The sequence below is a fragment of the Acinonyx jubatus genome, chromosome B1 (genome assembly GCF_027475565.1).
Source record: "Acinonyx jubatus isolate Ajub_Pintada_27869175 chromosome B1, VMU_Ajub_asm_v1.0, whole genome shotgun sequence".
In the NCBI taxonomy this organism is placed as follows: domain Eukaryota; kingdom Metazoa; phylum Chordata; class Mammalia; order Carnivora; family Felidae; genus Acinonyx; species Acinonyx jubatus.
This window is the reverse complement of record NC_069382.1, coordinates 43,866,762-43,937,636: the sequence shown is the minus strand read 5'-3', so window position 1 is coordinate 43,937,636 and position 70,875 is coordinate 43,866,762. Positions and strand designations below refer to the sequence as shown.

At 50.2% G+C, this 70,875-nt stretch overlaps 1 protein-coding gene and 1 long non-coding RNA gene across 6 annotated transcripts; one reads left to right on the top strand and one right to left on the bottom strand.

The window, feature by feature from the left end:
* Positions 1-14,781: 14,781 nt before the first annotated feature.
* LOC106978390 (uncharacterized) lies at positions 14,782-46,180 on the bottom strand. 2 transcript variants are annotated; one of them, XR_008295988.1, is made up of 4 exons: positions 45,868-46,180; positions 44,497-44,599; positions 17,091-17,220; positions 14,782-15,904 (listed from the first exon to the last, which is right to left on the bottom strand). It is a non-coding gene; the product is annotated as an uncharacterized LOC106978390 (long non-coding RNA). The 2 variants fall into 2 exon arrangements; XR_001430789.3 differs by lacking the exons at positions 44,497-44,599; positions 45,868-46,180 and adding an exon at positions 18,120-18,444.
* Positions 46,181-51,858: 5,678 nt separating this feature from the next.
* Positions 51,859-59,234, top strand: LOC113601256 (uncharacterized). Of its 4 annotated transcripts, none has more exons than XM_053216616.1 (6): positions 51,876-52,351; positions 53,538-53,592; positions 53,959-54,113; positions 56,216-56,311; positions 57,947-58,078; positions 58,847-59,221. In XM_053216616.1, the coding sequence occupies exons 1-6, from the start codon at positions 52,175-52,177 to the stop codon at positions 58,877-58,879; spliced, it is 648 nt and encodes a 215-aa protein (XP_053072591.1). In that variant the 5' UTR covers positions 51,876-52,174; the 3' UTR covers positions 58,880-59,221. The 4 variants fall into 4 exon arrangements, 3 of the variants coding, with proteins under 3 accessions (XP_053072593.1, XP_053072592.1, XP_053072591.1); XR_003422395.2 differs by having other exon boundaries at positions 51,893-52,351; positions 53,945-54,113; positions 58,847-59,217; XM_053216617.1 differs by lacking the exon at positions 57,947-58,078 and having other exon boundaries at positions 51,870-52,351; positions 58,847-59,226.
* Positions 59,235-70,875: the final 11,641 nt, after the last annotated feature.

Here is a 70,875-nt window from a genome sequence, read left to right as displayed (position 1 = left end):
ACATCACAAAGTAGAAAACGAAGTCACTGCCCTAAAGAGACTTGCCATTTATGAAGTTAAGAGTGTTTACTCTGCCACTAGAAATTTAGAGAGACCACTAACAATAGTGCCTCGGTCACCCCTCTGAGTCCTTTGGCAAACTGTGCAATCCTCTCTCCTTAGGGCCCAATGACAGAAGCTGACCGCCCTTGTGGGGATAAAGATAGGATGCACTGATTGAGCACCTCCTGTGTGTCAGGCACTGGGCAAGAAGCCTGACCAATATTCCCAACGTCCCTAACTCTATTCTTTAACTGAGGTACTGTTATCTCCATGAGGAAATCGTGGCTCAGAAAAGTCAAGCCGACTTCCCACAATCCTCCAGCCAGTGAGGGCAGAGATAGGATTTAAAACACACACCCAGAATGTGATGGAATCACCCCTGAGCAGAGTGGATAGTTGAATCACAACAATAATTGAATAAACTGCCAGGACCAATTTCCCCAGCATTTACTGAACACATGCAAAAAAACAATGTTTAGATTGATGTCGTAAATGGGGACAACCTCTTTGGAGAGCAATGTGGCAGTATCGATCAACATCTTAAATGCACAAATCCTACATGCCAGAAAATTCATCTATTTGAATTCATCCAACTGTATGAGGATGCTTACTGAAGCACTGTTTGTAATAGAAAAAAGCTGGAATCAACCTAAGTGCCCATCAATAGATAATAGGTTAAATAAACGGGTTCATCCATAAAATGAAATACTAATACTATGCATGAATTAAAAAGGACGAGGTAGGGCCATGGGTACTAACATGAATGCATGTCCATAAATTCTTTTTCAGTGAAAAAGCAAGCGGCCGTATTATATGCATAGTAGGATCCTGCTTATGCTTAAAAGCATTTTATATATAACACACACATACATATACAGCATATCCATGCTTAAAATGTCTGGAAGCCACATATGGAACTACTAACAATAGCTACCACTAAGAGGGGGTGAGAAATGGGACCTTCTGAATTATTTGGTTTGCTTTTACAGACCCCGTATCAAAGGTTTTATTAATAGTTATGCAGATCACTGTGTTAACACCTGTTGGAAAGCAATCCTCCAGAGGAAGTAACTGAGAACAGAACACCAAAAGCTTCAACACAGGAGGCGAGAGTCGCGGGATTGAAGATCCTCTGTAGGAGCCCATGGCAATTCATGACTGCTTGGGTAACTCGCATTCACTCTTACCTGGCCCTTTATACAAGAGCTGAGGCACCGGAAGAAAAGTAGAATGATCATGGCGGGCTCTATCATCAAAAGACCTAGAAAAAAACCTGGCTTCATGATGTTGGGTGGGTCATGGGTTCTCTTGGGACCCAAGTTTCCTCACCTATAAAATGGGTTGGTGCTAGAATCCACCACATGGGATCCCTGGGAGGGTTCGTTGGAGAAACGAACGTCAAAGCACTTTTTAAAGACCAGGTTGGAAACTGACAAAAGGAAGTGAAGTCACCCTTGACTGGTGCCTCTCACTGGGGAGGCTGAGTCATCAAAGAAGACGGTCCCACCCCAACACTGACACCACCCTCTCCCGTCTGCATTGACAGGACACAGGAAAGAAAACCACCAAGGGCTCACAAACTCTCCCAAGAACATCACCCCCTTCAATTCCAAACTCAGGAGCTAGTGGTCTGGGACTGTGTGGCCATGGAAAATGACCCCAGTGCAAAGTGCCCTCCAACGATGAGTCTTCTGCGTCAGCCTCTAAATCCCCAAGTAAATATCAGTTCATTGGTTTGTTGATTAAAATCACGGATGGCATGTCTGATGGCTGCCCAGAGACCCAAGGCGCTGAAACAGCAATGAAACGACCCAGGAATCCCTCCACAACCAGCCTCACGTGATTCCTAAACTTAGCCCTTTGCTCATACCCTCTCCCTTCTTTTCCTCTCATTTTCCTACCACTGCCTCCCAGACCCGCCATGAGCCAACCCTCCCTGCATCAACAGAAATGCACTCCCTTAAGAGCACCCCTGGGCTGGAGAAAATAATAATTAACTTAATAGGCTGATATAATTACATGAAACAATGATGATAATAACAAGAATACAGACTTTGGAAAAAGAAAACTGAGTTGGATTCTATCTCCACCCCTTATTAGTCCGAGTCATCTTGGCCAACCAAACCTCAGTTCCTCGGTAAATTGAGGCTGGTTGTAAAACAGCTCACGCAGTCGTTAAAAGACAGGCAGGGGAAGGTGCTGCTGTGCAAATATAAGTTACAAATGCAGGTATCGTTAAACAGCCATACAGTTAAAGTTTCCACGTGCTCGTTAACGTGGTCATCTCAATAAGCCCAGGAGGTGTCAGATGAAGAGAAATGAGGTTCCAAGAGGCCAGGCCATTTCCCCAAAGGCATTCGTCTGGGGAAGGGGACTCCTGAAGTGTGGTGTTCAGACACTGAGCCCAGTGCTCTCCCCACATCATGGGGCGGGCGTAGGGAGCTTGTGTTGGAGGGTTTCTATTGTCTGGCTCAGGGGGCCGGCCAGGCCAAGCGTGTCTTGTCCGACCCTCCACCATCCCAGTTAGCATCGCTCAGGAAAAAGCTATAGGATGTAAGCCCCAGACGTGCTGCTGAGGCTGCAAGGCTGTCGGCAGAGAAATGTGACAAGGCAAGGAATAGCCAAGAAGGGGAGTTCCAAGAGCTCGCTGTGGGAACACACAGAAGCAAGCCCCACCGAGAGGCCTTTAAAACCAGCAGTGCTGAGGTTATAGTCAACCCCTCAGAAAATTCCCAAGTCTCTTCTGAGATTCTCAACCGAGTCTTCGATCTAGAAAGTCCTACTGAACGCCTGCTCTGGCAAAGGACAGGGCTGGGCCTCAGACGGGCTAGGAAAACGGGCTCTGTGAGTTCTCACTTCCTTCCACGTTTGATTGTGTATCTTAGGCATGTGTTTTCTCTGCAAGGAAGTCATACTCCCTTGTATTGGGTAGAGAAGATGCAAATGCATAAAAATATAATGAAATCCAACTTAGGAGAAGTGGGGATCCCAGGGTGAGTGCCAGCAAGATGAGCTTTAGGCATCCAAAAGGAGAAAGTTCCACAGGCTCAGAAAGCTGAAGACATACCATTAGAGTGAAGAAGAATTCTTCCTGTCTAGGAGCCACGGCAGAGTGGAGTTAAAGCAATATTTCATATTCAGGGCATGCCTCAATTTGGCGTGTCATTATCTGAATTTTTTAATTACATAATAGAGTATAACAGAAAACATCAGACTGAGTCAGATGTCATAAAGGTAAATAAACACAAAACTTACAAGCGCGCACACACACACACACACACACACACACACACGTATGTGTATACTGGCCCACACCGGAAAATAGTTTTCGCTATAGATTGTGATCCAGAGAGTTTGGAAAACACGTTCAAACGGAACTAGAATCAGGAGAGAGATGGCTGTGGGGAACAGTTATCTTATTGAGAAGGAAAGGAGTAAACAAAGGTGAGCACTGAGGAGAGAGGGTCTGGGAGAGATCCCCATCTCTCATGGAGCCAGACCCACCTCCCTGACTTCAGAGTGCTCCCTCCCAGCCTCCCTCCCCTCCCTCCACCCCCAGCCAGAACCCTTCCTGCTCTCCAAGTCAGCCATGACTAGTCCATGGCCCTGACCAGTGACCCCTGCTTCTCTGACCTCCTGCGGCTCCTAGCACCCCACACGAAGCACACCATTCTTGAAGTGTTTTGTGAGCAAGGCCACGCGCAAAGTACCCAAGTCCTGGAGTAGCTGTGTGACACTGGGCAAATCATTTAGCCTCTCTGAGCCCCCTCTTCTTCATCTGACAGTGATATATGGGAACTGAATGTATGCACCTCTTGTCTCTTTTATAATTTTGTAAATATCTCTCAGGGGAGAACCCCTATCTTCTACTGAGCCTGTAAAAACACAAATTAAAAACACCCCCCCACCACGGTGTTGTAAATAGTGCTGGACACATGCAAGATACTTAAAATTATTACCCGACTTGGAAACTGGGCCCAGTAAAAAGAATACACCAACACCATCACCATCTATGCCAGGACGGTAGCAGCAAGAGCCATCACACTCACAGCATAGCAGAGCCAGCTTCCTGAGCCTGCGGCCACCGGTCTAGCCACACAGACCCCCACCACGTCCCCCTCCACCCACCCCAGCACCCAGAAAGTCCCGTGTTTAGAATAACGCTCTGCTTGTCACTACCTTGAAAGTCTTAATAATTTTTGAACAAGGGGGCCCACGTTTTCGATTCGCACTTAGCCCTGCAAATTATGCGCCAGGTCGTGACCACATCTACAAAGACCCACTAACAAGTGCCTTTACGGAATGCATTTGACTTTTAAAATTCTCCCTTCCAGAAGTTACCACAAGTGATGTTGGCCAGGAAAGCACGTGTATGAAGATCTCTCATCTGGCCAAGGGCAAGACTCCACGTCAGGCAGCTGACCTCCCCAACGTGGGAGCTGCTGACGGGTGGGAGTTAGCAAGGCTTTGATGTGCCACAAATGTCCTTTGTGGGCAGTGGGGGCTGAGCTCTAGTCACTCACAGTGCTTTCCTAGACCCAGAGTAAAACCAGCCTTGGAGATGAACACTAACCAAACTGCTCACAAAAAGAGTCTACACGGAAAAGCTAAGGGAGTCTAAATCATTCCTCTCTCCTCCTATAAATAGCGTCTACACACCCACTATGAGCAAAGTCTAAAAGGTAAAACTTGAGGGTATTAAAATGGGGGGGGGGGAGTATCTGGTTGGCTCAGTCAGTTAAGCGTCTGACTCTTGGTTTCAGCTCAGGTCATGATCTCATGGTTTGTGGGTTCGATCCCTGCATCAGGCTCTGCGCTGGCGGTACAGATATCATTTTTCTCTCTCTTCTTCTTTCTCTGCCTCTCCCCTGCTCGCTGTCTCCCTCTCTCTCAAAATAAATTAAAAGTGGGGGGAGGTACTGAGTCATGGGCCAATCCCTTGCCCTCCAGAAAAGCTATACCCAGATAGCCAAGTAATATCATCTCTTAGAGATAGAAGTCCTGAAAGCTCACAGAAGGAAAAAAGGCCTGAAGGAAAGGCCTTGAAATTAGAAGTAGAACTCAGCTGTCACTGGGGGTGATTGGGGGGAAGCCAGTATTTCAGGAAAGGGAGCAGCATCCGAAAAGGCTCCAGAGTGACCTCAGCACGCTATCTGTAGGGAACGCCAAGGAGAGTGGCCACAGGAGCAGAGAGAGGTGCTTAGTGGAGGCCAGCAGGAAATATAACCAGATCATAGGGCAGGACCTGCTGGGGAGGGCTCGTATGTCAGCCACCGTGGATGGACTTGATCTTACAGATGATGACAAAGCAGATCAACCCCTGCCTGGTTCTACCTGGGGAGAGAACCAGGGAGAATCAAACTGCTAAAGGCTGGGCTCCCAGGAGGAAGGCCGCCTGCCCCAGTGTGTGTGCTGTGCCTGGTTCACACCTGCTGCCTGGACGTAGACACATCCCAAAAGGGGAGGGAGCCTCGGGGCAGAGACACCACCGATCTGCCTGCAGGGAATTCTCTCCCTCACCCTGGGCTTCAGCTTTTCTGCCTTTCTCTGAGATTCCAGCTGTCCCTGCGTGGGAGGCTCGGTTACCGCTGGCCAGATGAGTCCCATCTGCCCCACCTCCTCACTGGGTTCTGTCCACATGTGTATGGCACATTACAGTTTGCAAAGTACTTGTCACAAAGATTGCCTCCTTTAATCCTCAAGAGCCTCGGGTGGCTGGCTGGGGAGTCTAGGGCTTGAAGCGGCAAGCATCTGCTTCCAAATGCATGCAACTTCCTCAAGCCCAGCACAAAGGGTCCTGGTCATTTAACTTCTCTGTGTGCCTGTGCCCTCATCTGTAAAATGGGAAAAAGAATGATACCTACCACACAGGATTAAATAGGTTAATAAACACAAAGCTCTTAGAATAACGTCTGACACACAGGGCACACGCTCAGTAGATGCTAGCCCCTCACCTTCAGCATCCTCGTCATTATTAGTGTTGTTACTATGGTTACGTTATGGTAGGACCAGTGGAAGCAAACAAGCTGTGTTTTATAGGAAGCAAAGCAACTTGGGCTTCCGATCACACACCACAGGGTTCTTTGTCAAGGAAGCACCTTGACCCTGGGAAAATGGAAACTAGGAAAGAAAGGATTTTTTGACGGTAGGACACTTCCGAATGTCCCCGAGCCTAACTGTGAGATGGAGACCCGTCCGTGGCCCCTCTTCAGACTAAGTGATACTCAGCCCACTTACCCGCATCTTCTCTGAGCTGAGGATCAAGGGAAGAATAAAGGTTTTTATTCTCATGCCACTACCAAAAATCAAAATTGAAATGCAAAGGTGACAGATCAGAGCTGGAAAGACTCTGAGATAAATTGGCTCTACCCTCTTGTTTTAAAAATGCACAATCAGAAGGCTGGACAGGAAAAGTGACTCAGGTCAAGCGAGTTGAACAACGAGGAGCCGTCAGGACCCGAACCGGCACCCCGCCTCCTGGCCCGCCGCGCCTTTTTGTTTGAGTTTGTTGCTGTCATTGGGGTTTGTTTTTAGTCTTCCTACGCTTTGTTAATATTTCTCTGCTTTCCAGTTGCAAAAGGATATTTCAATGGGGTTTCTTTTTTTTTTTTTTTTTTTTCAATCTGGAGGGCCGAAAGAAACTTATAAGAAGGTTGTGGAGAATGTCAAGGGTGGCAAGGAACACACGTGTGCTTCTCATTCCCTTTCCTCCTTAAGCTGGTGCCCTCGTTCAGTGGGGCTACCCCCAGATCAGCCGCCCCTTAACAACCTATTGGCTTAGGAGCACCTGGGTGGCTCAGTCGGTTAAGCATCCAAGTCTTGGTTTCGGCTCAGGTCATGATCTCATGGTTCGTGAGACTGAGCCCCACGTCAGGCTCTGCATTGACAGCACGGAGCCTGCTTGGGATTCTCTCTCCCTCTCTCTCTCTCTCTCTCTGCCCTTCCCCACTTGCACTCTGTCTCAAAATAAATAGGTAAAGATTTTAAAAAGCCAAACAATCCATTGCCTTACATTTGTGGCCGTGAAGCCTTGACATGTGAGCCACCTTGAGAGGCGAGCGGAGACCGCATGGTGACCAGCAGAGCCTGGGAAGCCACTCTGTCAGAAATCCCACGGAGGAAGTCTCCTCCTGAGCAGCGGGGGTTCTCTGCTTTCCTGTGGGGCGGGGGTGGGGGGGGTTTCTTCTGCCTCCAAGCCCAGCTGACCTATCAGACCTAACATTTCTCTTCCTGAGGCTATGAACCAGGTCTCCATGGGGAAGGTCAAATAACACAAGCATTATAACCAGAAAGACCGTCCTCAGTCAACCCTCAGAGTCCTTCCCAGCCATCACCTCCATGGACTGGAAGGATTCTCTTCCCCTCCTCTGCCTGCAAAATTTCTACTTACCCTGGACTATCCAGCTGATATGCCTGTCCTCTGTGAGAAGGACCCTCATCCAGCTTCAGCCCTTGCTATGTTACTCTATTACAGCTTGGGGAACAACGTCCTCCAAACCAGAGTTGGGAACAATGTTTCACGCACACAAATGTTTTTAGGGGAAGACAGAATGCTTGAACATGGCACCATCCTTAGGAAACCCAAGACCTAGCATCACTGTGGTGACAGTACTCCTCATATCCCATGGAATCAGTTCCTCACGTCTACCTTCTTCACAAGTGAGCTCTCCTGTGATACTGGTTTTCGGGATGCCCAGCACCTACCACAGAGTCCAATACATTCGACTGATTGGTTGGTTTGTACCTTACCGCCATTGCCAGTGAATGCAGAGAAGTACCGAGCATTGTTGAATGAACTTCAAAATTCATTCAACAGGAGGAGGAGGCGGAGGAGGAGAAAGGAACAAACAGAGGAAGGACACTCCACCTTCTCCTTGTTTCTCCCTTCACCCCATGCCAAGAGAAAGTGGTCCTTCTGACTTTCAGGGACACTATGAAGGCCACAGTACCTGTCCTACATATTTGACAGGATTGTGGGGAGAAAGATGTGAGAAAGACCAGTACGATAAAGCATTGTGCCACATAAAGTGATGCATGCTAATGAAGGCAATCCGTTAGTACACGATGGCTGACATTTCTGAGCCATGGTCCACATTACCTTAATATCAACAAGTGAAAGGGTAAAGGGGGTGGGTGTGAAGAGAGGGCAAACCTCCAGAGAACCATTGGACCTCTTCTGGCTTAAGGACCCTGCAAATCCCAGAGACATCCCCTGACACCGATACTCGTCACCACCACCCCCCCCCCCGCCTCCACCTCCAGCTCCCCCATTACTACTGTGAAATGGAAAGTACTGGAAAAGCTCCTGCTTAGGCTCCTTTTAATTAAGCACACACACAAAAAAAAGAACCACCCCTGGGTTTTGTCTGTTGTACTTGTGTTCTCAGGTCTGTTTGTACTTATTCTGAAATTACATAATTAAAAAAAATAATATTAGGTAAATGTGCCCATCAGCCTGTCAAGCCTGCCTGGGCCAACCTTCACTTGGGAACCACAGTGACAGCCCCTTTATTTCTCTTACTTGTTTTTAAGCACAAAATATGTCACACCTGGAAGTAATTAGCATAATTTTTACTAATTTATAGCTAATTACACAATTACTTTTCTATGAAAGGTTCTGGAAAGACACTTGAAGTAAGTTCCACCAAACCTAGTGGCAAGAAATTGCTTGAAAACATTTTGTTAGCTTCGAACATTTAGGAGGAGGGAGGGGGAACACCCAATAAAGTAATTCTTTCCTATTTCAGAGTGTTCAAATATGACAGGGATATAATTTCTCCAGTAATTTGCAAAGCAGAATGTCTAAATGTCTCTGCTAATCCAACCCAACCAGAGGCTGCTCTAAAAAAAGGCCCCCAAAAGAAGCGTTGTTGAGACGCCCAGGACAGAACACAGAAAGCACTGCTTCGCAACTATAATTGGTTTCACGACGGAGCTAAAATGTCAACGGCTCTCCCTCCAGGAGTACACTAACCTTGTGACAAGAGGTGACCCCGGGCAGGTGTCTTTCTCAGCTCCTGAGAAACTGGGGTTCAAGCCTTGGGAGCCATCTGACTCTGAAAGCGAAATTCCAGGCTGCCGGGACCTGAGAGCCTTACGTTTTCTGCACGGGGCAAACACTCTCCAGCCTACTTCACTCAACGAACATTTTCTTGAGCCCCTACTCTGTGCCCTGAAGTCCACGGGAAGATTTATAAAAAGGACAATTCCTGCTTTCTCTCATCATGACGAGAAGGAAAAAATTATGCCTATCCCCCAAGAAGAATTTCTTGAACACGGCCTTAGGCAGAGGGAGGAACTTGAAGGAAGAACCGGAGGCAGCCCCTGCCCTCAGGAGGTGGACAGTCTAGAGGCCAAAGCCCCACGCGGGAAGCACGTGGCCTAGCCCGGCTGTCTGGGTCCCATCAGCGCCCATGCGGGCGGCGTCAGGGGCTATCGGTGCTGCTGAAATGGAAAGATGAGTGATGGTGACTGGAAAGGTGGCCAAGGAAGGATGACGGAGTCCCGACTGTATGTGACGTGCCAGGGAGGGGTGTGGAGGGGAGAGCCACACTGGTTTCCTGAAATCGAGAGTGAGCTGTCAGGCCCACACAGGTGGGTCCTGGGAGCAAAGGTGACGATAGGGGAAGTTCCCCAAATTCCCTAGCAGAAAAGGAGGTGAGGGAGCCAGGAGCACCCTTAACACCTAGAGACAGTCACCGGTGTCCGGGAAGGCCCCCTGAGACTGAGGTGAGGCCTGTGCCTGTCCTGGGGCTGCATATGTGGTGACAGTCAATAGAAGGGAAGAACACAGAGCCATCAGGGCATGTAGGAGTTGTGTGAGGTCGGCAGAATTGGCTGGGAGGGCAAAAAGGCATGTTATCACATGCCTTCACAGCAGGGATAATATCGCCCCAAGGAGGCAGAAACTGATTCTTGGGGGGGCAAAACTCTAAGAGAATGCGATGGTTTGTGGCTCTCCAAAGAGCCACAGTACATAAACAGATATATTGTGTATCTGCGGTACTAAAACTTCATGTTGGGGGTGATCGGGAAACGCTGTCTAAAATGTCAGGGCAGTGGGGAGTGGTCATGCAAGATCAAGGAAAGTTGAGAAACCCAGTCGCAAAAGAAACCCCTCCACCAAGGTGGGGCAGTCAGCAAAGTGTCTGACTCTTGATCTCGGCTCAGGTTCTCACGTTCACGGGATCAAGCCCCGCATCGAGCTCTGTGCTGACAGCGTGGAGTCCGCTTGGGATTCTCTCCCTCTCCCTCTCTCTCTGCCCACACACTCTCTCTCCCTCTCTCAAAATAAATAAATAACCTCTAAAAATATTTTTAAAAAACCAACAAACTTCTCCACCAAGGTTTAAGCTCTTTGAAAACAGGTCCTCATCCTCCAAGTGGCCCTGCCGTCATCCCTGTCTTCTGAGGGCCAATCACTCCTTCCAGCGACACGAGTGCCTAAACTTGCCTCTTCCGCTTGTTGCACGTGTCACTCTGTGGAAATTTACTCGTCGGCAAGTTGGGCCCAGCCCCCTCGATGGGGTGTTTTCTGAGGATGGAGACTGAATTACGCACTTCAGGACCCCTGCTCCTAGCACCCAAAGCAGCAAAGCAGCAGACGCCCCACAAATGTGAGTAAATCTGAGTTCCATTGTCATACAGTCTGAGGTCTTGCTTTAAGGACCCCTGTGTAGGTGGCAGGGAGGCACTTGGAAGATGTCCAGTTTCTGCCAGCCTCACCTCAAGGCTACTGAGAGATTTTGGCAAAGGAGTATCTTCTGCCTCCCACAGGAGAGTAATGTCAATGGCTTACACTTGGCACATTTCTTTTCGTGTTTTCAAATTATTCTCCCAGCTACTGTCATCTGACCCACACGAGAACCCTAGGAGGTAGAGGAAGTCATTAATGGCAGCTCTTTGCAGATTCCCTCATTCAGTCAACAGGTATGCCTGAGTGCCTGTGGCCTCCATAGTGCCGTGTGCCAGCACTAGAAGACAGAGGGGAACGGGATGGCCAAGGCCCTGTGGTCACCTCGCTTACACTCTCCGGAGAGGACATGACTAACAAGACAGGCAACCCTTCTGATAGATGCGAAAAGAAAACAAAAAGCAGAGTAATGACAGAGACACTTTAGGCCCCGTGCTGGGGGAAACCTCCCCACCGAGGAGACAGGCATGACATGACATTCTGAGTGAGCATGAGTTGGTCTCTACAGCTAGAAATCAAGACTCAAAGAGGCTACAAGACTGGCCCTATCTCCCGCAGCCAGAGGAAGGCAGGTCTCTGGATCCTATCTGCCCAGACCACCTCTTTTTTTCAACTGTTCCCCCCTATGAATCTGCTCCCCCTCCGGTTTCCCAAGTGGAGACCTGAGTTATAGGAAAGGCAAATGCGCGCGCGCGCGCGCACACACACACACACACACACACACACACACACACACACACACTCTGCTACCTACAAAGGAAGCAGCAGATAGGCAGACAGGCAGCGAGAACACCCAGCCAGAGCGCGCACAGGACCCAGCCTGGGCTCTGCTCTCTTGCAGACCTGCCAGGCGCCTCTCGGAGGAGCACACCGCCCCCCTCCTGTGGCCAAGTGGCCGCCCTGTGAACAGTGTTTATTATTCATCAGGCGTGATGAGACTGTTCAGAGATTTCAGAGTCAGCTGGTGGTTTCATTACAAGCAATCAAGGAAGCTTTGGACAATTCATGGGAAGGTTGTGACGAGAGGTTGCGTAGAATCCTAGTAGCTCTTCTAGCACCCGAATCAAAGTCTTCTTACTCCTTTCCTCCCCCTGCACCCCCACCCCAGCACAGACACTTGAACGTTCATTCTTTCCCCTAAACGTCAACACCTCTGGTGACTCAGGGGTCAGTTGTTTTCTCCCTCCACTCAACAGATGTTTTATTCCTGCTCCAAGTCCCTCCACCTTGGAAATTCTCCTTGACCCTAGAAATAGAACACTTCTTCCGGCAGGCCAGCACCCTTTAATGGACACCTCCAGAGATACATGCTGGGTCACCACCCTGAACTGTGAGCTCGGCAACGGCCGGGAATGAATTCGAAAGATGGCTGAGGTAGGTATCTGCGTCACCCGGCCCACACGGTGAGCAAGAGGCAGACTTACCGTGTGCCTTGGAGCCTTCTGGGTCTTTGCACACATTTTCTCTACTCCCCACTACAAACCTACAAGCACACTGTTAGGAATCCCCATTCGGCAAGTAAGGAAACTGAGACTGACAGTTTCTGTATCTAGGACGTCACACAGCCGCTAAGTGGCAGACCTAAGGTCAAACTCCAGTCCGTATGAACGGAAATCTGGTATCTTTGCACAACAGGGTGGTGCTTCTGGCTTTTCTCAGCCTCGGCACCTCAAGGCACCAGCTGGGGAAGTGAACGCTTCCAGCAGGAGTGAATCTTGGCCACCCCCACAGATGCACAAGGACAAGGTGAAGGTCTCTCAGAGCTGCAACAGAGGAATGGGGCCTGGAGGCAGGCAGGAGCATCTCACCTGGCAAAGGAAAGACTATTTATGGCTAGGGCTTCTGTCCTGGACGGCTGGTGACCACGGCCAGGGCCAGTAGCTATATCCACCCCACTGCTGGCCAGGATTCACTGAGGAGAGCACTCCCTTTCTTGATTCCAGAGCAGGGACCCCGAGACTGAGACATCACAGCTGGTCGGATGACTCACCTGGGCCCACCACCTGGTTTGAGGGCTCATCCTGATTAAGCTGGGAAAGGCCCCATTCCGTTGGCGAAGGAGACGCACTCCTCTCTGTGACCTTATTGACTTGACCTGGATGAGTTTTCCCATGTTCAGGAAAGCTGGTTTCGGGGACTGGCTGATTTTTTTCACATGACACTGTTCCTCAAGTAGTAAAAGGTCCCATGGATTTGAGGTCACGAAACCAGAGTCTGAGGCCTGACCTTGCACTGACTGCAATAAACGGACTGCCATGTCGGGCATGTCACTTCTCCTGCCCGGGCCTCAGGTTCTCCACCTGACAAAGGAGAGGGTGTGGGCAATGATAATCTGAGGCTTCCAGATCTGGAACTCTGTCGTTGCAGGCTGCCCCGGGATGGTGTTTCCCTCCAGCACAAACATTGCACTAAGTTATCAGAGGGTGAGAGGTGACAGAGAGAGAGACACACACACGGGAAAGTAGAAACAAAGGCCCGGCAAGATGGACGGAGACAGATCAAAGCAGGGGAAGCTACCCAGCCAGAGAAAGGAGGAACAGCCTGGTGGTGTGGAGAGAAACTTAGAGCCCCTGATGTAAGCAGACTCTTGCCAGTATTGCTGGAAACAAATAGTGACAGATTGCTAACATGTTACAGTGAAAATTACCAACATGATGAGACTTTTGCACCATAACCAGCACCTCTTGTTATCCCATTAACAAAACTGATGAGACCAAATTGCTAATAGGAGAAAACTTTCGTGTTGGATTATATCACTCTTGTCTTGCATGGGGAATGCAGTAAAGGGCAAACTGGAAGGCACGCTGAAATCTCCCCAAGAGCCATTTCACCTTCGACGGAGGTGGAGAAAGCCCTAGAATGCCCCCCTCTTCCTTTACATCTAGAAACACCCACAGATGCCACCAAGCATCTCTCCTACCACGGCTCCAGACGTCTGTCCCCATCGCTGAGCCGGGCTGGGAAGAGCTATCTGTCATTACAAAGAACAAGAGCCAGTGACCTTTACAAAGCACATGGGGGGCACTGGCAGGGCCAGGGTGGCCGGGAGGGGACAAGTGGAGGTGGTAGGTCGGAGAGTGTGGAGTATTGGATGCCAACTCACTTCCATCTGCCCCAGGAACAAACCAGCATATCTGAGCTCACGATTATTTACATTTTTACCACCCCCAGCTGGCCACTGACCACTACAGCTGGGGCAGAGAGAGCCCCAACTCTTCATTCCATTAGTCAGAGTTCAAACTGTCATCGAAGCCCTGGGAGGTGTAAGGAACAGGACACATCTGGTTCTTGGAAGGATTTGCCCAGGCATGTCAAGAGGATCTTTCCTCTTTGGGCTAGGGAAGGATTTCCTGCTCAAACTCAAGTCATATGCAGAGAGAGCCAGATTAAGAACTCGCTTTATGTTCGCTGCTCTCCCAGAAAAACCCGCCAGTGACCCAAACCTTTCACGTCTGAGGTGTTTTGTTTGTCACTGGGATAATCACGGACCACACCAAGCCCCCCACTGCCACCCCAGAGCGGGGCTCATCTGTGGGCCTTACTCCCTGGTCGCTACTCAGAAAAGTAATTGGCCCAAGATTATTCTGAGTAATTAAATGGCAAGGGTTTTTGTATACCAAACAGGGACTTGTCTTTGTCAAAAAGTCTTTACAAAGTACCCGAGTGCTAGGTGTCAGACAGGACAAGTTTTTTAATCATGTTCAAATGATTTATTTAAACGTCAAGCCGTGTCACCTCACTTCCTTTCATTTTTCAGACTGTTTGTGTTTTTTCTGGATGATAAATTTATCTTCAGACAGCCTCAATATGACTAATTAACTTTGAAATATAAGAACCAGATGTGTGAGTTGGAGAGCTTTCTGAACTGATGCCAGACGGGCTGGTGGGGTTTTTTTCTTCTTCTTCTTCTTCTTCTTCTTCTTCTTCTTCTTCTTCTTCTTCTTCTTCTTCTTCTTCTTCTTCTCCTCCTCCTCCTCCTCCTCCTCCTCCTCCTCCTCCTCCTCCTCCTCCCTCTTCTTCCTCTTCCTCTTCCTCTTCCTTGCCTCCCCTCCCCCCCTCCCAACCCTGCATTTTCTCTCCCTGCTGGCCCTGAAATTACTAAGCAGAGACACATTTAGTAAATGGAATCACAGGACTCCAGCTAACAGTGAGCACCCACTGTTGTTTCTCTGCTTTCTACTGGTTAGCCTTTCAAGACCCCATGCTCTTGCTTTGAAAGTGACCCCAGGATGCCTCCCTGTGACTGGCAGAGCTGTCCTAGGAGGAGGGGCTGGGAAAATTCCCTGGGCCCACCCCTTCTTTAATGATCTATCCCATGTGGAGCAGGGAGCTGCCAGAATGTATTTGCCACATGAAAGTAAGTCACCCTACACTATGACACCGAGTGGTTTCCTCTAAAGAATCTTCCCCTGTGAAGGGCTCCTCAGATCTGCCTCCTCCCTGCTCCTTTTTGATGAGCAACCCTGAGCACAGCACAGGAGGAATGAGCAGGGGTGGAGGCTGGCGATTAAGTCTCTCAACTCCCTAAGCTACAGTGCTTTTCAGTAATGGCACATTTGGGGGTTGGAAGCTGCAGATATGTGTGTGTGTGTGTGCGTGTGCACGTGCACGTGAGTGCCTGCGCCTATGTATTTCACTCTCAGGGACAGGATGGGTGACAACAAAAATGACAATTCATTTCTCCAGGATTTGCGTAGTGAGGGGGAAAAGACCAGAGTGGAAGGCAAGAGCTGGGTGCCTCAGTTTCCCCGTGTGGCCATGATAGCCCACTCCACCCGGTCTCTCGACCAGAAGTAGGTTGAGGTTATGTGAGATCACAAATGGGAAAGTGCTCTGAGCACTTGGAAAGACATGCACCCATCCTAGGGGATTATTAGGATAATTACCACTATTATTATATCATCATGACCAGTATCATTATCATGCCTCTTAATGTCTGAGATTTTTCACCTGGGATAATCTCACTCACTACAAGGTCAGTGCAGTTCCTGACGATGCCAGGCTCCAAACGCAAGGATAAATGGCGAGCTTGGTTCTTTTCTTTCTCAGGAAGAATGCCCACAGAATACCTTCCTGGGCCCGGAGAAAGGAAGTCGTCCCACCTGACGCCTCAGACTCCATGCTGCTGGTGGAAAAGGACTCAGCCACTGACAAACGTCAGCACGTGTGCTGTAAGGGGACAGAAGGGCCAAGTGTCAGTCCCCTTCCCTCCCCCAGAGAGCAAGGCAGGTGGGAGGACTGGGGAGAGTGGCTGCTGCCCCTCCCTCCCCCAGCCCTCCTGGATCTCTGTGAAAAGCCTAGCTCCCCACTCTGGGGACAGGACAAAGATGCATGGAGCAGGTTGGATCCTCAAAAACATAACAAGGTGGCGCAAGTCCCCTTGGATGCCCGTGCCTCTCCTCCCCCCGATCCCGGCCCCACTCCCTTTCCACAGAATACTTCATTGCTTTCAGCAGAGCCATCCAATCCCTAGTGAGAGGGAGTGTCACCCCTCAGAGGAGGTGTTTGCATTTTAGCAGGAGTTTCTGGGAACTTATGAAGCAAAGGGCCTTCCATCAGTCAACATGAAAAGGAGGGGGAACGGACGGGGCGGAGAGAGCATGCTTCACACTTCCCAAAGCAAATCACGCCTGTTCCTGATGCCCATGAGACATCTGGGAGGCAGACAGATGGACCAGAGCTGGCGGGGAGCGGGGTGGGGGGGGGGGGTGGTTCTTGGGAAATTGACACTGAGGGGGCCAGCCTGCTAGTCCCCCAACCCTGACCTGAGGCAACAGGAGGGAAGACCCCATTATAGGGCAGTGAGTTTCACACTTACCCATGGAAGCAAGTCCCCATCCCCCAGCGCCTTTCCCCTCCTCTCTGAGGACAACAGTATTAAGCCCACTACAACTCCTTAGGAAGTGGGAGAGAGAGGCAGTAGGAATACAGAGAACTATAGCTTTATTTGGTATCGCCCAACTTTGCAGGACAGACAGACAAACGGATGAGCTAGCAGTGCAATAATCCAGTGAGAGAGAGAGACAGAGAACAGGAGAACACACATGCATGCGCACCAACACACACACACACACACACACACACACCAGTGCAGTAGCAGCAGCCCCGCCCCTGGGGCACCTTCCCAGAGCTCCGAATGCCTAACCCACCACGTCTCCCTCACTCACCCCACCTCCGACCCCAAGCCAACCCCACCCCCACGTAGTCAGTCTTTGGGGAAAGCTGCATCAGGGACCTCGGCTGGGTTCTTTCTACAGCACTGCCCCCTTTCCCCAGGGGAAAAAAATTTCAGAAAATTTTCTGACTATGAATAACATTTCCTGCCATGTCAAACTAAGATAATTATGGAGCTTACCAAATCGCAGGATCCCTGATTAACTGACCCGGGACAGGGAAGTCTGGGAAGTTCAGGAACCCCACAGACTGGGAAAGCGAGGGCCAGGCTCCTGGGACTGGTGTGGCACCCGCTGCCTCCCGCAGCAGCCCTGCGAGGAGAGAGCAGACGTGTCTCCACCGGCCTGCACCTGAGAGCCTCCCTCTCCTTCCTGCTCCCTCCTCTCCCCAGTGGAAATAGAATTTGCATCAGTGAGCCAGAGGCGCCCCGTACTTCTGGCCAAGGGAGCCCACCCTGGAACGCCCCTCCAACTGCACAGACCCACCCAAGCGTTTTTTGGAACTAAAAGACCTGGCTTTGCCCCCCCTCCCCCATGTGAGCACCCCTGCGCCCTCTCCCACTAAGCACACATAACAAGCAAAGAAACTTGACACTGTAACCGACAGGAGCCATCGTTTGGGAGCTGTCAGACGTGATGTCTCAGAGACCCGGGATCCGAGGGCCCTTCCCCCTGTACAGCCTGAGATATTTAATAAAGTAAAGCCCTCAGGATCAAGAGGCTGCAATCCCTCCCATTCCTTCCTACGGCTCGCGCTGGAGTTCTTTAAAGCCTGCCTCGCGTCTGTCTCTCTCTCCAGAAAGCCTTTCATGCCGCCTCGCCAGACTGACATTTTGACAAGTTGCCACGAGTGACATCTGATTTGTACAAATTTCAAGACTAATAAATCTACCTGTCAAAGCGGAAACTTTAAAAGGAGCTAAGCCCAGCGGGTATAGTTTAACAGAACTCAAGTTGATGAAACTGTAGGATGGAGAAATTATATCTGTCACAATCCACCCACATTAGTTCTGCAGAAATGTTGGCAACTGAAACAAACGTCTTTCACGGGCGTTACCGAAAAAAAAATTTTTTTTCTAATAAAAATGTTTTAATTGAAATAGGAGATTAATACCATGAGTAACAAGTAACAGTTCTATTTGTAAACTAACAAATTTTATTTATTTAATTTTTAATTTTGTTGCAGATGTGAGAAATGTCTCCCCTCCTACCTCTGAAGCTGTCTCCCTGGAATCTGGACTTTCCATTCAAGCTGGGGCCCATCAATCACGCTGCAGCTCCCCAGCTCGCTGGCTCTTGGGGTGAAGGGGGGCTGAGCACAGTGTGCAGAGCTGAGGCAGCCCCACTGCCCACAGCCCTGGGTCCTGGCCGGGCCGCCTGGCTCTCTGTTCCCGCATCTGGGCCGGTGCAGGGCGCTGAATCCCTTCCCCCGCTGCTCTCCAGTCTTGACCTGGAGCCCGAAGTCTGGCCCCCATTCTGGGCTCTGCTGTGGGATTTTTGTTTTAAGGATGTGAATGTTGCTGCGCGGAGAAAGTTATGTCTGGCTAACTTTCTACTTTATTTTGTTTTATTTTTATCTTATCTTCCCTTCCTGTTTCTGACAAGTCCACTTTTGCCCTGAATCATCACGTCACAGATGGAGGAGCCAGAATTCATAGATCGGGGTGGGGGGAGAAACCAGGGGCGGGTGGGGAGGTCCTTCATGCCTAGAGAATCAGAGAACATGAATGCATCCGAAGCAGAATCCCTCGTGTTCTCTGTCCTTCCGTCGCCTCCTTCACCCCCAGAGTCAGAGAGAAGGCTACATGGCTCCAGCTCCTAGAAGTGGCCTCCAGTTGCCCTTAGGGGTGAGCTGTTTTCTATTTGATGGCAGCCGTCACCTCCAGATAATTGTTACTATTACTGCTGTCTTTTCTCCTGGGAGTTCAAAATGGGATCTCTTTTGCCCTCTCACTCATATGGTTAAGAAGCAAGTAGGCGGGACAGAAAGGATCTTTGTTCTCAAGTTCAGCCAGGGGCAGTGGGCTGAGGTCACCCAGCTTTGCAGGATGGAACCCCGCACTTGAGGGTGGGGCCAGGCCCCCCCGCTAGGAGACCACGTGGTCCTTCTACTTCCTCCGCACGTGGGCTGCCTCCTCCCTCCAATTCCAGAGCTTCTGCTTGGTATTTATTTGGCTGGGACAACATCTAGAAGCTAACACCTTCTTTCATATTTCTTGGCCCGCTCTAGGAACTCGGCGTGTGGAGCTGGTGATAATCAGGATAATGGTGCTACAGCTGAGGAGTGTGAGGCTGGGTCAAGACTCGGGGTGGGGTGGTGAGGGGGGGGCGGGTCAGGTGGCAATCAGGGATGATGCCACAGACCCAGAGCAGCAATGCCAATCTGTCTGCCCTGAACTGGGGCTGCCCCTAGTTCTACCCAAGTCTTTTTCCCTGTCCATCAGATACTTGCTAAGCAGATCCCATGTACAAGATGCTCTGTTCTGCACCACGTGAGTTACAGAGAAGTGCAAAACATGATCCTTGCCCCAAAGGCGTTTGCAGTCCATATGGGGTGATGTAACAAGATGACATAACCACATAGATCCTGATCAAGAACCGAGTGATTTCAAGTATGAAAAGAAAGCATGGCGGGCGAAGGTGCCAGACCCAGCCCTGCCACTCACTGGCTGTGGGACTGGGGTAAGAGCTTCCCCCACTCTAAAATAAGGATGACAAGACGACACGAAGGCCCCTGGGTTTTCCCTGGATTTTTGAGAAGAGGCGTTGCAAGATCATATATGTGAAAGCTCTTGGTAAACAGTGGAGAGCCTTCACCAAAGGATCAGGTTATGAGCCGGCCTGAACACAGCCAAGGAAGGAGTAAATGAACAAGCGAATGGAGACACCGGCTGGGTCTCTGAGGACAGGATGGAATTCAGCCGTGTCCCGCTCCCCCGGGGCCTGAGGCACCCACAGCCCGAACCGCGGCTCCCAGCCTCCGTCCGCCGCGACTCCGGGGGCCAGATCGGTCCCATCAGAAGCAGGCGAGGCTGACGCACCCAGCAAGCCAAGCCACAGAGTTAGGAACTGCTGGGCTGGGTTTTCTGCTGAGACAGTTGCTTTCTCTCTCTTTTCCCTCAGCAAGATGGTCCCTCCAGGGAAAGGTTCAACTATGCCAAATGTGACTAATAAAAAAAAAAAATTGTTTAAAAGGTTTTTCTCTAGAATAAACACTTCACTTTCTATTTTATTGGATTAGCATTTGCTAACGTCCAAAGTTTCTCGCCTAGCAAATTGGAGACCATTTCCCTTCCATAATGACCTTCCTCATGTTTGGACGAGGTGAGTCAAGTCTTATGAAAGGCGGGAGGCACACGGCAGGGCAGAGGTAGCGGCCCCGAGCAGGCGCACAGGACGGACACCCGCACTCTGTCAAGGGGCCGCCTTCCCCTTGCAAAGGGAGGCAGGGCGCTTTGCCCCCCGGACACAGCCAGTCCCTGGTGCAGCTCCCTACCCCATTGCCTCCGGTCTGGGGTCCATTACCCACACGGCGGGAGGAATTTCACTTTGAGAGGAGAACGAGGCCCGTCTCATGTACTACCTCCAGGCAGCATTTGGGGTTTTACAACCAAAGAGAAAAGAAAAAGAAAGAAAAAAAAAATCCTGAACTGTTTTTCAAATGTTCTGGGTCTTGGCAAACCCCAAAATGCCTTTTGCCAAATGCTTTTTCCCTTAATTTTCAAACCTCGGGTGTATTTCCAGAACAATCCAATCCATCTGCTTCTGATTCATTTACACTTAACTCATTAGGAGGCTGTTGCGTAAGGAGCGGTTTGACGTCCCCAAGATCCCCGGGTGAGGGATTCTTCTTCCCCCTTTGAATCCAAGGGAGGCATCCTGCCAGCTGGGCATGGAGCACAAACCCCCCAAAAAACGGAAAGCCTGCCTTGAAACCCCACGTCCCCAGGATGAGACTAAGGTTCTCGTGTGTCCCACCCATCACTCATCCTGCTGCGCTCTTCCCATCAGATTATCACCATTATTGCTGTTATTGTCATTAAGGATACAACAAATGGCCACATATTACCGCGAAAGGCTTTGCATCGTACTCCGCAGCGTGCTAGTCTCCATTCATACACCCTTGACTCATCTGTTGAGACCTTGAACGAACGCTCCCAACCAATGGTGAGCTACCAGCCGGGCCATGGGTGGGATGTCAGATACAAGACTTAACATCTAAGCACCAACCCCAGCCTCGCCTGCCTTCCGCAAGGGCTGGGAGCTCTACCAGGAAGCCCCAGAGAAGAGAGGTGGGTAAGGAGCAGCTTCAAAGGGCAGAAAGCAAGGCTGGAGAATGTGGGGACGACCCAGAGGAAAGCACAGAGAGAGAGGCTGCTGGTGTCCAGAGATGTGAATGGCCGACCATCCTGAGCTACGAGCTTCTGCTGCACCACAGGGACTTCCCTTGCTTTACCAGAGAAGAGGCTCTTCCGTTCCACTCTCCATTCTTTATTATCATGCTCACATCCACCTTTACTCAACAAACTTAACTGAAAAGGAATGTATGGAGTGCCTCTTACATGTTCACCTCTGCCCTGTGCCGGGAACCACAGGGGACTGACTTTCCCTTGAGAATTTGCAGCCCATCGCAGGGGGGACAGGGGGAGCTTTTCGTTGTTCGCAACAGTAGATCTTTAGAAGACAGCCCTTGGCCAAATGAGCAAGGCACAGAGAGAACATGAGAGCTGTCCACTGAGGAGAGAGATCTCATGAGTTGGACCAGTCAGAGCAACTCCACAGAGGAGGAATGTTCCAGATGGGCCAGCATGGGAGATTAGTGTTGGGCTAGGTGGAAAGGAAGAGAGGGTTCCTGGAGGAGGAAATAGGGATGACGGCTGATTTATGGCAAAGAACATAGCATGCTTGTAGGGCAGTAAGAGCAGCCATGTTGAGAAACAGACGCAGATAAGAAACTAGGGTGTAGGTGATTCAGCTTAAAATCTGGATTTAATCTCAAAGGGCAAGAGTGAGTCACTGGAAGGTTTTGAGCAAGGAAGCGTGATGGAGAGAGCAGTGTTCAGGGGAATAATCTAGTGATAATGTACGAGGTAGACTGGTGTGGAGAAAGAGTGTAGGCAGGAGACCAGTCGGAGTCTGTTGCAATAATTTAGGCATGTCATGACAGGGCTCTAGAACAGTGTGGTGGCAGTGAGCGAGGATTAAAAAAAAAAAAAAACAAATATTACAAAGATCAAATCAATTGGACTTGATGATTCAGTGGCTGGAGGACCTTGAAAAGGCGGGGGGACAGGGAAGGGGAGCAGTTAAGAGAACACAGAAACCCAGGAGTTTATCAAGTGAGGAAAGAACATTCTCCACACAGATGGCATGCGTGTAGGAGTTAACATGTGCCAGGCACGGTGCTAAGTGCCTCCCGTGAACTACCTCACCATCGTCACCACAAAACGGGAGAGAGGGCGCTGTCATTATTCTTGTTGTGCTGATGAGAAGCTGGGACCCAGAAAGGTTTATTAGTTTAGCCAAATCCACACCAAAGGGGTGGGGACTCTAACATTTAACCACGGGAATCTGCTGCCTCTTCTTCCCTAAACCAAGCCTCCCTCCTGTCTTACTCACTGACCCTCACACACCTCACACTCACTACAATCCATCCTGAAATGCCTTCTGTATTGCCTTTACTTACCCAAATCGGGATCAAGCCTCCCTCACCTCCTTCCAGACACTTGTCACCACCTCAGCTTCCACGACCTTCTCTCTTTACCACCTCCTATAAGATGTCTTGTCAGAACCAAAGCCCTGAGCATCTAATCTCGCGCCTTTTTCTGTTGCCTTGGTCGGTTCCTATGTTCACTTATTTCCCGGTTTGGGGGGCTTGGCGGTGGAGCTGAGCCTGAGTCCCAGCCTTGCTTCTGAACTAGTTGAGTCGCCCTGGGCAAGTTACTCAACCCCTTTAAGTCTGTTTCCCTAGCTGTCAGTTGGAGATAAAAGGGTTGCTGTCTGGATTATGTGACAGAACGCCTGGCGCATAAAAGACACTCAGTGAATGATATCTATCAATATTATTACTGGTGTTTTCCTTAATAATCTCACGACGCGCAACGTTATATCCAAAGTTTTAGATATAGTAGGTGCTCTGTGAATATTCTTCCGCTTAATTTCTCTACCATTTCAACAGCTACGTACAACATGTCAGTGTTCACTCCTTACAGTCTTAAGATTATTACACGTATTTCACCACATTTTAGACAAACGCATGGGATGAGGGATCCTGTCGTGACATGCTTTTGATGGAGCATCTCCCAACCGGTTCCAGACAACCACAGCAGAGACTAAGGCGTGTAAGCCTCCCCTTCTCCTCCCACCCAGGGGATGCGGGACTCGGCCCAGCTGACAGCTGGGCTGGTCCGGGCAAAACCGGGACCCTGCCCCAAACACTGCCCTCTGAGCCCCCCATAGCCTCAGCCCAAGACCACTCCGTGAGAGGAGGGACTCCTCCTTCTCGGCCCCAATATGTCCTCCCTGCTTTCCTTCTTGCCACCTAGAAGGCCAGTGTCGAGGCCCCCGTGGCCGCTCAGAGCGCCTCCCCAAGAAGACTGCCCGAGTCTTCCTCTCTCGTCCCCCAAGAACGCCATCAAGCTCTGCTCTCCCCAGCGAATGCCTGACAGACTATAAGAACTTTGCCTATGAGAGCAAAAGAGGGCACAGCCTTAACTCTTCCCCCAAAAATGACCAATGCGGAAAAGAGGCGACTAGATGAATCTGAGGGGCCACTGGCATTTCAGTGGCAGGTGTCGTAAGCAAACACCCTACCCTTGTTTTGCATTCAGTCATTCATTCATTCATTCACACACTCACACACCCTGACAAATCTCAACAAGCAACTCTTGCACAGGATAGACACGGACACAGAGATTTAAAAGCCAAGGTGGAGGCCTCCAGAAGGGAGGAGCCCAGGCAGGCAGTGGGGAGCCACAAGGATCACGCCCAGGACGCGTGCCCAGGGGCGCCTGCAGCCCTGCCTGCAGCAGGTGCAGCCGCTTCTGACCCTTGGGAGCAAGCACCAGACTCAGACTGGGCCAGGTAGCCATCCGCTGGCCCCCAGAGTCCCCAGAGAGCCTGGCTGCTGGGAGAGAGGAAGGTGCAGGAAGACAAAGACTGAGCCGGGATGGTGCTTAGGACACATTTCCCATGGCTCTCCAGGGAGAGGCGGCCCAGGGGGAAGGGAGAGGCAGCCTGGGGCCCTGTCTTTCACCAAGCAGGGGAATGTGGGCGGGAGAAGTGCCCCACGGCCCCCTCACTTCTCAGCAAGAAAACCACCTCGCTGGTGGGCCTGCCTCCATCAAAGTGTCTCCTGCAGTGGGGACAACAGGGCAGTGTTTAGGCTTTGTGAATTGCCTCTCAGTCCTTGGCCCAGGACTTTCCTTTCTTTCTTTTTCTTTCTTTTTCTTTTTCTTTTTAATGGGGATTCAAGGCCAAAAATACACGCTCTTTCACACACACGCGCACACACACACACGCACACACACTCAAAGGGAGGGCTGGCGGCAGGAGGAGTCAAACCCCAATGCGCATCTCAGGCTTTAAACATGCACAGGCTGTGCTTGGGGAAAATGTCACCGCTTGGCTGAGAGCATGGGTGGCACTGGCAGGCAGGGAGAGGCAGAGAACGGGAACCGAATTTAGGAGTGACTGGAAGGTCGACAAGGAAGAAAAGCCAACGCGCAGCACAGCGTATATACATAGAAACGAGAAGTGCTTCTGAGCGTGGCTCTGGCACTTGCAAGGCGGCCACAGTGACCTCTGGGCATAAGGAGCTGGCCCGTGGTCTCCTCGTGGGACATGACACGCAGCAGGCTCCTCCCTCCTCCCGAGCCCTGGTTGCTGCTGATGCCGGTTCTCGGCACGTTGCTCTCCGACCTGTGCCCCCATCCCCAGGCCACCACCTGCACGCAGGGCCCGTCCAGTCTCCCAAGCCCATTCCCGTGTCCACCTGAGTTCAGAAGGTTCCACCTTTCTGTGAAACGCTGATCTCCTGCTCCCTCACCATTCCCCACACCCTGGAATGTTGGATAGTTTGGGCCACATCGGATTTAGCCTTTGGTCTTTATCTGCCCTTGTTATGTGTTCTGGAGGTGCCAGTATACATCTTGTGTCTCCCACTAGAAACAGCATATTCTCCAAGCTGAGGCACGGAGCCATTTGCTTGTCCTGTCTTCTGGCCACTGTGGCCCGCACGGGGTTTAGGGACAACACGGACAGATAAGGACACGGGGGCTAACTCGATTTCAACCTCACATTACTGACCGGCCACCAAGGGCTCACATGACTAGAGAGAGTCCCCAGGCCCTGCAAAACACCTGCACACCCTCCTCCTTTCCTCTCGTGAGCAAACGCGCTTTTCCACGTACCTTCCTCCACCCAAAGCTCTTTTGCAGGGGGCCCCTTCTTTTCCAGCTCAGTCAAACTGAAACCTCTTTGCCCGATGTCTAATCATATCCAGTGGACCAGAGTTGCCATATTGTATCAAAAGAGGTCGAAAGCTTTAGACTCAAAAAACCACAGCACACGGGGGTTTAAACCAGGAGAATTTAACTCGCTTAACTGTGATAAAGTCTGGTTAGGGAGATTACAGCTGTGTGTACCCGAGAAGTAAATATCTCCGAGCTCTCACTAGGCCGAGAGGAAAGGAGGGCTTGTCTGGCAATTTCATCATCTTGCAGGAAGAAAAAGGAGAGGAGAAAAGGGAGAATAAAAGATGAGAGGTGATAATCTCTGAAGTTGAGCTCACTCTTGTGTTACAGCACATGGCAGAAATAGAAGATAACCGCGCTGGCAGTCTCGCTGCGAGATGGTCGGCTCACTCAGGAGGGCCGCCTGCCTGCTGCTTCGGAGGCCCCCAAGGGGCGTGCATGGGGGGCACAGAGTGAGAACTGGTCCAGGCAGAGAAAAATGGGGTGGGAGGGTCCCAGGAAGAGAGATGTGCAACACAGAAAGGCTGTCTCATCGCCTTTCTTCCAGAATATATATAAAATATATATATATATAATATATATATATAAAACATATAGTATATTATATGTATATTATTGGAGTTGGAGGATATATGTAATGTATATGTATATGTATATGTATATGTATATGTATATGTATATGTATATCCTCCAACTCCAATAATCTTATACCTGGAACAAAATTTCAAACCATGAAATGAAGGGATTCTCAACCATGGGCAAGATGGCAGGACGGACGGAGGAGTGCTTTTGCTCAGAAATGGGGTAGGGGAACAGGGGAATGTGTGATTTGAAAAGCATGATTTATGTATGGTTTACCCCAAAATGTAAAAAAGACTAATAAATTGCTTTTGTAATATAAATGGCAGCAAGCAGTGCCCAATAAAATGTCCCTAGCTGAGGCGGCATGATTTTTAAAAAGAAATGGTTAGAAAACACTGATTCCAGGGGCTCCTGGGTGGCTCAGTCCATTTAGCGTCTGACTCTTGATCTCGGCTCAGGTCATGAACTCACACTTTCATTGAGTTCGAGCCCCATGTCTGGCCTGCTTACATTACTAAGAGCCTTAGATTACATCGGAGCCTGCTTAGGATTCCCCTCTCTCCCTCCCTCTCTCTCTCTCTCTCTGCCCCTCCCCAGCTCACGTGCCCCTCTCTCTCTCTCTCTCATTCTCTCTCTCTCTCTCAAAAATTAATAAAAATAAACTTAAAAAAAAAGAAAGAAAGATAACACTGATTCCCGTTCATCCTTCCCATTTCACAGGCCAGGACACTGAGGCCAGGAAAAATAAAGTGACCGCAACCACACAACTGGTTCCCAGGAGAGCCAGGAAAAGAAATGAAATCCCAGATAGAAGAATTTTTCTTGTTCCACCACTGGGCTCCTGGCATACCCCAAGAGCTTCACCCCAAAAGCATCATTCCTGGGCTCAGCCTCTGGTTGTGGCCACCCGGATTGAGTCCTCAGCATAACCCAGGGCCAGAGCCCTTGAAGGAAGGGAGGGAAGAAGGGAGGGAGGGGAAGAAGGAGGAAGGGGGAGGGAGAGAGTACAGTGGAGGGGAAAGGAAGAAGGAGAGGGAGGGAGGGGGAGGGAAGGGGAAGAAAAAAAGGGGGAGGGAGAGGAAGGGAGGGGGAAGAAGGGGGAGGAAGGGATCTTTATCGTGAGGATTCATGATATCCTAGAAAAAGCATGGGCTCCTGACATCAGGATTTGAATCATGATGCCTCAGCCTACGAGCTGGATGACTTAGAAAAGGACTTGATCACTCTGAACCTCTATGTTCTCATCTGTAAAATGGGGCTCATTTTGTTAGTTTTTCCACCATCATTTCCGGTACTTAAAACTACAGACTATCAGACGTCCCCTGAGGTCATGTAGAGCTTACCTCATGGGCAAGAAAACTGAGGGCCAGGCCGGGGGTCCCAGGCTAGCACCTTGTCCCCAGCCCAGTGCTGCATGGTGTGGCAGTGATAACCAGGAGCCTGGTGCCCAGCTCTGAACCTGCCTGTCAGGGATGCTCTCCAGACCCCCCTACTCACTTTAAGTGTGTAGGAAAATCACAAAACCTGTGTGATCCACTTTTGAAGGTTTCCCAGTGGTGGTGCCTCTCATAAGGAAAATTGCCCTGGTGTCTCAACAACCTTAGAGACCAGACCCTGTTCCAGGTGTCCCAAGAAAGGGCTGGAGCAACAGAATGAGAACATTAGGTCAAACATAAGGCAAGTTGCCCTGATGAGTCACGGGTGGAAAATAATGGAGATTGTATGGGTTTCCTTTTGCTGCTATGACAAAATACCACAGGTTTCGTGGTTCAAAATAACACAGATGTATTATTCTCTTATACATCTGGAGGCCACAAGTCCAAAATGGCTCTTACAGGGCTAAAGTCAAGGCATCAGCAGAACTGTGTTCCTTTCTGGAACCTCCAGGGGAAAATCTGTTTCCGTGCCTTTTCCAGTTCTTAGAGGCTGCCTGCATTTATGGGCTTGTGGTCTCCTCCATCTTCAAAGCCAGCAATGTCCGCTAGTCTTTTCCACATCACATCACTGACTCTGAGTCCCCATCTCCTTCTTTCACTTACAGGGACCCTTGGGACTCCTTTGGACCCACCCAGATAAGGTCAGCCCATCTGCAGCCTTCACTCCCCTTGGCCATGTAACATAACCTGTACACAAGCTGCAGAGATGAGCATGGGGACCTAATCGTGAGGGGTCCATTATCCACAACACCCAAACCTCATCATCACTCTCCTCCCTGCCGGGGTGACAGAAGGCACTGTCAGCTAATCGCAACACTCACTCCTGCCTCAGAACCCTTCTTAACCATTCTTCTGGCATTGGGCGTCAACCAACTGGACTTGAGCTAGAAGCAAAGTCTACTTGATAGCCCTGACTACAGATGTAAACTCTAGAGGAAGGGCAAGATGGTTTCTGAAGTACTGATATCTGCAGGCCATCCCAGAGTTTTGGTCCCAACAAAAGACGGACACTCCCCGACTGCAACTCTTCCTTCCCGTTTCCGACACCCAAGCGAGTCCGCTGGCTACGTGGATCCCTCTCTGCCCTCCCTCTGGGACCTCAGCTGATGGCAGGACATTTTCCCGGTCAGGTCTTCTGGGGGATTTTCTGTCTGAGGACTCAACTGTCCCAAGTGACCCCCTTGTTTTAGGGTCACCGGCCCATCCTCTTCAGTCTCTTTCCAGATCTGCCGAGAGCGGCCCGCAAAGCCCTTATTCCTCACAGGGAAGAAAATGTTCTTTCCACAATATCCTCCTCACAGAAATGTGCTGGCATTGCCCCCTGGGACTGCCCCACCAAGCTGGTTTGCACAGTGAAAAACTGTTATCTGTTTCCCTTAAAACCAAATGCGTCTCACAACCGCAGGACAAAGTTGTGCCGTGCCTGGCCAAGAGAACATGCGTTTGTGCAAATGTTCCAAGTCCCTGACTCAGATTTGAACTCCATTTTGTTGAAATGGAGAGGAAAGTATGGTTATGCGACCTGGGGGTGGTCCTCGCTCTTCTACTGGCTGGGAACACAGAGCTGGGGCAAGTCCCTTCAAGTCTATATGAGCCTTCATTTCATCTAGTCAAAAAAAGAACGTTGGGCCATCTTAATTCTAGGATTTCTTTAAATTCGTATAGCAAACAGTTTTGGCTCTCACAGCCTGGAGTGGTTCCAAAAGAGAGTAATGAGAACAGTGGGGGACTCAGAACCGTGGGTCTGAAGAGTGACAGAGGACATGGGGGTGTTCAACCAGGAAAAGAGAAGCTGGCGGGTGGGGCCCAGGCCCCCCGCCTTCCCTGCCTACAGCCTATTTGTATTAGTAACAATGACTTAACTTGTACTGGCTCACCCAGGGTATCAGCCACTCCATAATTAACCCCCAATAGGTCTAGGGGTTGCCTCATGTGTGCACAAGACACACACACGATTTTCCGGCCATCGACCATTTTGTTCCCTTTGGCCTGCTCTAGACCCTCTACCAGGACACTGGTCACCTCTTGCTGGGTCTTGCTGTCCCGCAGGGGCTGGAGGCCCCCCGAGGCCAAAGAACGGTGGGGTTCCGTGACGTGGTAAAGGAGAGAGCCTCTGCACCACCTCCCCCCCAGTGTGTGTTTGACTCTAAAGGCGAATCCCAAAGCTGGTTCCCCAGTGACTACCACGTGTCAGTTCACACCGTGCTTTCCGTATGTACGTACAGCCTCTTTGCTCTCCACAGGTTTTGTGAAGAAGCCCGATGGGGCCTGAGATGCGAACCAAACCCAGTTGTGAGCCATTCACCAGACCATGCTCAGAATTACGCCCGCCCTGCTGCAGTCAAAGCTCGGTTACCAGGCCAGCTGTTTGTGCTGGTTCCTTCTTCCTCCGCGATGAGCTCCTTCCCAGGAGGCTCCCTTTGCACAGGCCCACCCTGGCAGTTCACCAGGCCTGCTCAGACATGCCTGACCAGGCCTGGGCTCAGGCTGGGACTCCCCGTGCACTTCATGTATGCCAGCCTGCCACGGGGCAGAGGCACTGCCCTTATGCTTCCCAGCCACAAGGAGACCGATACTGGAAGCTACAAAGAGACAGAAATTTTCCTTCTGTGTTGAGCCAAAAATCTAATGGATCTGTCAGTAGGAGTAATGAAATTTCTCAGGTGGTCATGAGCGTTCTGTCACGTGAACGATTGAAGTCAGACGGTGCCCCAACAGGGATGTCATTAAGAAGATGCCCCGAGTGTCAGACATTGCCCCGGAAAGCTGTACATCCATCATCTTTCACTAGATAGCTCTGGCTGGGAGAGCACGTCCCGAAATGCCCTAGGGAAAAAAAAGGTGCCAGGCTGAGCAAGTTGGTTTCGTTGCCTGGGGAGGATACCCACCCCGAATTCCTCTTCAGACTCTAGCTTTCAAGGTTGAGACCCTCCTATCTGCAGATGGAAGAGGTCTGCAGATGACCTTCTCCCACCCAAGTACGAACCAGGCCCGACTGTAGCCGTGACCCTCTGCAAACTGCAAGGGTGTGCCCACGTGGTCGAGTCCAGGAAGACCAATTTTTGGGGGGCGGGGATCGAGTTCACTCAGGAAGAAAGAGAACTCAGGGAGCACATTAGCTACCCTCGAATGTACTAGGGGCTGCACAAAGCAGAAGTACATTCATATCTTCAGCCTCGGATAGGAAAAGCGAACGCTGGATTGGAGTCAAAAGACGAGATTGGGCCGTAGCTCTCCCTCGTGCCCAAACTGTGGGATTTCGGGTAAGTTGTGCGCACTCAAAGCCTCTATTTCTTCAACATGCACGTCGTAAGACCGTTGTGATGAACATGAGATAATGCTGTGACAGCACGCTGTGCACGCATTGGTATTCCCCAGCCTGGCTTTCCATGTGTCTTATTCAGCTGTCTACAGCCAGCACCCGGATCCCTACCTGGTACAACATCCCAGTGTTCAATAAACGTCCATTGAATTCTCCTCTGGAGAAACATCTCAGAAGGCAATCCATAGTTAAAGGTTCTGGGGAAGCTACGTCCATCTTTAACTGAGGCAAGACCTATCGAACAGCCAGAGCGGCCTACGAGGCTGATTCAGAGGCAGAGAGCTCTGCCCCGTGGAGGTGTTCAACCCCAGGAGGCCTGCCAGATGTCAGAGAATGATCTCTCCCTACAGAATGTGGGGGGTAAGCGTGGCAAAGCCACATCAAGCTGTAGCTGCCTCACCTGACAGCCGTCTCACTCACCAGCCCACGCACCTGCTGCACGCCCCAGCCCCTTAGCACATACGTGTCAAACGCAGGCTCACCACATCGCAAGTCACCGTGTGCCAGGCAGCTCCGAGGCACTCATGAAAGACTGGCAATGTGAAGACCGCTCGTGCCAAGGCTTTGTGGAAAACCATCTTCTCTCCCTAGACCTCCAAATCCAGTACTACAACATGGCACTCTTTGCTTATGTATCGGTACCAGATAAGCGCTGGATTCACTCACTCGCTCAACGAGCATTGATTTAGCACCTAATCTATGACACGTGCTGCCAAGGGGGCGGGGTGGCCAAGTTTGGGATGACAGCAAGTGTAGGGTATAGCATGCACTAAAACAGATCCGCCCTGCCTCAGGGAGCATTCCTATCTGTCCGGGAGACAGATGTGAGGCAATAACCAAACAAATAAACTCATAATTGCAAACCGTGGTCTGCCATGAAGGAAAGGTAAAGGGGATGTTGAGGGACTCTAAGGGTGCCACAGTCAGAAGAGGCTTCTCTGGAAAAGCGACGTTGACCTCAGCCTGGAAGCTGAGTCCAGGAAAACCGGCTGAAGAGCAGAAAGCAGGAGCAGCGTTTGTGAAGGCCTGAGGCAAGAACACGACTGAGACAGTCCAAGGGCTGAGGGAAGGTGCGCACAGCTGGGAACAGTGGGCAAGCAAGCCAGAGGGCCATGGGGAAAGTTTTGTCTATCTTACCCTAAATGCAAAGGAGGACCAGTAAATGGGTGGTTCAGCAAGAACTGAGGAGATGGGATTTGTGGCTTTAAAGAAAAGTCACCCCCCTGAGGAAGGGGGGGTGGAAGGGACTCACGAGTGGAAACAGTTGAAAAGCTATGGGATGGCTGGGGCGCGGGCTGCCTTGCACAAAAGCCACGGGCGGGGGGGGGGGGGGCGGGGGGGGGATGGGGGTAGGTAGTACAGAGTATCGATTCTATTTGAGCTGCCCCCTACAGGGAAAGGTAAAGGAGCAGGGGAAAAACAACACTGGGCGCTCCAGGAAAATTATGGGAATAAATTTCAAGCAACCCTCAAGTCTTAGAGTCTGACGACACATAATTACAGTCAAAAGATAGATCTTAAGCCCAGATCGTTCACATAGCCCCAGGTTACCACTTAAAGAAAAAAAAAGGATAGGAGGAAATATACCAATATGTTAACAGCCGTTATCTTAGATTACAGGTGCTGTTTATATCCATCCTGTGTGTTCCTGTTTTCCAAGGCTTCTACAGTCATGTATGTGTTTCTTTACAGCTAGAAAAAAAATCCATATACTAATTTAGGAAATGATAATGTCATCTCACTTCCTGGGTGCGTCTCCAGGAAAGATGTTCAAGGTGTCTGCTGGGATTCCATTCTCCTGTTGGGGTGGTTATCCTTCCTACAGAATAAAGAGCAAGGAGGGCTCCTGGGTGATTCAGCTGGTGAAGCATCTGGCTTTGGCTCAGGTCATGATCTCACAGTTCGTGGGTTCGAGCCCCCCATTGGGTTCTGTGCTGACAGCCTGGAGTCTGCTTTGGATTCTGTGTCTCCCTGTCTCTCTGTCCCTCCCCCACTCACTGTCTCTTAAAGATAAATAAACCCTAAAAAAAAAAAATTTTTTTTTTTATAAAAACTAAAGAAAAAAAGAGCAAGAGGCAATCACAAATCACAATTATCAAATTCTCCCAGAAAGTCCCTGATCCTTAGGACAAAAGCGTGCACCTATAATTGCTTTCTTCACCTGCCCTGGTAACACACACGGCTCCTTTCTGGGTCTACCCCCTAACATTGCCTCCTGGCCCAGCTTCTCCGCTGGCTACCTGGAACCCCACCACTCAGGCCCTGGCTCCCGGCTGCTGCCGACTGGACCAGAGGTAGATATCTGACTCCAGTTATACCACCTGGATTCGCTCTGGAATCTGGAATTGACACAATGAGACTAAGCGGAGAAAGACGGTGGTATATGAACAAAAATGCGGTCATGTGGCGTTGGGCACGGCTGTTGCAAGCCAAGGCCACGAAGAAGACAGATGTTCCAGACCTGGCCACCCACCTCGTCCCCCAGGATAGCCTGTCCCTTCTTAGACGTCTGTGAGATGACCTACTGTGTCCTTTCAGTATACCCTGGACACTTGAATTTGTTTGAGGTGTTTCTCTCCTTAGAGCCAAAGAGTTTTCAGCTAGGAGATTCTCCTCATGTTGAGCTAATAGCCCAATTTCTCATTGTTTTCAGCAGATTACCTACCCTGCTGACCGTTAAGCTTCTGCCCAGGGTACCTGGAGAAGGCCATGGGCGAGGGTCTCTTCCCTTCCATAGGATTCCCTCCAACTTCCCTCCAAGTCAGGCCAAGCTCCAGCTCCAAGTTGGCTACGACACCTGCACTCTGCACGGACAGAACAAACCCAGAGCAGACTGCAGCCCCCGCAAGACCATCCTGCATCTCCATCAAGAAGCACTCAGTGCCCTGTGACCTCACGAACTTCCCGAAGGCAGAGCTTTGCCCCTTGGGGTGAAGCCCCTGCATGAGGGCCAAGCCCAGCAGCCACTGCCTCGAGCCAGAGGAAAGAGGGACTTTGACAGCTCCAAGGTAAAGCCTCTTTTTATTAAGACAACACAGCAAACTCTTTTTAACCACAGCTGACATCACTCTAATAAATCACCATCATGTCTTGTGGGATAGAAAAAGCCAAAACACTGTCACATTTGATTTTGCTGGCTACTCGCGTCTCGAGAACAAACCATGTGTTTTTAATCAACAACACTTTGTTTTGCATTTCTCAGACCCCAATACTCTTTAAATAGTTGCTTTTACCAGAGGGCTATTTTAAACCCAGGGCCAGCTTCTTCGCAGAGGACATTAAGAAACAGAACACCACGTTACCGGTTCACCAGGCTTAGCCCGGGCACTTTCTCTGCTGGGATGATTATGTCTCCGGAGGTTCTGTTTCAGAGGGGGGCTTTCCTCTTCCCTCTTTGGGAATTTAATTAGATGTCTTCCCAGAAAGTTGGAGTTTTTTGGTTTCTCTAACAGGCAACCCATGACTGGGTTATGGGAAAACAGCAAATTCCCAGCCAAAGGAAACAGAGAAGTCACATCTGGGACTAGGATTCCAGAGGAGGGAAAGAGGAGGTGACAGAGGAGGGGGACTGGTGGAGGGGAAAGGAGCAGTAAAATAAGATTTCCAGAACGGTACTTGTCGATTTCTGCGTGCAAGCAGGCCCCAGACTTCTTGGAGGTAGATGTGCTTGGGCAAGCCCACTGAAGCTTGCCTGGGGCTTATCCCCTGGATTTCTGGGAATGAGCGGCACCTCAAGGCAAGAGCAACCTGTGTGCAGGAATCTTCCACTAAAAGGGGCTGCCCACCTAACTGCCCGATACACCAGGATCTCATCAGTGATTGGCAGCTGGGTTCTTCCTGCCCTGACACATGTCTCCAACACCCAGCTTTAGAAAGACAATGAAAGGGCCTGAGACAGAAGGTCCTGACCTGAACCACAGAAACACTCTGTGCTGTTTGCTGAATAGTTAACTTAACCCAATTGAATGATCCAACCAAAAAATATAGGCGTGGCTACCATGTGGTTCTGGCATCAACTACCATCCCTCAGCCATATGGCAAAATTATTTTCCTTGGTGACTAGTGAAAGCCTCCAACATGGGCCAGGTTGGGCTTCCTTCTTCCATAGCTGTCCTAACCATTCATCCCCTCTTGATCAGATCATGCGTGCCACGCAGGGTGGTCCCAGACCCACGCCACTACGTGCATGTCAGACTCCCCACTTCTTGGATCTGAGCTGATAGTCTAACTGGAGAGGGCTCTCAATTGTTCAGCAAAGTTCATTCTTTCATGAAGGGTCTTCATCAACCATAGATCGACTCTGGTTCTTCCTTTCTCCATTTATTATTCTATAAACTCATGAACTATGGTGTTAGCATGATACCACCCCATGGAAAACCCATTCTGTCAGGGTCCTTGGCAAAAGGGCCCGCCCCCAAACACCCCAGTCATCTGCACCTGTTGGGAGAAGGCAATAGTTTATATATGTGCCCGTCATTACGGGGGAAAAAAATCTTCTAGACTGAGTGCTATCTGGAAGACCCTTTCCCATGACTCAGAAGCCCTTTGTTCTGGTCAGTTCTGTCTCTCTCTCATCGATGCATCCCCTCTTTCCTGGGCCAGCATTAGTAGCCGTTTACCCTCAGCCTCACTGGGATCTGCTCCAGGAATATACTCCCCTGTGGGAATTTCATTCGGCCATGTAAGGGTCTTAAGCTTATTATTTACAGGTCCAGGTTAGAGATTACTTTTTCCAGTTGGGTATTACAAGTGGATACTTAAAACTCATGACCTGGGCTCTTAATATTCCATGGCTAATGTTTCCATTCATTTGGTCGTCTTCACAGAATAAAGTAGAAAACATGAAAAGATATTGAAACACTGGAAAACATCATCTGGTTGCTGTTTATATGGGTATTGAAGACTGGGTTCAGAAGGAGGCATGTGCATGCACACATGTGTGTGTGTGTGTGCGCGCATGTGTGTGTGTGTGTGTGTGTTGAGGAGGACTTCAGATTCCAGAATGGTACCTGGCAGGAACACCCTTCAGCAAGCCTCTGGAGCTGCCTCTCAGGTGTTCACTTCCTGTGTTCACTTCCACCTGCTTCCCAGGTCGCCATCCATGGCCATGGCCAGGTGCACTGAGCTATGAGGATCAGGAAAGGATGGAGCCTTGCCACCCAAAGTGTGGTCCCTACCCAGGCATTAGCAGGCCTATCAGCAATGCACAGGTTCTGCTGCCCCACATGTACTGATGCAGAATCTTCATTTTGTTAAGATTCCCCAGGTATTTTCTATGAACATTAAATTTGAAAAGCACTATTTCTGAACCCTGGCTACACATTAGAACCACCTGGGTTTTAAGTCTACACTAATTAAATCAGAATTTCTGGAGGTGGGGCCCAGGCTTTGGAATTTTAACTAACCTTAGTCATTTCAACGGACAGCCAGGGTTGAGACCGCTGGTCTACAAGAATAATCATTTAGTGAGCATCAGCTATGTGCCAGATGTTGATTAGGAGTTTTATATAGGCCCTCTTTGTCCTCACTGCAACCATCGACAGGTAAACACTGCCCTTCCCATTTTAGTAACGGCTTGTCCCACGGCCCATGGCCCTCACCTCAGAGCCGCCGTTCGAACCAGAGCCTGAGCTCCAGGCACCACGCATCTAGCCGGTGGATGGTAGCAATATCCCCACACCTGACTACCACCGACCAATGGAGAAACATCCAGGAAGCTCCAGGAAGCCCAGGCTCAAAGAATACAGTGTTTCTCTCACAAACAAGCAAATCAGGCCTAAGTGGGAAGAGCAAGATTTAAGAGACCCACCGTACAGTGGAGACCGACAGGTCAAACCGGCCATGCCCTCCCTGGAAAGGCCAGGTACCCCAGCTCACAGACCAAGAACCCTACCACCGGAGGGTGTTTCCAATGGCTCCTGCCTAGTCATATCCACAAAAGCCAAGCCAGCAGGAGAAAGGATTTCAGCTAGATTTTATGGGACATTTATGAACAAAACGTACTTATTAGTAAATAGTAATTATAGGACAGCAAGTGCCCCAGGGAGAGTAGGTAACATGGGATCTCATTTTCTAATGCCCTCCATGAGCAAACCCTGTTTGAAATTAAAACATCCTTGCTGTCAACACGACTGTTTAAAGAGACCCGGGCTTCTGTAATGTAAGCAGTAATTCTAATGCCTGCTGTTAATTGAAGGCTTCATCATTTACAGGGTGCTTTCACATATACTAATGTGTTTAATCCTCACAACAAGCCTGTGAGGCAAGTATTTTTTCTTATCCCATTTGATAGATGAGGAAACTGAAGTTCCAGGGCTATGAAGTGGCAGGCCCAAAGTCCAGAGCTAGTGACTGAATACAGAGCTGGGCATTCGTTCACAGGCAAGGCCAGTGCCTTCCAAACTACACTCAGGTCATTCAGTCAAAACTCTGATCCCACCAGAAAAACTGTCCTCCTTCACTTCTTTTTTTTTGAGAGAGAGTGCGTGTGTGTGTGTGTGTGTGTGTGTGCACAAGTGGGAGAGGGGCAGAAAGAGAAGGGGAGAGAGAGAGAATCCCAAGCAAGCTTCGAGATGTCAGCACAGAGCTCAACACACCATAAGATCGTGATCTGAGCCGAAACCAAGAGTCAGACACTTAACCCCCTGAGCCACCCAGGTGCCCCTCTCCTTCCTTCTAGAATTCCCTTTGCAGCTGGTCTGCAGAGCCTTTGGCATCCTATGTGCCATGTGCAGGCTGAACTCTAGGGAGACATTCTTGTTCCCATTCTTGTGTCTGAGACTTAAGGCAGCTATGAGCAGGAGTTTGCCCACCCAAAAGGAGAGCAAGGGCAGGTAAAGCTTAAAGAGCTTACACAACGCGCACGCGCGCACACACACACACACACACACACACACACACACACACAGAGTATTTCGAGAGCAGGACATTTTCAGGGTGACGTTTTAAGTCGCCCAAAAATTCTGCGAGCAAGTCATGAGCAAAAGAAATCATGAACACTTCCAATATGGCTACCAAGTCATAAACGTCATCACCAACTTGCAAAAGATTAAAGAATCTGGGAACAAATTAGCCTGGTGTAGACAGTGACTTACGGAGAAGTCTCAGAGAGGAGTCAGAAAAGCCAACAACTTTAAATCCTGTAAAGTTTCTTAATCAAGTTACACTATTATTTGAAATTGGCAGAACACCATTGGCTTTAGTCCAAAGACATAATATATGACTTTTTTTTTTTTTTGGTTTTCTTTTTTAAGGGCATTAGGGTTTTAGTTCCTTTTTTCCTTCTTCTGAAGGGTTGGGTGGTTTTTTTTTTTTTTTGGCAATATGTCGCTTTCTTTTCTCAAATCTGTTTCCATCCAACATGCATAAAATGGAGCCAGTTCCAGGGAGTCCTACACCTCCCTTCTCCTCATGCCCCTAGAAGAGCTCACTCCTTCATTAAACCAGCTAGCCCCATAGCCACAAGCAACATAACACGATTTTGTGCAAATGGCTGTCTGCTCTTCCTGGTTCCCCCTGACAGTTCAGCTGTCTCTACACAAAGGTGTAAGAAAGAGGGTGAAGGAACCCTCACCAAAGAATCGCCCAGAGATTATGGGTGAAACTTCCCCTTCAAAGGCTGCCTCCGGTCCCCGTTCCCACAGCTGACCTTCCTCCCTGAGGCTTTGTTCACGGCTCCAGACCCGCCTGGCCTTTGTGTTGCCCCCTCGCCTTCCCGTCGCCCCACCCCCCACCCGCCACCCCCACCGCCCTGACTCTCCCAGCCTCTCCAGGGCCGCCCTCTTCCTTCTCAGGGAGCCCCCAGCCAGGCAAGCAACTCCCCTCCCACAGGCCCTGAGAAACCCGGAGATCAAAGAGCTCAGCAGCAGGGCCAGGTGTCCGTCCTCCTCCACAGGCCACAATTAATCAAGCCGCCTGACTCACAAGGAGATCAAACCCGGCCCCCCGCCAGCTGTTGGTTAAAGCTGGCCTTCAAGTTGCCCTCATTAAATTTCCTCTCCCTCTCTCTTTCCCTGCTGACTCCTGTCCCATGATCCATCTATCTCTTGGATCTTTCTCTCAGCGCTCTTCCTGTCCCTTCCTCTCTCCTTCCACCGCCTAGCAGTTTTTGCTTTCCTCCATTTCCTTGCTTCCCCAGCCCCGACCCCGCCATGGCCTGCCAGCCACCCTGCTCTGCTGTCTCTGCTCGAGTCACTTGGAAATCCATGGTCCCCAGACTCCCTTGCCTGGACCCCCTACTCAGACTCCGATGTTCCAAGAGGAAGTCTGGGCCGGGCTCCAGGGGTGTCCGAGAGCAGGGTCCCTGGTCCTCACAGCCAAGGATGGTCCCAAGGCCACCCGCACTGAACTGAATTCACCTGCTGCTCTTTGCAGCAGACGCAGACCTCTCCTGCACCACACACGTGTGTGCACACACACATACAGGCACACAGGCACATACACCCACCATGTCTGGGCTACCCTTCACTCCCCGTGTTCGGAAAGCCCCTAAGCCCTCGGAGGGAGCTTCCCAAGGCAGTCCCCACTGGGCCAACTTGTCAGCCCACACCTCAGCACAGTTTGCCGGCCTCCAGCGGGAGAACCATTTCATCCATGCACAAGAAACGGGGGACACCACCTAGAAGCTGGAAAACGGGCAGAGATCCTTTCTTTTCCTACCAGCTCTGCCCAGAATGAGGAAGGATGGAAACCTTGGATCCTGACTACTCCTCGGCTGATGTGTTGAGAATATTTACTCCAGTTGTCTGGGGTTTGTTTTTATACACTTTTTCCTACAACAAACACTGGTGCAAAAAAAAAAAAAAAAAAGTGAGTACGGGCTGCAGAGTACTGCCCTCTCTCTTTCCCGTCTCACTATATATACATCTATGTATTTTTTAACTTGTTTTCCATTTCAGTGGTTCTTAAAGCGCACAGGCGTGAGAAAACACAGATGGAGTGGAGCAGGCAATGTTGTAGCTGTGCACAGAAGACATCACACCATGTTAGAGATTTTTAGAAGACTTGGAAGACCTCAGGATGCAGAGAGGTTTTTTGGTTTGGGGTTTTTTTTCTCTCCCCCCCCCCCTTTCCTTATATAGTTAGAATCTTCTCTTGCTTCCTCTCTCAGTTCTATTTCTTTATCCCTGGCATCACCTGCTGCCTCTGGGAACACAGAGTCCCTTGGCCTGGGTGACTGGGTCACTACGGCTGCCCCGGGTTTGACCTCTGTTACCTGCCCGTGTTTCCCCAGCTGTGGCAAGGCGAGCCTGGGGTGGGGGCGGGGGGGGGGGGGGAGAAGCCATCCATCACCCGGGCGGCAGCACAGGCCTGAATGGGGGCGAGAAGGGTCAGCACTGGTGCGCACTTGGGCAGGTTGGAGGGGGCGGGGGCATTACAAATTGTGAAGCTATCGAAGCCGGGCTTGATTGATGGTGCAGAAAGAGGGGCAAGATGCTGGCACCTGGGACGAGCCTGTGCTCCAGTCCTCCACCGGCTTCCTGTCGGCCCACCCCCAGCAGCCCTTTCTCCCAGCTTTCTTTTTCTTGCCTACTCACAGCCCATCAGTCAAGCCGTGCCCCGAAGCTGACCTTTTGCAGAGAACAGCCAGCCTAAAAGAACCATTTCTTTCTGAAAAAGCTCACCAAGGGATTTTATTAATGCTGGCAGGCCCACAGTCAACAGCTTGCCACCCCTGCTTCCCGTCCCGGCCGCCTGCCTCCTCCCCTGGGGTGTCGTTGGCTCTGAGCAAGAAGGGGAAGGGGCACGTGTGGCCCGATTTCTTTAGCAGCGCCCCTGTTTCTCTCTCGGCCCCAAACCCACGTCGGCCACAGGTAGGGCCCGTGGGACTGACAGTCACCTGTGGAGCCATCAGGTGTCTGCCCAGCCTGGGCTCTGGAAAGCAGCCATGGGTGTTTCCGGAAAGGCATCGTGGCCACCCCTGGGAGAACGGCGAGGATGGGCTAAAAAGTCCGGCTGGAATGGGGAGGAGGCGTGCTCGGAGGTGGGGCAGGGGGTGGGTGCACGGTTGGGCACTTTCTAGCTGGCAGGGGGACCTGTCCACCTCTTCCAAGACCACACAGGTTGCCAGTCACGCCACCGTGGCGGCACAATGGAACGGAGTGGGGACATGTTGGGGCAAACGGTCATGGAAGATGTTTAATAGAATTACCATTAGGCCTCGAGTTAATGAATCACAACTGCAAGAAATCATGATAATCCAGCAGGCATTAATGACAGATTAGCTTCAAAGCTGCCATAAAAGTGCCATAATGCTTACCTAACGGCATGATTAATTCTCCCGGTACATAATGGCTTTATGGGGGAACCAGGCACCAACAGAGGCTTGACAGCCGCACCGAGATCCCCAGGGCGCCGGGGCACCCCCACCCTGCCCGGACCGCGTGGCTTCCGCTATGCCTGGAGGCAGCTGGCCCCACTGGATTGTGGGTAGGCAAGGGCAGCTGCTCTGGCTTAGCCCAGAGCCGGCCCAGGAGGGCAAAGAGGAGCAGTCCCCCAGAGCCCCTGCAGCGCTTTGCACCTCACCAGGTAGCCCCTGTCCAGGGGAGCCAGGGACTCAGATCACCCCAACCCTGTGATTTCCTGATCACAGCTCCTGTGACCAGCACTGCTGCTCGAAGAGCCCCATCCCAGTCCCCCAGATCAAAGGATCCAGCACAGAGAAGTCTGGAAAGAGTACATACCTCATTTCACTGCACTTCTCAGACATTGCATTTTTCACAAATTGAAGGGTTGTGGCAACCCTGCTTCAAACAAATCTTTCAGCGCCGTTTTCCCAACAGCATTTGCGGCTCACTTTGTGTTTTGTGTCACATTTTGGTAATTCGCACGATATTTCAAATTTTGTCACTGTTGTTATTGTTATAGTTGTTACGGTGATCTGTGTTCACTGATGACACCTTCACTGCAAGCTTGGGTGATGGTCAGCATTTTTTAGCAATAAAGTATTTTTAAATTAAGATACGTACTTATGGGGCGCCTGGGTGGCTCAGGCGGTTAAGCGGCTGACTTCAGCTCAGGTCATGATCTTGTGGTTCGTGAGCTCGAGCCCCACGTTGGACTCTGTGCTGACAGCTCAGAATCTGTGACAGGCAAGATTCTGTGTTCTCCCCACCCCCACCTCTGCCCCTCCCCTGCTCATGCTCTGTCTCTCTCCCAAAAAAATAAACATTAGAAAAAAAATTTTTTTAAGTTATGTACTTTTTTTTAGACCTAATGCTATTGCACACTTGATAGGCTACACTGTAGGGTAAACATAACTATTACATGCCCTGGGAGACCAAAGAAGTCAGCTGACTTGCTTTATCCTGATACTTGCTTCATTGTTGCGCTCTGGAACCCAACCCGGAACATCTCAAGGAATGCCTATACTGACCATGGAACTCACCACAACTGTGCTCCTCGCCAGCTGTGTGGCCTGGCAAGTCACTTAACCTCTCGGTGCTCAGGTCGTCAGGCTCTGATTCTGTGCCTTAAACCACTATAAGCACCCACTCGTATTCCACGCATGATGCAAATCTCCTTGTATGTAGTATTTCATTTAACACCCCCAACAACGCTATGAAACGGTTAGTTATCACTGTTATCTTCACTCTCCAGATAGGGGAACAGAGGCCTGGAACGGTAAAGCAGCTACACAGTGAAAGTAGCAGTAGATGTGGAAGCAGGCAATACTCCCTAGTTCCCTGCTTCTCTATCAGCCCTCTTCAGCCCTAATCCCATCAGTTTAACACAGGAGAAAAGCAGCTTGTGAGACACTGAACATCATCCTGTGTGAGAAAGAGAGACTCAGCTCTGCTCGACGGCCTTCCCCGTACCCACACGGCAGTGGAAAATCTGTGAACTGAGTGGCAGCCCATCGGGCCTCTCCATTTCCTGTTGCCCTTGACTCTGTGCACCCTGTTCTGACAGTGTTACCTTGGGCACGTAACCGCTCCTGGTTTCTGTCTCTGTTTCTCTTTCGCACAAAGGGAATAGTGATAATAATAGCTTGCCCACCTGACAGCAGGAGCGTCTTGACCCCTCAGGGCTCAGATCCGCCTTTCCACAACTCCACGAGAACCCAGGCCACTCTCCTGAGCGCACCCACGGACTCCACTCTAGTGCCTGCCACCATGGTCGGCCCATCTTCCCATAAATATGGAGGCAATTAGCACAAAGCCCAGGTCCAAAGGGAATTCACCAAGCCCTGTTCATCTTCATAATGTTGAAGAAAACCCCCCCAGGAGGCCTGAGTCACTGCTGCGGCAGGCAGACTGCTCCTGGTCTGATTAACTGAACTCCGTGAGAGGCACGCAGCCCTCCCTCCAGACTTGCTCTCTGCCCACACAACTCCAGAGTTCTCACCAATGGAGACTTGCACCAAGCTGCCACCGACACCCCACAAAACAGGAGCAAATTGGTCCTTCCCTGCCAGAGAATCCATGGGCTCCAAATTTCCCCCCAAAGTGTACGTTTCTTTTAAATTCCAAAATCAAATGGCAAACCATCACTCAATCAGCAAATATTTACTTTTAGAGGGCACCATGGGACAGGCCAAGAAGATTCATCCCATCCCTTTGCAGCCCTGAATCCCTTGCCAGACATATGTGCCGCCAGCATTGGGTGGGTTTTCTGAAGGTGACTACCTTCTTGTAGCCCCATTCTCTTGTCTGAGCAGACTGACTGCCCAGCGCGTGTCAAGCGGACCCTCTCGCTTTAGTTATTAAGTCGTAAGATCCCAAGGTTGGAAGAACCCTCAGTGATTATTTCTCCAACCCCTCCCCAAATCTACCCCCATCTGCTATCGACTCCTCTGAGTCAAATATATAGTTCTTATTTCAACATGCTGTGCTCAGTGAAAGCTCCATAAATATTTATTAATGGTGGTGCCCATGATGAATTAACAGCCAAAGCTATAAAATTAAAGTTTCACACAAGCAGAGACCCTGGTGAGAAAGAAACTGCTACATAAAGTTTGAAATTTTTCAAAATGACAAGCGTTCACACACGCATACTCACACATACGCGCGCACACACACACACACGCGCACACACACACACCCACACACACACACACTGTGTGGCAGATGGAGGCCACAGTTCTTTCTCACCTATCCAGAGAATCACACTGGAAACCAGGAAGTGGCCTTCTTATAGAATACTCATGCCTTTGTGAAGGCTTCTCAGAGGCCAGTCAGCCCGGCCTGTGGGGATGTGCCCAGCCCTTGACTCAGTGTCTCTCTTTTGTCTCCTTGCTGGAATCAAGGGCCAAGGCAACTCCCGAGAAATAAAATGGTGCCAGTGAGGGTTTGCTCAAGTGTCCCAGCTGGGCTAAAGTAAATGCAGTAAACACACGCGATTCTACGGATGCTAAAAGTTCAAGGGAACAATCCGGATTAGGCCAGGGACCTGAAACAAGAATTTTTCACATGGTAGCATATACCTAGAAGGAACTACTGGGGAACATTGCCATAAAGAAGTCAAGAACTTCGAGGCTTAGTGGGTAGAGACCAGTCGTCACTGGTCCATCAGACTTTGCAGCCCCTGACCCCTCCCCCAACAAGTTGATGGGCATGAACACACTAACTGTAGTCCACAAGCCTCCTGTGGTTCCGTTTGAGATGTAACTGACAGAGCTGACTCCTCCCCTCCTCTGCACCTGCCGGGCCCCTGGAACTGCACCACCGAGGCACCAGAGCTCACAGTCGGCCCTCTCCATCTTCGTCCCATTTGACTCGGAGAGCGAGTTCAGGGGCTTGCTAAATCTGAGCCACACACTGAGCCACGGAATTACCTGCAGGTCAGGCAGAAAGGGGCCCTGCCACTCCTGAAGCCAAACGAGAGGGAACCATTTACAAGCTGGTCGGGTACGTGGGCTAAAGAAAATCTCAGCCATCCTGGAAGAAGAAAGCAGAGAAGACCCTGAAGAAATGAATTAGAGCCTGTACTCAACTTATATAGTGAGATCGCCTGTGTGACTCACTTCCTCTGCACGGGTCGGTATCCCGAGTCTCCCTCCCACCGGAGGAAGCTGGTTGTAGAAGTGGCAGGGAGGGCGTGCGGCAGGCAGAGAAGTCAAAAGGGAAAGGCCTAAATGCTGAGGACGAGGCTTAGGAGGACTCTTCCACCTTTTCCCCACTTCAGCCCTTGTGTTCAATGTAGCGAAAGATCCCCCAAGAGCTATGAAGAGAAGCAGCATAAGCTGTGCTTGCCCTGCCCTCCAGTAACCCTGCTCCTTCTGGTTTTCCCCTGGACTCCATGCTGGTCCCCTTCTTCCAGCTCTTGTTTTCCGTCTGGTCCCCAGGAGCCCCCTATTTGGACACTAATGCTGGTGACTGACCAGACAACCTGGGAGAAGACAAAGAGAGTGGGAACCCACCGATGACCACCGGCATTTAGTGGCATCGCCCTGTGCCCTCTGCTAGGCAAAGTCCTCCAGCGGGAAGATGACACTGTGAACGTGGACAGAAAGAACACCCACGGGCCAGCTGGCAGTGCTCATTGGCCCCTACCCAGCACAGGCCCGTCTTCCCTGGCTGCTGAATACTGTCTCATGATTCTGCTCTAGTTTTTGCTGTTTGTTCCTGCCCAGATGGGGTGTCTGATCTTGCCATGGCCAGTATTTTCTGCAAAAGGGGACCTGGTACACTTTTATAGGAACCCAGTGGGTCCCTGGGGCCAGACTGTAATGCTGTCCAGATGCAGAAAAACAGAAGGGCCATTCAAAAACAACCGAAATATCAACACACTTTGAAAGCGGTCTGTTAGCACTGTCATAAGCACAATAAACAAAACAATGAAACCATCAGAAAGCACCGTGAGACAGTCAGGCTTTAGGAACTTGGCTTTGATGACTTTAGAAAAGCAAAGAGAGGGGGCAGAACCAGTTCCCACTTGGGCCGAGGCTTGTTTGTTCTGCTTATCTGAAGTCAGAGCTCTGAGTAGTCCCCATCGAGATGAGAGGATCTACAAGTTTCCCCCTTTGCAACGGGCCCCCTCGGCAGAGTGGCGCAGCTTGCCACAGGCGGTCACTTTCTGCACGTGGCCCAAGAGACGCCTATTTGCATACCACACGCCCATCTGCTGGAAGGCCCTCCTTCCCTCTGAGTTTGCCCAACAAACAAGCGAGCTCACCCTACGAGAGATCCCTTGCTGGCGTTCTTACCCTGTGGGTTCTGGGAGATGAGACGTAGGCTGGTGGGGACAGACTGGCCCTCACGCCCTCCCCGACACTTGGTTAGATACCCCCGCCCCAGGTGAGTCGGCGAGGACTCATCAGCAGGGTCCACCGGTCCTGCATTTTGGAGGGAGAGGCTGAGAGAAAAATGGGAACTGTCGACCTAGCACACACAAGCCTTCCAATTTGAGCTGTGGGGCTGGGGCTGGGGCTGTCCCTGGGTGAAATGAGGCCACCCGCTCACCAGTCCCTCAAGCTTGTTTCCCACTGTCTCCACGGCTCAGGCTTTGCTTAATTCCCAAAGCGGGCGCTGGCCAGCTCGTCTATCAAATTACCTGCCAGTGGTTTAAGTGAGCTTAGTTCTTTGAGGTGCAGTCCTGCATTTTGACTCTTACTCAAGCAAAATAAGGGATTCATAAATTGGAGGAGGGGGCAGGGGGGTCTGAGGCAGCTATCTGCTGCAGGAGACAGGGCTCTGGAAGGGAACAAGGTTGATGGCACGAGTGAGAAGCCAGGAGACCTGGTTGTGGGCTCCAGGTCCCTGTTCAGCTGCCCATTTGTTGCTCCCCCTCTTCCCATACACATACCCAGTTGGCCAGCCTGCTAGGCCCTACAGTATGGGCAGGTGAGCCAGAAGATTTGACCATGGTCTCTTCCTAATTGGAAAAGCAAAAAGAAACTAAAACAAAAACAAGGGGCGCCTGACCGGCTCAGTCGGTTAAGCGTCTGACTCTTGATTTCAGCTCAGGTCATGATCTCAGGGTCGTGGGATTGAGCCCCGCATAGGGCACAGCACCGTGTGGAGCCTGCTTGGGATTCTCACTCTCTCCCTCTCTCTCTGCCCCTCCCCGGCTCTCTCTCTCTCTCTCTCTCTCTCAATAAAGAGATAAACTTTAAAAAACAAAACAGATATCAAAACAAAGGAATCAAACATACGTCGAGCAGGAACCTCCCACGCCTTCTCCAGGCCTGAAGACAGAAGTCCACTCTGCTATAATCCTCCCCCTTCCACAGCAAAACGCTTGCAGTCTCTGCATTTTCGTCTGCGTCTGGTTGTTTTTCTGGAACAGAGAATGATTCCTCAACAACTGGTAAAAATTCACCGAACACCTTCGCTGTGTCCAATCACCTCCTTTAACCCCTTCAAACATCTCAACAGGGAGGAATAATCTTGGAACCAAAGGCTCTACGTTACCAGATGCCTTCCCTGTGATGGAGGGAGCCCCAGGCACCACAGGCCCACCGCTCTTCAAGGCCCTGAGGCCTCCTAGCCAGCAAGGAGCAGAAGACTGGGACTCGGTGCCTTCAGAGTGGTCGCCTTTCCCTTTGCCAGCTTCCTGTGGCACAGAGGAAAGGGTCCCATCTCTAGCACATGCTGGCCGCCAGCCTCAGAGCAGGGACAGCTCATTCACATGACTGTTATAAGGACTAGAGGAGATCAGTGCTTAGCAAGGACCAATGCACAGCCCGGCACAGAGTACTCTTATTACAGGGAGGCAGTGTGGTCCTTCACAGGCTTCGAGCCATCCTGTATGGTACCTGTTTCCTGGCTAGATGACCTTGGACCAATTACCTAACTTTCTGTCTTGGTTTCCTCACCTGTAAAATGAGGAAAACAACATCTATCTCATTGGGGCTGCTGTAAGGATTAAATCAAATTAAGTTAGCTACTTGTCAGCTAGGTAACCTCAAATGTAAAATGTAGATACTAACTGACCTAATCCTAGGGAGGTTCTGGGGATTAAATTTGTTAATACACATAAAGCATTTAAAATAAGGTTATACAATGGTTCACTATCATTACCATCAGAATAGAAGTTCCCTGAGGGATGATTTCTGGTCTGTTCCATGCACTGATACATTACCAATAGGACATGGCCTGGTACATACCACTTAAAATAGTAATTGATAGAATGAACCATTGAATGCTATGGAACAGAGGAGTGGGGCAGATTCCGTTCCCAGAAGGCTTCCTGGAGGAGGTGATGCCGAAGGGTAAATAGAAGTTAGCCAGGCTGAGAAGGTGGGGAAGGACGTGCTCGCAGAGAAACGAGCAGAGGAAAAAGAACCTAGTGTGAACAGGAAACTTCAAGCAATCTAGTATTTACAGAATAAAAAGTACAAATCAGGGAAAGGCAGGAGACGGTAGCTTCCCTCCCAATGATGGACCTTAGTTAGTGCGACTAAATATACCCTGGAAAACATACCCAAATGTGAGCAATTGAAAAAAACAGCTTCTGTCAGCCTCTCCCCAGGGTTCAGACCAGTGGGCCTCATCCAGGACAGCCCCAGAAATAGCAGTTTCCATGTGCCCTCCCTCCCTGGGAAAGTCCTATTACAAGGGACCCTAACCCATCTGTCTGCAAGATTTCCAGCCCGCTTGGAGAAGCAGGCGACCATGCCTGTGAACTCTGACCCCATCAATCCCAACAGGGGCTGGGGCAGCATTTACATCTTCAAAGGTACTGGTAAATGTTAGCCAGCAGCCTCCTTCCAGCCCCCAACCCTCACCTCCTCCCACTCTGGGCCACCAGGGGTCAGGGACCTGGGTCACACCTGGTTAGGCCTAGCCCAGACCCTGTTCAGCCCAGCACCTCGTCCTCAGAGCTGTCCTGCCCTCTCTCCACTGCATCACTTTCTCTCCCCCACACACTGAGCCCCAGCCTAGGGAAGGTGCCCGCCAACAGAGAGGGGGCCCTACAAGGAAGGCCCAGGACACCTTCCAAGGGGCCTTCAGACAAAGGGGGGGCTCAGGTCAGCCACCCTGGAAGGAGCCCTGGGTTCTGGATTAAGGGAAGGGACAGGACAGGCCTGTAGACCAGGGTCAGCCCCAGCAACTACTCGATCAAGCAGGTTTCAGTGACCTCTCCCTGACCCCAGTAAGCTCCCAGTTGTCCCTCTGATCTCCTGGAGTCAGGGAGGCCTGTTAACTTTTACCAGACTCCTTTGACATGGAGCAGTGCTAATAAGAACCTGGGAGGGAGGTTCACTCAAGTGTCAGCGGCTCAGCACAGCCCTCCCCAGCCTCACCACCTGCACCCGGCCCTGTAGCTCCAGGCCGGAGCACCTGCCCCTTTGCCACACCACAGGACATTTGAGGAACAGGGCCCCGGGCCCAGAGAAGCCGAAAAGGAGCCCAGGCCCTGGGAGTCTGCCTCCACACTGGTCCCACCTCAGACCCCAATTTCCCTGACCGGTGGCTCTCATGACATTATGGCCTCAGCTCAAAGTCCAGAGCAGGGCCAGCCCTGGCCATTTCACAGAGGAGTGTACAAGAGTACCCCCAAAGAGTCAGGGCCTTGCCATGGCAGAGCTGGGACTAGAACCAGAGATCAGTAGCTCTCTTGAGCTTTGGGGACGGGCACTCAGCCAGTGCTGAAAAAACAAGCAGGTAATGCAAGTGGCCAGCACTCTCTGGCTCAGCCTCCCTGCTACTCTTTTCCACCCCTGACCCGAGGCACGCTTCCCCTCAGCTCCTACCCAAGGTGGAACAGGCACGGGCAGGTTAGTAGACTAAGTATCAGAGGCTGGATTGTCACCTCAGCTCTACAATAATGAGCTGTGCGGCTGAGGAAAACCACCTCCCCTTTCTGTGCCTCTGTTTCCCCACTTGTAAAACATGGGGCAGGTGGGGCTCTTAGATCCCTTCTCATTCCACATTCTCTGAATCCAAGTTTTCACTGCCTCCAGTTTCTTCTACCGCCCCACCCCCAAAATCCGCCGCAAAAACCCTGTTAGAGTCTTTTGGTTTTGCCGCAAAATTTGTAGCCAGAAGGGTTCATCTAGCCTAATCCTTTTATTTAAAAAATGAGATAGCTGGAATCCAGAGAGATGAATTAGCTGAATGACCTTGGGCAAGACACCTAAAGGCAGCACCTGGCCCGGAATTCAGGTGTCCTGGTGCTTTGTTCTTTATGCTATGCCAGCTCAAGGCTCCAAATCCCCCAGGGAACCCCCCTCCCTCCTCAGAGGGAATGGACCAAGTTCTTTGCCTGGCATTCCGAACCTGCCACTCACTGGTCCCTGACAACCCCCCACTCTGTATTCAGGCTCCCTCTCTCTCCCCAGCAGAGTCCAGAAACAGTCTCGCCCCAGCCTCGGCTCGTGAAGACCCCCATCCTACAACTTGGCCAAGTTCAACTTCCCCCACTCCCTCCCAGAGCTGGGGGCTCACCCGGCCCTGCCCTCCTTCCCCGACCTCCCACAGGCCACAGGTCTCAGCCATGACTCACCCCATTTTTTTTTTAATTTTTTTAAGTTTTATTTAATTTTGAGAGAGAGCATGAGCGGGGAAGGGACAGAGAGAGAGGGAGACTGAAAATCCAAAGCGGGCTATGCTCTGAGAGCAGCAAGCCCAAGGCAGGGCTCAGAATCACAAACCGTAAGATCATGACCTGAGCCAAAGTTGGACACTCAACCGACTGAGCCACCCAGGGGCCCCGTCACCCCATTCTTGAAGGTATCACCACCTCTCTGCCTTCTCCACACAGCCTGGAGTTGAATGCTGGCTCTACTGCTCACTAGCCATATGGGCAAGTTACTTTGCCTCCTTGTGCCTCAGTTTCTTCATATGAAAAGTGGGGGTCACGGGAGCGCTCACCTAAGCCAGTCATTGTTAGACATGACTAACACACGCATGTACTTAAAACAGTGTCTGACATATTAGATAGATGATAGATAGATAGATGATAGATAGATAGATAGATAGATAATGTATACATTGGCTACTATTATACTTTATGTTTCATGTATATATTTTTCTCAACTGTAAAGTATCTCTGAATGCAAACATAATAATGTATTTCTTGATAACTTCCAGGTCTGTGGGTGATGTGGATCAAGGAAGCGTTCAAAACTGGACTGATAAATACACAAAACATCGAGTCTCTTTTTTTTTCTTAATGTTTATTTTTGAGAGAGAGAGTGAATGGGGGAAGGGGCAGAGAGAGAGAGGGAGACACAGAATCCGAAGCAGGCTCCAGGCTCCGAGCTGTCCGCACAGAGCCCGATGTGGGGCTTGAACCCACAAACCATGAGATCGTGACCTTAGCCAAAGTCCGAAGTCTGGCGCTTAACCGACTGAGCCACCCTGGCGCCCTAAAATATCTAGTCTTTTTAAGGGTTGACTCATCATCGGGATGAGCTAGCTCATTATGGGAATGCTGTTCATCGTCACACCTCCGGGACCTAGAAACAGCACCTTGTCTTCTATCAGAGTATTCCCCAAACCATGGAGATTCATCTTAAAATTGTAAATGCTCTTTCCCATCTCCTGCCACCAGCAGAGTCCCCTCAATGCTGTTGGTTCACCCTCTCTGCTTGGTGCCTAAACCAGCCCCTTCCCGTTCAACCCTACCAACAAAAGGCTGGTGGTGATTGATGGTGACAGTGACCTCCAATCTGCGCTTGCTCTTGTCCATGAGGCCCCCAGCAGCCTCCACAACTTTTGAAATGCAGACTCCCCACCAGATGAGGCTTCTGGTTTTCTTCCCCCTGTGAAGTGGCATGTTTGATCTGGACCCTCCTGGGCTCTCTCCAAACATCTGGGCCCTGGAATCACTGCCTGCCATAGCCTGCCCACCAGACTGCCTTTGCGGGTTCAGGGCTGAAGCTAGACAGACCTAGGTTCAAATCCCGACTGTGCCACTTTTAAGCTTTGTGTTCTCCTGGACTCTGAACCTCAGGTTCCTATCGTGAAGAAGGAAAATGAGGCATGTCCCAAGGAGTCGTTGGAAGGACTGCCTCAGATGACACACGAAGCTGCCAGCACCATGCTGGCACGTTGTCATGACTCAATAAATAACCGTCATGGTGAGGAGGGGGAGGAGGAGGAGGATTATAATAATGTGAAGGCAGAGGGTTGTCCATGAGGACTAACTTTGACTCAGTTCTTCTCCTTTCTCTTGAAAGGAGGAAGCACACAGACATGCACGCACAGGAATACGCACATGCGTGCCCACACGTACGCGTGCACACACACCTACATCCTGCCCACGGCATTTCATTCTTCTCCCTGCCCGGAACTCCTCTAGCTGCTATTTGGGACAACCTAGCCCCATGGAGCCGTCTTCTCCTTGTCCCTTCCTCACTCATCGTTCGGGGCATCTGCGGCCCGGACACATGTCCTCTGCAGCCAAGCTGCCTGAGACCTGCTCTCCTTACAAAAGAATCCGTTTCCACTAAACCCCTGAGCGTTTCACATGTCGTCATTAGAAAGCCTCTTGTTTACTCATCTTCTTTAGTTTATTTGCCCAGTCCACAAAAATATTTGGTCGGCGTGACTTCCTGTAACCAAATGTGGGTGCCCAGCCGAAAGGTATCAAGCCGCCTGTACTTTGATGAGGCTGTGGCTGGGGCCGACCGCCATTTTGAAACAAGCACAGACCACAAGAATGCTGGGCAGGGCCTACCCCCTGCAACTGTAACCAGATTTCAGCGCCGTGGGACCCATGAATCACAGGCGTCTGGAGAGGTGAAGAGGATGAACCCCTGGTGCCAGTGAAAGCCCTGGCTCCTGTGAGGTGGAGGGGGGGAGCAGAGGAAAGAGAATCCGAAATGCGCCAGCATCCCCTCACTGCAGAGGCTACTCACAGGGTGTAAAACTTCAAGTGGAAACATAGAATAGGCGTTTGCATTTGACAGGAAAGGTTTGACTTTACCTCAGAGTTCTAGCTTTACGCGCTATAGGGCTCTACGGGCCCTCTCTCTCTCTCTCTCTCTCTCTCTCTCTCTCTGTCTCTCTCCCTTTCATTCTCTCCCAGAGCCCCACACTTAGGGCCTTGAATGATATTCGAAAACAGACTCCCTACACCCTTAATTGTATGGGAATGCAGCAGGCCAGAGGAGAGCCCGCCTGCAAGTCTGGAACAAGATAACCCTGTTTAAAGAATGTCAGTAAACACCTCTGAGAAACAGCCTCCCTTGGAAAGGCAATGGCGAAGGAAGAGATTTTTCCAGGTCTCCATTCCAGGAAGCTCGTGGGACAAAGAGATTTCCCTGAAAGAACCCCACGGATGTGACTGCGGCTCCTCTCTCGGTTCCTGTGTCCCCGGGGTGTTCAGAGCAGCGGGAGATGGGGGCCCGTCTGGGGAGAGGGAGGTCTTGCGGGTGAGGAGTTTTAACAACTGAAATGCAGAGACAAGCATCAGAAGGACTCATCTATTCCCCCTTGAGCAAAATCAACTGAGGGAGAAGGAAGAAAGGGAGTGGGGGGAGCCTTCCAAGTCGAATGAGTCGCTGAGTTAAATTACAGGGGCCTGGGAGGGATGATTAACAACCCTCATGGTTTTCTGCTTCACAGCCATTACTCACCCCAAACCTGGGGCTTCTCGGTTACATAGCCCAGCGCAGGCCGACCATTTTTTCCATTGACTGAAAACACATTCTGACTGAAAACAAACTTTGGATCCCCGAGGCTTGGCAGGCCCTGGGTCCTTCTCCATATTTAATCAACGGGAAGCTAAACACTTTCAATCTGTGATGGCTCATTTGGACGGGGTCTCGGGGCTTTTGCTTGGTGCCAGATATAATAACTCTCCTCTCTCTTTTCTAAGGCCTATTTTATAATTTTGCTGTTTTTCAATGTCAAGCCCATCTTTTGAAGAATTTTTATTGGATTTCCTGCTAGACTTCAATGAGGATTTTTCTTGCTTTGGCAGAAGTATCAAGCAGAACAGGGGAAAAACTCAATCATCGTCTTGGAGAGTTGTGATGGTGCGTTGGGGGGGGGGGGGGGGGCGGGTGGTCCTTTGTCTGCTCGCACACAAACAGTTTTCTAGAAGGCTAGAGGCCCAGTGGCCAGCTTTGGGAAGTCCTCTGACTTTGATTCATGGGGTGACAATTGACAGGCAAGGCAGATGGATGTCAAAAGAAGGGAAGCTGGGACAGGAAAAAGGGGAAGTGGGAAGTGAGCCTTGAGTGTGAGAGAGAGCCCAAGGGCGGGTGGGTATATTCGAGTCAATGTCTGCCACGCGAGGCCCCGCACCACCGTGCACACTCAGCCATGCCCATTCACAAGGGCTGCTGGGACGCTGAGGAAATAGTCAAGCAGACTCTTACCCAACAGCATGACCCCCTCAGAGCTGCGGATACCCCAAGAATGGACAGGAAGGGCTCCATCCCAGAGGCTCCTGGTTTACCAGCCACAGCGACGGTGTCTGCTCCTGCTCCCAGGCAACATTCAGATCTTCAGTGTTTCTTCACAGAGATTATTCCCCAGAGGAAGCAGCTTGCCAGTGAGTGACAGCTTTGTTTGCTCATGTTTTCCTCTCTTCCCAGAGTCAACTTTCAGAATATACCAGGATGTTCCCTCTTACTCCTGGACTTTCTTTTCTTGTACCCTATTCCTTTTTATCTTATTTTATTTCATTTTATTGTATTTGGCGAGGTGGGGGGGGGGGGGGGTCTCTACAGAGGATTATCCAGAGAAGAGAAGTGGTTCTTTGTCCAACAGCAAACGAGGAAAAGAGAGAGCCTTTTGATACTCTCTTTTCATGTTTCACTTTTTGTGACTTTTGATGTAGAGATGTTACATAACCACACTTCACACCTCCCTCTATTAGCCTCACGTTTGACAGTTCATCTTCACATAACTCATCTTCTTATTCCCATAACAACCCTCCGAGAGACAGGGCAGGTATCACAATTGTCATTTCTGAGGTAAACCAACACAAGTGACAGAGGCCACATGACTTGCCAGAGTCCTGAGGGTAGTGAAGCGGCCAAACCAAAGTGTGAGCCGAGCTGAGCACTACTTTCTACTTTACCACAAACTGTATATGTTGAGGTCATGATCTCACAGTTTGTGGGTTCGAGCCCCACGTTGGGCTCTGTGCTGATGGCTCAGAGCCTGGAGCCTGTTTGGGATTTTGTGTCTCCCTCTCTCTCTCTCTGCCCCTCCCCTACTCGCACTGTATCTCTCTCTCTCTCTCAAAAATAAAAAATAAACATTAAAAAAAAAAATGGGCAAAGGTCCCCTATGTCAACTCCCTGTCGCAGAGTACATTGAGAGTTGAGATGTCCATGGCAATTTTCACCACATCCACAGACCGCAGAACAATTTAACTTCAGGCCAGACTGCAAGACCAGGCTTCCAGGGCACCTAAGCCCCTCCTCGTACCTTCCATTTCCAGTCAGAGAAAGTTCACAAAAAGGTCAGGTCAACAAAAGTTCTTATGGAATACCCACTCAGAGCCCAGCAGTGGACTGGTCAATGCAAAGAAAAGATATTATCCCTGCCTCTGAGAAGTTTACAGTCCAGATGATGAGATGAGACACACATAGTATCCCAGGATGTCAGAACCGCAAAAGGACCTTAGCGGTCACCCATCCAAGTCCCTCGTTTACCAGCGAGGAGATGGGACAGTCCAGAGAAACAGTGAGTCAATAAGGACAATTCCGAACAGTATTTAAGTTGATGCTACAGAGAGCAGTGGGGGAAGCCAGTCAGAGGAAGCAAAGTGGCCAGGGACATGTTCTAGGAGAAAACAAAACTTGATCTCGTCCCCGGAGTGTACATAGAACTGAACGGATGGACAGGGAGAGAAGGGCCACCAAAGCAAAAGGGAGAAGGGGAATCTGAGTCCCGTGTGTTCCTGGGACCATACGGGGGCCAGAGTTTAGAGATGGAGCTGGAGGAAAGGGGCGGGAGGGGAAGGATAGGTAGGAATCAAGCCTGCAAACCTGGCTGACACCAGCCGGTGAGAGACCTTAGGCAGTCAGGAAGACCGTGCACATGACACTGGTGAGAGGTCTCATGAAGGTCAGGGTAAGCCTCAAGGCTCTTGCTGAGCAGCGAAGCCCTACTCATGTAATTTTCTAACCTTCATACCCACACCTAACAACCCAGCTGAATTAACCCAATGGACAGAGATCCAATTTGTGCTATACTTTGAGTCTGGAGAGCGTAGGGACCCACCCTACTCTGCCATGGGTGGGAGGCAGGTCATCCTGCCTCCCCAGCGACCCTCTTCATTCCTAAAGCCACCACCTCCGTGGTCCCTGGGAGCTCCCCAGCTCCCAGTGCCTGGCCCATGGCTATTCAGGAGGTCCTGGGCATAGGCTAAAAAAGCAAAGAATAAAGAAGCAAAGAAGAGGAAGACTATCTCAGAATACTAAGAGCTCATATCTGATGATGGGAAATTAGAGCAAAACCCTCTCCAGGATATCAGAGAAACTCCGAGAAAATCGACAACTGGCGCAGAATTTTCTCCAGCCCCTGGGGATCCTGGGGGCGTTGTGAAAGCTGGAAAGGGACTTCTCTTGTGTCCCTGTCGCCCTGCTGCACCCCTGTTGCTGGAGCATCTCCACCAACCTTTGTTCCTTTTTGCATTCCAAGCCTGTTCCTCAGTTTACCCGTGTTCACCTAAAAAAAAAACAAGAAAATCAGCCCTCTTCCTTCTTAACGGAGCCTGAGATAAAGACAAGTCAGAAGGTAAGAACCAAAACACTTCCGGGGGAGGGCGTGGGTGCTGTTGCAGTAATACTAATAATGACCACAATAATGTCATTGTTACTCTGCCTCTGAACACAAAGCCTGTCTGCCCTCATGAACAGACCTTTGTTCTTCCAGCAGCTTCCATCTGAAGGGGAAGCACATCTTCCTGAAGGTTACATCAGCAACCAGCCTTCCATCTTCCTGTCCTAAAGAATCCCTGACACTACTCTGAACATCAGTGCCTCAGGTTTCTAAAGCCTAAGAAACCTTTTCCTGACAGGCTTGCCTCAGAGAAGAAGGGCCAGCCCCAACTACCCTCATTTCCTACTCAAGGGCACCAGGAACAAAACTTGCCCACCCAGCCCGGCAGACGGACCGCCTTGCCCATGGAGACCCGCCCATCAGCTCTGATCTGTCCTAGGAAATTCAAATTCCACATCCCTTGATTATGAGCAATCAACACCTTTACGTTTTCCTCAGGCCAGGCCGTCTCCAAACATGATCCCCACAGCCCCGAATGACACCCACCACACCCCAGGGCACGCGGCGGGCGAGCCGGGGGTCCTTACCTCTCTCCACCTTCCCACTCTGGACTGTTCTCTGTGCCCCTCACGGTTGCCACAGGTCTCCCAGACGCGCTCTGCCATTTGAGGCAAGGAAGCACGCTATGGTATTCCATAAATTACTTGGCAAGAGTGGATGACAAAAACAAAATGTAATTCAGATTAAAGTCACCCTCCAGCTGAAATGATAGTTTATTAAATAAACGGCAGTGCTGCCAATCAACCTTGCTGGTAACCGGGCCCCTTAGATTAATCTTTCTGGGGCTGATTTAGGATCCACCTGGGCCCTCTGAGAAGATTCTCCCATCATTTCCTTCCCATCTCTCTGGATCAGGCTGCTGGGCTTGGCGCAGTTGACAAATTCCCCAAGTAATCCCTCAAAAGATTGGAGAAATGCTCCGAACGCTCCATTAAATTTATTTTCCATGCTTTAAGAGACCCAAAACTATGTCCAATAAATAAGTGTTCCCTGTGATTTACTGAAATGCTCCTCTGATTTAAAGTTATAGGGGGGAAAATATGGAGCCCCTGGGAGCCCAAGACCAGCCTTGCAAGTGAGACCAGATGTGAGATTTTTTGCCCGGGGAGGGCGGAGGAAGGGGGGGCGGGGAATCGGCCCAACTGGTGGAGGTTTGAAAGTGACAATGTCTGAACCCCGGTTCTCGGCTTTAACATAAAAGGTCCCCAGTTGAGCATTCTTTCTCACAAAATTTATTATGGTTGTAGTTAGAGGGGGAACCATCAAAAGAGTAATTCTGGCCCTTGTTTTGCAGAGCTCTTTTGATAAATATGATACTTAGAAATATGCCTCCCACTAGACAGAAAAGCCATATAGTTAAAATGAAGTAATCTGTCAGTAAACTCGCTAGAATCAAAGCCAAAATGAAACCTGTAAAAGGAGAAGGAGAGGGAAAAAAAAAAAAAAAAAAACTCCACTTAGAAACGCTTGAGTCAAGCAGGGGAGAAGGTGGAGATTAAGAATTGTCCTTTATTCAGATATTTTTATCTACGGAGTTAAAAGCGGAGATTTATTTTTAAAGGGGGCTATTTCTGTTCCAATCCCCAACAGATGGGCCTGTGTTCCTGCCTCTCTCCAGCAGCCCAGGCTCAGCGAAAACAGCTTCTCTTGCGAGCTGAAACTTACCCAAACGAACCAGGAATAAAAACTTTTAGAAGCAAACGTAACCTTTGGAGCTGCTTGGTAAATATTGGGTCTGTTTACTACAGAGGCCCAGATGTGCCAAAACCAGCAAACAAACAGGAAGGCGGGAAAACGGCCAATGTGCAGACTAAACTGTATATGAATATGTGTCATACGTACGTTGCATATGTGTGCGTGTGGGTATATCTGTGGTGATTCTCAAAGGCTAAGAAATGTCCCCGTGGGAAGTGTCATTGTCAATGGATTGTTCCAAGTAGTCTATCTTCAGGATCTACTCCCCTAAGAGTGTCCCATCCACCTGATAAATCACCTGTTTGGACAATGCCTGTTTTCATGGTCAGTGATGAAAGATATTTGGGGTAACTCCCTTGGTGAAATTAGCCCCAAAGCGTTTCTTATTCTTCTTACTCTATCCCCGAACCAAAAGAAATTCCACTCCAAGGCTCCGTAGGTTCTTGGGTGAGGCACTTTGGAAACCTTCCAAGGTGGTCAGGCCATTACAGGAAAAGTTCTCCTCCTCACCGAGCAGCAGCCGCTGGGCGGGGCAGCCCTCCCAAGGCCTAGTCCCAGGAAAAGCCTCCTTTTGTTGTGTCTGCTTCCTGTCCCCAGAACAATGCCCGAGGCAGCCAGCCTTAGAGAATAGGAAGTCCCCACCACTCCCAAGCCAGGATGGGATGCAGGGAGACCTACCTGCCTTTTGTCCCGTGTCCCGCATTTACCCCGACCAACCGCAGGAGAGAAAGATCCCTGGTGTATACACAGCCCAGGACAAATGACAACATTCAAATTCTCCATTCCCTCCGCCAGCATTTGTACCCTCTTGACGTGTGCCTACAATGAACGTGGGAGAAGAGAGGAGAGAGCCAAGGTGTCGTGGAAGGGATTTTAGACATCAGAGGACTCCAGGTCTGATCCCAGCTCCGCCAGTGGGCCATCAGTATGACCTGAGACCAAGGCTTCCCCTCCCAGACCCCCATTTCTTTATCTCAGTGGTGAAAGGTTGAACCAAATGACCTCCTGTCCTCTGACTCTTAGGGAGCTTCGTCTTTCCGTGGCACCCATGCTGGTCTGGACAGAACTGGAGGGTGTAGAGTTTGAGCAGCACCTGTGTTTACACTGTACAATCTGCAGTTTACTGTAATAAAATCATTTAATACACTCATAATTTTTTTGGCAAGGGGTTGTGTTTATGGTGAGCAAGACGGAGAGGGAATGATTGACTACCACTGATTAAAACGATAAATCAAAAACAAAGGAGGGAGGACTCGAAGAGCACAAAGCCACAGGCAAATCCAATTTAAGTCTCAAGTTCTGTGCCTTTGTGGGAACAATTGCGTCTGAAGATGAGCCAGCCCTGGAGGTGCCCCCCCCCCCAACCCAGCGCCCGCGGCTGGGGTGGGGGGTGGGCGAGGTGGAGGCGGGGATTCCTACCGCTCCACTCCCCAGAGTTTTATCCTCTTTGGGTAGAAAAATAAGGAAATGGTTTGACAAGAACCAGTTTTACAAGAACTAGTTTTCTTGGGCCACCGTCCTCCAAAAGGATTCGGAGGGAGGGCCAGGAATAAAGGAGTGCATGCGCACGTGCTTGTGCGTGTCCAGGTAGAATAATTTGAGCAAGACCTAGAAGGACTTCTCAGATTCACAACTATCCCTCCAATACACTGCCTGAAACTGCACGGCGAGCAAGGATTGCTTAAGATTGCCGGTGCTTCTGACCTCGTAAGCACTGTCCTTCAACAACAGAGTGCCTGCTACATGCCGGGCGATGTGCCAGGGCAGAAAGGTTACAAAGGATCCTTCATTCACGAAATGCTGACCGTGGCGTGGGCACTGTCCTAGGCCCCGGGAGGGGACAGAGCAGTGGAGAAGAATCCCTGACCCCATGGGAGGGGTATTCTCGCGGCATTTACACGCTCACGAATAAACACCACGTTGGCCCCAGAGAAGAAGACTCATAGGCAAACAGCACGTTACAGTGTGATGAATGGTAATCCAGATATGCCCAAGGGGTCCAGAACACTGAGAAGGGGACTTCTGCTCTGGCTCTTCAAGAAAGAGAAGACCCACCCATTCACAGCTAGGGATGGCAATGCTCCAGGCAGGGGGTGACGGTGCTCCAGGCAGGGATCACTGCATGGGCAAAGGAGTAGGGTTGTGGAAGAGCCTGCTGAAGTTGGAAGGGAGAGAATTGAAACTCCAGGGAAGGGCTGGGTAGTAAGCCGATTATCTGCTTATCAGCTAATGATTTAGGTGGTCAATTTCACTGCTCTTGGAGAGCAAGTCTTCAAAGAGCAGTCAGAGGCCAGTGTCTGGAAGGGGAGGGTCACAGAACTGGGAGGCTGAGTGAAGTCAAGACAGACCTCCCATATGTCACAACTTTGCTTAGGACGGTGTGGTGGAGACAACGACTGAACCCCTTTCGTGCCCCCTTTGACACCGTGTGGCATTGTTTCTGGGGAGGGACCTTCCTTCCAGTTTTTAATTCCCGCACCTACTCCCTCCCAGGTCAGTTCATGGGACTCAACAACGGAACGTGAGCAAAGGGGCTGCATCATGTCCAGTGTGTCCTGTGTGGTTAAGGCTTCCACGCGCTCCCTGGGCAGAGACCCCTCCACAGAGACAGTAGACAGACGCCAGGCAGTGAAGCTGGTGCCAACCATTTCAAGGACTCAGGTGAGCCAAATAACCAGAAGCAATCTCATCAGAATTGTCGCTAGTGACAAAGACACTCATCAGGATTTTCATTTGTGGTGAGCCACCAGGATTCTGACATTGTTTGCTACAGCAGTTGGTCTGCTGTTGGTCTTAACACAGCTAGACCCATTGCCAGTGAAAAATCAGTTTATAGACATCCCTGCCATAGACCGGGTTCTCCAGGAAATGTCTGAGACTGAGAACCGTGTGCAAGGTTTACTGAGGAGTGCGCTCGAGACGGACACCCATGATGGAGCAAGGGACGCAGCATGGAGGCAGAGGGAAGACTTGAACTATAATGCAGTCACAGCAGAGGCCTGAGCCAAAGCCACAGGAGCTCCGAAGCTGGGATGGCCCTTGGCGATGTCCTGCCTTGAAGTCAGAAGTCCACACTTTGTAACCCTGCCTCAAGCAGTCATTGGATGCAAGCTACCGTTGAGGAAAGGGTGTGACCTTGGGCGAAAGCCGCTGCACACGGCAATCACTGGAGACTGAGACAACAGTTGTGAGCCATCGGCAGTGAAGGGAGAGCATTCCTCAGCCAGAAGGCATACCATAGCATCCACCACAGTCCGCTCATTGTGCCACCAGGTTTCACTTGCTTGGTACAAGTTCACGTCTCCAGGGTTCTGATTGGTCTCCTTTCCCAGGGAGACCAAACTGGAGCGCCTACCACTCCGTGTGGTCTTGGGCTGCAACTGATATTCATCATCTCTCTCTGCTGCAACCCATTCACAGAATCGCTCACACCACCCCACCCCCACTGGTACTCTCATGGTTTAGGAGCTTATTTATCAGGGCGACCCAACCTTCATTTTTGAAGGAGAAATCTAAGCCCCTGGCCAGCATGCCCTTCTCAGGACATGACTGCTGTACTTGTCCATTTACCATCAAAACTGGACAGGGAAAGACCATGAGATGGACGAAGTGACAGTCGTGTCCTGCCCTGCCCTCCTGGTGTATCAGCAACCCTGCCCCTGCTGGTGATCAGGGTCCCCTGCACCTGACAGGGTGGCGACTTCCATCCTGGCCTTCTTGCCTCTTGATACAAGGAGTAAGAAATGACCAGGCAGTAGCCATCAGTGGGGCTCAGTGAGACTTTTGCTTTGTTTCTTGGTTGAAGCCTTCTCCAAAGAGCACCACCTTGAGCCCCACATAGCCTAAAGTTGTGAGGATGGGAAGCAGGTTCCCCAAACGGGTCACTAAGATTCCCCAAAACAGGGTGCCTTCTGTGTCACCTCAGTTTCTGGCCCAATATATTCTACCTGTCGGAGACATACACCACATAATCTCATTAATTTAGGGTACATACTGCATCCTAGAGAATGTACCTTGTCTCCATAAGGTATCGTCTCCACTGGCACCTCAGCTATGCCCTCAGAAGGTTTTTTCCATTTCTTTATCAGACCAACAATTTCTGGATTGTAGGACATATAAGAGGACCAGTTGGTATCATGGTCACACGGCCACTGCCACCCCTCTCTTACTGTAAGCGGGTCCCTAGGCCCAATGCCATATTGCACAGGATACCATATTAGCAAACCAGACTCTGCAAGGCCTCGGATACTCATATTAGGTGACATCACGTGGGCAAAAAGATCAAACTCATGCCCAGAATATATGTCAATGCCTGTTAGGTTGAATCACTGCCCCTTTCAGGTAGAAGAAATCCATTATAATCAACTTGCCACCAAGGGGAGGGACAGGGACTCGCTGTTGGACTCCTTTGCTGTCAGTGTAGACATTCAGCAGCAGAAGTAGGAGGTTCAGCCTTAGCGAGTGGCAATCCATGCTGTTGGGCCACACATGGCCTCCGTCTCTGCCACTGTGGCTACTCGGTTTATGCCCCCGTCATGCTAGCATGGAAAATGAGGTCAAGAGAGGGAGCCGATAAGAAAAGACCAACTGGCTGAGTGATTCTGTCAACCTGGTTAAGCGCTTAACCATGATGGACACTCGCTAACGGGCTTTAATAGGTGATACAAAGATCACACTTCATGCCTGCTTCCGTAGGTCTGCCCCGACAGGTCTCCCCCAGACCTGCTTGTCCCTCGTCTCCAATATGTCTCCTTCCAGGTGCGTGACCAACTAGCCAAGCCATTCGCCATGTCCCAAGAGTCATTACCTATTCTTGCTTCAGGCCACTCCTCTTTCCACACAGAGTGAGTCACCAGGTGGTCTGCCCAGAGGCCGGCTCACTGGGAGGGTTGCTCTTGGCTGCCGTCTTTCAGGTCTTGTCCTGAGTGGCACTGTAATTCACTTGCCATCCAGGTATGGCTTGCACACACCTACCAGGTTAACCCATCCATGAGCCAAGCTCAGTTTTTTCCTCCCCTGTCAATTGGTCATAAGGGAACCCTCTGCTTCCTTGTGGCCACAAGTGCGAGCAGAGGGAAGGTCGCCAGTACAATGATAGCAGACATGAGAGTTTGAGCCACCTGCTCAAGCAGCTTGCTTGTGTCCTTCAGCACTGCCCATGCCCACATGCTGACGTCCTACTGCCATGTCATTTTGGATTGCTGTTGGCCTCTCTGACCTTTGCCTTGGTGGGTCTGCCAGAACCCGACTCCTGATGGCCAGCCTCTGTCTCTACCAGTAGCATGCCAAAAGCTGTTTTTTAGATGGTAAAGATGGCATGGTCTTGCCCTAGAACCCTAGAGCTCTGTATTGTGACTCTCCTATGAAGAGAATGACAACTGTTCCCTTCATAAATACCTCTAGCATCATAAAGTCTATCAGGTCATACAGCCCAGAAAACAGGGATCTTTGCACCTTGGACCTTATGCACAGTCATCTCATGTCTGGGCTCTACTGAAAGCTGAAAGCCTTCTAGGTCATTAGGTAAACGGATCAGAGCTACATTCCCAAGTAGGAAACATACTGCCTCCAAAACCCAGAGAGGCTTACTAGGTCTCAAGGGTAGAGAATGAGATATGCAATAACCCATTTATTTTATTTTATTTTATTTTATTTTATTTTATTTTATTTTTTAATGTTTTATTTATTCTTGAGAGACAGAGGGACAGAGTGTGAGCTGGGGAGAGGCAGAGAGACAGGGAGACACAGAATCCGAAGCAGGCCCCAGGCTCCGAGCTATCAGCACAGAGCCTGATGCGGGGCTTGAACTCACAAACTGTGAGATCATGACCTGAGCTGAAGTTGGACGCTTAACTGACTGAGCCACCCAGGTGCCCCTAATCCGTCCGTTATTTTAAAGAGAACATCCTAGCATGCGCCAGACCACTGGACCCCTAAGAGTTTCTCACATATGGTGGACTCTTAAATATTTGCAGGATTTATCTCCCACTGCTATAGTGTATGTGTCTTACCAATGCTTCCAATATACTTGCCACTTCTTGTTAATCCCCAGTAAGATTATCAAAATAGTGAGTGTTAATATAACTAGGGAATGTTCAGATGGCACAAGTCCCTTTAGACTTGATTATGACAGAGGGCAGAAGAGTTCACGTATAAACGTATACTATTGTCCATCTTGTGTGAATGTAAACTGCTTTCGTCTTCCCTGATAGGTATGGAAAAAATGCATTCATCGAATCAATGGCTACATACCCTGTACCCGAGGCCATTCTAATCTGTCTTGCACAAATACCACTTCTGGAAAAATAATTGCAATTGGAACTCTGTCTTGCTTGGGTTTGCAAGAGTTCACTATCACCCACTAGGACCCACCTGGGTTTTGTAGAGGCCAAACTGGTGGGTTAAATGAGGATATGATGGAGACAACCACCCGTGCAGTCTCTAGGTCTTTAAGAACGACACTAATTTATGACATTTCTTCCTTTCGGGATGCATTATTGGTTTTTATGTACTATTTGGCCAGGAGGTGAGGGAAGATTCAGGGGCCACTTGGTCATTCTTATTCCAGTATCTCTTACCCCACATGTTAAGGAACCAGTGTTGTGGTTCTGCTAACTATTGAGTCTATTCCAGTGACACCTTCAGGAATCAAGGAAATGACCATTGGGTGAATCTGAGGCCCCAGTGGACCCACTGTGAACTACCCATAGCCAAAGGGACCATACTGATGCTTCAGCTTACTGGGTGTCAATTTTAACACAGATCCTGTGTCCAAAAGTCCTTGATAAGCCTGGATATTCCCTTCTCCCCAGTGAATGAATACCCAGGTAAATGGTCATATGTACCTTTGGGGAAAGACTGAAGAAGTTATTGCCATTATGCATTTGCTGTGACAATACAGGGCCCTTTCTTCTGGAGACCTGACCTCCCCTTCAGTTGACAGATCGCCGGTCTACATACTGACTCAGGTCCAGACACTAGGCAAAGAGTACTTTTCATTAGGGGCAACTGCCCTCAGCTTCCTGAGCTTTCATCCTTAATTTCTTTTGGTTGTATGGATCCAGCAATATCCATGTTAGCTGCCCATCTATGTTGCCCCTGGAGACTATGTTCTATCAACTATGTTTATCATTCTCTGCAGGCCAGGCCCCTCTGGCTACCACTCTGTCCTCACTACTCATAATAATTGTGCCTACCTTGCTTCTGATGATTAAGTGATGCCAGTTGGCTTTCTTAGTTGGGAATCCTACCATCCCCTCTGCTACAAGGGAGTGAAATTCTGTAACAGGATCTCCCATGGTCACCCCTAGCCTACAGAGGACAGCCTCCCCTGTCCTCTGCGTTTCTCAACAACACTGATGATGAGGATATAGTCCATATCACCTTCATAAATGAGGGTTGGCCTGGGGAGAGTCCTCTGACCTTCTTAGAGAACAGTCAATGGTGGGTTTTCTAGCCTCACACAGTAAATCTACTCCAGCAGGCTCACTTCTTTAAGGCTTTCCATCCATCTGTCCACTGTCTACCATGGCTGTTCTGGAATTTCTGCTTCACTGAGTGTGAGCCTTTGCTTTCTCCAAGCTTCCAGGGGTCTTCCTAGCAGCATGCTGGCACTGTCTTCCAAGGTCCTTGTCATATGGTAAAATCCTGAACAAGAGGAGTGTGCCCCCATAGCAAAAAAACAAACAAACACCAAACACCAGCAAAACTCTTTCATTCCCTCATGCCACTCTTGATCCAACACCTCAGAAGGCAGCTCCAGACACACTCGCCCAACCCCTGAAAGTACCCGCTGGTTAGGTTAGCTCATTTGGCGTCTAGGCCATTTCCTCCCTTCGCAGGCCCAGCGCTTTTCTGACCAGATGATGTTGCGACTTACCCTGGGTTGTTAAGCTGGTGGCCAGGAAGGGAGGGATGGCTGAATCCTGAGGGGCACGTGAGGTGTCGCAAGGCCAAGGCCTCTGCACTGTCTTCGAGCTGGGGAGAAGTGTTAGCCTTGAACAGGAAAGAGTGGGCTGCTCCCGCAGGCCCAGAGGGGTCAGAGGAATCTGAGTATTCAATATTTTTTTAGTGTGTCAACTCCGATGTTCCCATCCCAAATCTCAGGATCCTGGTTTGGCCATGACAGACTTGCTGGGTGTGAGAATCCAGCCTTCTCTGGAGCTCTGCTGTCCTTATCTAGAGTCCTAGCCCTAATCCACCTTTTCTCCCCTCTAGCTTCAGGCGAGAAGAGTCTCTTCTTATGCTTCCAAGGAGGTCGGTGGTGTTAAGTCGGTGATTAATTATCCTCAGCCTTCATTGTCTTTCTCCAACGCATCAACAGCGCCCAGAAACTATTTCCCTAGTCCTTATAATCACTGCTACCCCCAAACGTCTCAAACACCTGAGATACTACACCTGCCAGAACCTTCCTTTCCATCAGTATCCCATCTCATCTCACCACCAGTGACAGGCTTAACAATCGAACCACTACGATGTGCCAGTTCACTCAGCACATCCCCTACTACCAGAGAGGGGGTCTTTGTTGCCAGCCGGCCGGCGGATGATCCAACTTCCAGATCCCATTTTAACATGTGCCTCCCTGCACCTCTGCCCATACCAAGTATCGTGAGTCTGTAGGTCTGTCTCCTCCGGAACCAGACTTTGAGGTTGAGATTTGCCTGCAGGTGATTTACTGAAGTGTCCTTGAGAGGGTGTGAAGGAAGCAAGATGGCACAGACGTTGAACTTCAGTTGCAATACAGCATCAGAGGCCTTAGCCCATCAGTCAAAGAGCTCTGGAGCTGGGATGGCCTTCAGAGACGTCCCGCCTTGAGACAAGAGAACCAGATCATTATCTACCATGTGGCCCGGTCATCGGGTGTGGGCTGACCATGCAGAGGGGACACAGCCTCAGGAGGAGGCCACTCCCTTCATTTCAGGGCAGAGCGTGGAGAGGGACAAACCCAAGTACTGTCAGCAGCAACCCTTCCAGCAGCTGGGGAAATCAATGCTTTTGTCCCCAGGGGGGATCTGGGCACTTCACAGTAACATTTCACCATAGCTACCATGCTAGCATGACTATGAGCATTTATGAAAACACTATATAACAATTTGGCCTGGGGTTCAGTCAGCTAAGCATCCGACTCTCGATTTCAGCTCAGGTCATGATCTCATGGTTCATGGGTTCAAGCCCCATGTCAGGCTTTGCGCTGACAGTGCAGAGCCTGCTTGGGATTCTCTCTCTCTCTCCCTCTCTCTCTCTCTCTCTCAAAACAAATAAACTAAAAAAAAAAAAAGATTCTCTCTCTCCCTCTCCCTCTCTCTCTCTCTCTCTTTCTCAAAAAAAAAAAAAAAAGTTTGCCCTGTACCCCCAAAGCAACAGTGTATGACAGCTGGGCAAGGAGAGGTCTGGTCACTGACCATCTCCACTCCTGCAGCCATTGTCCTCATGGATATAATGGTCACTGGAAAGAGGGTGGGGAGAACAGAGGGTGTGTTTCTCTTTCATCTTTCCCTGCTAAGCACGTTTCTCCTTGGAAATGATGCTATGTATTACTGGTCCTCAGCCTCAAATTACAACCTAAACCAAGTGGCCAAATATTTACCAAAAATTTGCAAAGCACTCTTAGATGAAACCCATCTGCCCAGTGGTCCACCCGGACATGGGGCAGGGCAGGAAATGAGGAAAAATGGTGGAGAGAAGAGTCGTTGAGTGAGCAAGGCACACTCATAAACACATAGATGCACACACACACATTCACACACACTTTTTGCACACACACATTCACCCATTTACACACACTCACACACACACGCGTGCACACACACACACACACACACACACACCATTCGACACTCAAACCCAACAACAGAAGGGAGAAGAGGGCATCCCCTGGAAATAGAAAGGCAATTATATTTGTTGAATATCTTTTTTTTTATTTTTTTAAATTTATTTTTGAGAAAGAGAGAGACAGAGAGACAGAGTGCAAGCAGGGAGGGACAGAAGAGAGGGACAGAGAGAGAGGGAGACACAGAATCCAAAGCAGCTCCAGGTTCTGAGCTGTCAGCCCAGAGCCCAACGTGGGGCTCGAACTCACGAACAGTGGGATCATGACCTGAGCCAAAGTCAGATGCTTAACCAACTGAGCCACCCAGGCGCCCCTGTTGAATATCTTTTATATAACAACACCACACTAGGGGCTTTAAATACACTTTAAGTTGAACCTCACAACTCTGTAAAGAAGGCCTTACCTTTCGGAGGCAGAGAAAACTAGGGCTCAGAGTGGTTAATGACCTGTCCAAGCTAACACTGCTGGTGAGTGAGCAGCCCACGGTTGAGGGCAGGTCTGTCTTACTCTGAAGCCCACGCTCTGTCTTCATGCCAAACCCCTCCAAAGGTGTCCACTCCGTGGAGGTAACCATCACTGCCTGCATTTTCTTCCCTGTCTGGCTCCCAAAAGGCCCCACTGGGCCACGTGTGATGTGCTGCTGTCCACAGTGGCTAACGTGTCACTTGTAGTTTCTTTTTTTGCTTTGAAGGCGAAATTTCCTCATTTGTTATACGCTTATATGTGCAGTAAGAAAAGACCAAGAGAGCCGCTAAAGCCCCAAATAGCCACTACAGTAACTGAAGCATAATATCCAACATTTTCTAATCTTATAAACTAGAACGTGCAAGCACTCAGAACTGAAAGGATCCTCACTCTATAATCTAGAATGGTTCCAGATAACAGAGGAGTCTATTGCTTTAAGAAACATAACTTTTCTATTCAGCTTTCTATAGTTTGCTCACATACTATCCTACATCCTTAAATAGGGATGATAAATTATAGAGCATTCATTAAGGCTTATCATACAGTAATGACTCCCAGGGTTCCTGAGCTAAATGACCCAGATTGTTATGCTTTTGGAGTTCATGTATCAGCTTTTGATAGCTTTTCTCCTCCACCCTTGGCGGTGGTCACCTCCTACTGCTGTTGGTGAGATGCTTCTAGATCAGTCTTTACCTTGCTGTTTCTGAATACGGTGGCCTGGGAAACAACATAACCAGGCTTGCTGGAACGGTGTGTTAAATAATGCTAACTAGATTCCAAGTGAGGGACTAAGGGTCTGTTTTTTGAGAAACCTATGAAACTGTAGCACATTTATTCATTTAACAGTGATTTCTCCAGCAATTACTAGGGGCCACTATATGGCTGGGGAGATGGCAGAAAACAAAATAAACCAGAGCATGTTCTCTTGGGGCAAGGAAAATTGACTGTGTCTATTCTAAATATGCACAGGCCATTTTTGTCCCCTTGCTAGATCTGTACTGCGTTCGCCACGGGTGGGACCGATAGATGGCCACATTCCCCATAGGCGAGGTCTCGCTGTCCCGTCGGCAGTAAGTACTCAAGGAGTACTGTTAGGAGCACAAAGCTCCTGATAGAGAACCATTAGTTCTAGAATTCCAACACACTGTGGATTAAATGGGCTTTTGTGGGCTGGTCTGGGAACCTGGCCACCACCCGTACCTCTGTTTCTATAGGAAAATACATTCCAAGTACCAGACAACTGACTTGCAGATGAACTTTCGGAACAGAACTCATTTGTAAGTTCAAGACTGCCTGTACTTCTCCATAAATGCCCCAAATAACCAGGGCATATTTGACCCAGGGGTTAGAAATGAGAATGTCTGGATACCACCCAGCCTCCCCATTAACTAGCTCAGATCCCTCAGGCAAATCACTGAATCTCTCTGAATTGCAGTTCAGACCCTTATATATTGGGTTTCACAAAGATTTTATTAAAGAGGCAGGGGTTCTGCTGTTTAAAAAAAAAAAGGTTGAAAAGCACTATATAAAAGAATCAATAAATATGCTTCCAATGAACGAATGGAGTGAACAAGAAAACTTCATTTACATTCCTGATACACCTTGAGCAGTGCCCCAAAATGAAGAACTCTGTTCTCTTCTTGTCCTTTCTACAGAGCCTTCTGACCCAAAGTCCACACATTTGGGAAAGAAATAGAACGGTTGTCCTCACTCCTGGGGATCCCCGCTAAGGATCTGGGCTTCAGCAGGACCCAAAGGAGCGAGTTGTTTACGCAAGGCCATCAGATGCATCGCTAGAGCCCGGAATGGCTGGCGATCACCAAGCGGCATGCGCTTGTCTGGCAGAAGGGAAAGAAAACATGGTACTTGAGGAGAAAATCAAACCAAGACCCCGCCTCACAAATAACCATTCCCCTCCTCCCCCACCCCTCCCACCCGCCAGAGCCCAAACCGGTTTCCTGTTCCACCTGCCTTCCCCTGATTGCCTGGCAGAGCAGTGTAGGTCTGGAGCGAGCCTTGCTGGGAGATGGCCAGCCTGGGCGTTTCTAGGCCAGGCTGCTGTTAAAGCCCCCAACCCTGGACCCCAAGGTCACGTCCTGTCCAGGATGGTCTTTCTCCCACCTCCCTCTTCTTCAAGCCCCCACCCCTCACCCTCACGCGCTCTTGTGCAAAGAAGGATGGCTTCGGGGAAAGGCAGGCACACCAGGCCTTTCTTCGTGTAGACGACATTAATGGGAAACTCAGGGAAGAAAGTCCAGGAGACCTGGGGAGCTGTCGCCACATGTGCAAGTGGGGAAGATTTATGCCGAGGACCAGGATGTGGACATACCGATGAATTATCCTTTTGTGCCAAGGTAAATTGGATGAAGGAAAAAATGTGTGTCAAGGAGGCAGTGCCTGGGCTTGGCTATAATCTCCGCAAGCACCTGGGGAAGAGGTCCCCCCCTTACATTCTCGTAACTGCACAACCATCCAGAGCCAGTGATTCTTTCAGCCCGCCTGCACAAGAATAATGAGAATGTGGTGAGTA

Bases quoted from the DNA above. Each gene is read 5' to 3' on its own strand.
- LOC113601256 (XM_053216616.1), top strand. From the start codon at position 52,175: ATGTGGGTGCCCAGCCGAAAGGTATCAAGCCGCCTGTACTTTGATGAG. The intron at 52,352-53,537 runs GTGAAGAGGATG...TTGCTTTGGCAG, and splicing joins AATCACAGGCGTCTGGAGAG to AAGTATCAAGCAGAACAGGG. The intron at 56,312-57,946 runs GTAAGAACCAAA...AATCCCCAACAG, and splicing joins AGATAAAGACAAGTCAGAAG to ATGGGCCTGTGTTCCTGCCT.